The 64,665-nt window shown below is 47.1% G+C and overlaps 3 protein-coding genes across 3 annotated transcripts; all 3 read right to left on the reverse strand.

The window, feature by feature from the left end:
* Positions 1 to 6,616: 6,616 nt before the first annotated feature.
* Positions 6,617 to 22,308, reverse strand: IVD (isovaleryl-CoA dehydrogenase). Its single transcript, XM_035539928.2, has 12 exons — positions 22,151 to 22,308; positions 20,233 to 20,322; positions 18,219 to 18,270; positions 15,213 to 15,382; positions 14,210 to 14,303; positions 13,584 to 13,720; positions 12,412 to 12,508; positions 9,870 to 9,963; positions 8,588 to 8,669; positions 8,224 to 8,328; positions 7,545 to 7,617; positions 6,617 to 7,431 (listed from the first exon to the last, which is right to left on the reverse strand). The coding sequence occupies exons 1-12, from the start codon at positions 22,289 to 22,291 to the stop codon at positions 7,298 to 7,300; spliced, it is 1,269 nt and encodes a 422-aa protein (XP_035395821.1). The 5' UTR covers positions 22,292 to 22,308; the 3' UTR covers positions 6,617 to 7,297.
* Positions 22,309 to 22,474: 166 nt separating this feature from the next.
* KNSTRN (kinetochore localized astrin (SPAG5) binding protein) lies at positions 22,475 to 28,575 on the reverse strand. Its single transcript, XM_035539518.2, has 8 exons — positions 28,459 to 28,575; positions 27,383 to 27,515; positions 26,656 to 26,712; positions 26,333 to 26,432; positions 24,304 to 24,418; positions 23,939 to 24,000; positions 23,744 to 23,818; positions 22,475 to 22,882 (listed from the first exon to the last, which is right to left on the reverse strand). The coding sequence occupies exons 2-8, from the start codon at positions 27,511 to 27,513 to the stop codon at positions 22,751 to 22,753; spliced, it is 672 nt and encodes a 223-aa protein (XP_035395411.1). The 5' UTR covers positions 27,514 to 27,515; positions 28,459 to 28,575; the 3' UTR covers positions 22,475 to 22,750.
* A 1,739-nt stretch (positions 28,576 to 30,314) lies between these two features.
* Positions 30,315 to 48,677, reverse strand: DISP2 (dispatched RND transporter family member 2). Its single transcript, XM_035539801.1, has 8 exons — positions 48,589 to 48,677; positions 41,814 to 42,266; positions 39,776 to 39,805; positions 37,297 to 37,420; positions 36,479 to 36,594; positions 35,880 to 35,998; positions 34,819 to 34,916; positions 30,315 to 33,734 (listed from the first exon to the last, which is right to left on the reverse strand). Exons 1-8 carry the CDS (start codon positions 48,675 to 48,677, stop codon positions 30,315 to 30,317), a joined length of 4,449 nt encoding a protein of 1,482 aa, XP_035395694.1.
* Between the last annotated feature and the right edge of the window lie 15,988 nt (positions 48,678 to 64,665).

The following is a 64,665-nucleotide window of genomic DNA, read 5'->3' on the forward strand; positions in this document are numbered from 1 at the left end:
TTTGGGGCCAGCAGTAGCTTGATGCCACCCATACCCATGCAAATCTTGGCCCCAAGAGGGCAAAAAGATGACAAGAGGAACAGATCTGTGCAGTACCAAAGCCTCCCCCCCATCACTCACATAAATAAAAGTGCAGGAGGTGAACGATTCCTGCACCCCAGATCAACAGGGATCACCTCTCCGGATGCTCAAACACCCATGCTGTCCTCCGAGGATGCTCATCTCTGTCCTAAAGCTCCATCCTAAAGGAGGAGGCGGTGACCGGAGGCGCTGCTGATGGCAGCTCCGGGGCGTTCATGGGCACTGTGGTTTTGGAGCACGCACGAAGGGCGCCTGGTGAAAATGCCTTGATCCTGTTTGCGGCTGCTGGGCAATGCTGCAATGAAGATAATAGGTGTCGTGGAGATGAAAGACCTTTTCTAATAACAAAAGCAGCTGGGTGGAAAGCTGCAGGGAGACGTCGCTGCTACCGGAGAGAGCTGGTTTCTTCCGAATTGTGCTGAGTCAGCAGAAAGGAGGACGCGTGTGGCTGCATGCTGTGATGGCAGCCGCCTCCTCGGGAAAAAAAAGTCCCTTGTGTTGGGATGCTTGGGGTTTTAAGGGAATAAAAGTGGCTGCATGAGGCCAGGGTGAATGTATATCTGTGCCGATGCCCTGTTCCCAACAGTGGATACACTTGAGGACAGGGATTAGGGATGTTTCCCAAGGGTGATGGTAAAATTCTGCCAGTAACAGGGTCCTGAACAGCAGCAGGAAGGGAAGGAACTGCAAAATCAAGCAGGGCAAGCACCGCTGCCATGCTTCCTCAGTAATTGCACTCCCAGCTCCTCCGCAAGGCGCTGTTGCTTTGCACCGGAGCTTGCCCTTCCCTCCCTGGGGCTGGCAGCAGGATCAGGAGGAAGAGGAAGGAGCGAGCACCCATTTCCCCCCCTCCTGCTGGGTACCACCAGCAGCCTTCCCTCCAAGCCTCTTGGAGGCTGTTTGACCAGAGGGCAGAACATCAGGGGCTGTATTTGTATTTGTATTTTGAAACACAACCGGGCTGGCCGGCCGGACAGCTCGCACCAAGAACTGCTGAGCTCTGCATGCCGAGGAAGGGCATAGCCATGTCTGCCCCATCAGGTTTGCCGCAGCTGCATTTTTTTGTTTGTTTTTAAACCTCCCCCAGGTGATGCTCGGGGCCGGTGGAGAAGCTGTGAGCTTTGGCTGTACCCAAGCAAGGTTTGCAGCAAGAGAAATCATTCCAGTGGCAAGGCTGCCAGGGGATTTTGAGTGGGTCCCGGCAGCTGCCCCAGTGCAAGCACCTGGGTGCTGAATCCCACCAGGCTGGAAAAATAACCTTTCCCTTTGTTTTTCAGGGTCGGACTGATGGCCAGCTGCCTTTTTGTTTCTTGGGGGTCTCCAGTGAGTTGAAATATCATCAGACCGATGACAGGCTTGTCCTGGCTCTGGAGAAGCTCCTTGCTCTGCAGTGAGGCACAGGGTGACCACAGGCTCTGTGCTTAGCACCCAGCACAGCTGTCAGAGGGCATGGCTGGCTCTATGGGGAAAGCATCACGCCACTAAAATCCCCTTCGCCCTGGAAAAGCCTGGGGCACGCGAGCTATGCCCAGGAACAGCTGCGGGAAGGGAAGGCACCCTGCTCCCACCACTGTGCCTGGAGGCAGCTGCAGCGAGCTCTGCAGGGCGCTGGGAACCTTGTACCGAGGCACCCCTGGATGATGATGTCAAGCGATGCAAGAGCTGCTCCCTGGTCCTGGTGCTGCAGGGTACATCTGTCCTACTGTCACCAGCCCCACGCACACTGTATGCGACTGGCCCTGCCTCAAATCCTTGTTTTTTTGGGGTACACAGTACCCTCGACCTCCTCATGCCCAAGGGGTGCTGGTTCCGATCCCCATGCGCCAGCCTGGGCTGGAAGGACAGACAGACACTCCTCCTCCAGCCACACGGATGGGATGCCTGCCATTTCCTTTGGCGAGAGCACTGATCAGAGGCTTTTTATTTTTTTTCCCCCCACATTCAGGCTGACAACTGGGCCTCAGCATCAGCTGCTTGCTGCTCAGCATCAGCCTTTCAGCAAACAGCAGGTGCAAGTGGTGCAACCCCGGGCTCCGCTGCAGTAATCCCCGCTCTGCCCCCCCAGGGCCTCCCTCGCACAATATTGTCCCCTCGGCTCAAGAATGTTTTTGTCTCCCCTTCACAGTTGCAAATTCTTTTATAAGGAGAAGAAATCTCTTTCTAATCTCCCTACCCGGCCGCTGCTCGGGAAGAGCGGCTGTGTGGCTGCGAGGGGCAGCGTGGCTCAGCACAGCTGTGCAGGGCTGCAGCCACCACTGGGGTCTGCTCCCCCCGCAGCAGCTGCTTTCCACCACCCCTGGCTGAGCCCCTTCCCCTATTTCCAGAAGGGGATTTTGCCATCTCCCTGCCTGCATCTGGGGCAGCAAAAGTGTGCGGCCGCATGGGCACCCCCAGCAAGCAGGCAGCTCAGCCGCATGCACGCAGGATGGAGGTGACACAGCAGCAGGGCTGTGCTCCAGCACCAACCGTAAACCACAGCGGGGGAAGGCCAGAAGCAAAGCGAAAGCCCAGACGAGCAGAGATTTTTAACATCGCTCCAAACAGGGCCACACAATTGAAGTACTGATGCATGGGGAAGGAGCGAGGTGCAGCACCGCAGGGCTGCTTCACCTCAACGTGTCTCCTCCGCCCGGTGGAAGTGAGACTCTTTGCCACTTTCATTATGTGTCAACTCATACCACAAAGCCTCCCTTCCCCTCGTGGATCAGCCTGACGGGCAAAAAACCGCATCCTCTGCCACACACATGCACAAACAGGGGTGCACGCACGCTGCCCCCACCGCAAAAGCAGCTGCGAGGCCTCCTGCTTCCCCCCGGGGCCTGCGGTGGAATGGGAGCCGGCGGGTGGTCCTGCAGCAAGGCAGTGGCCTGGAAAACCCAGCTAGCAGCCCCAGCATGGCTCTGGAAGAGCTTGAAGGGGGAAGCAACAGGCACAGACCCCCTTGAGAAGCAGGGATGACCCTGGGCAAACGTGGGGGCCTGCATCCTGCTGGGTGCGGCGGGGCCTGGCCCTGCTTTACCCTCACACCGTGCCAGGGCTCTGAGGTATAAGCAGGGCTGGTCTTGTAGGAACCAGACCTTTCCATAGCAGTTTTTTGTTCTAAAACCGCCGTCCTGATGGTGTTTATAAAGGAAACACCTGTGGGCACCCCCTCCAACAGATGCCAGGTTTGGACGTGGTGTGAAGGAGCTGTGGCCCCACCTGCCCGGGAAGCACGAGGCAGGACAGAGGTGGGGTCACAGCCTGTCTTCTCCTTGACATCTTCCACCCAGAGGTAATAACAGTCGTTCACATTCTTCCACCTTTCTTTCAGCATGGGTTTCTGCAGCAGATCCATTTCAGTACCTGTTCTGGCCAGGCCCTAGCTCAGCCCCAGCCCAGCTTTTACACAAGCTCACAGCTCCAGCGAGGGCTCGCAGAGCAAAGGGGCATCAATTAAGGACACAGAACAAGTTTCCTCTTGCAAATTCGGTGTTTATCGCAACTCGGCTGTACAGCGAAAGAGCTAGAAGGGAGCAGAGCAGCAGCATGCAGCAGGAAAACTGGGCAGGAGGGCTCACCCCAGACTTCCTGCGCGTCCCTTGCACAAAACAATTTGAGAACCTGCTTTGTTTTGAACGCCTCGGTCTCACACACCCACCCACTGCAGCAGTTGCAGCTGAGATCCTGAGATTAACGCATCCTCAGGTCCACATGAGCTGAGGGCAAGCGTAGCTGTTGCTCAGCAGAATGACTTGAGCTGCAAAATTCACCTCTAAAAGATCAAACCAAGCCAGAGCTTTGCTACCTTCAGGTCATTATGCTAGGACTGCTCTTTCATCAAGTTTGCAACCTCAGGGAATGAGTTGCAGAGCAATCCTGAACGCACACAACAAAAAAATAAATCACCTGAGCTGGATTCCCCAGGAGCAAGCAGCTTCAGCAAGCGAACCGAGTGTGGTTTTTCTTCTTTCAAGAAATCAATAAACTCTTAACCTGTGAAACCTACCCAGCTGCTACAGGATGGATGCTTTACACATTCAAAACAATGATGGGAGTACCTCAAAGCTCATTCCATGGGCAGGTGCTGCTGAGTGTGTGTTCTCACCCCTGCCTTTCCCAGGACAGGAAGCATTTCTGAATCCCTAATAAACTACGAGAAGCTTCCCTACAAATCTGCCTCTTTCAAAATCTCTCCATTTTAAACACGCTGCTAAAATAAACTATTTTTTACCTTGTGAATAATTTCCTATGCTCTCCGTGTTTTCTCTCTCCCCATTGCTGAGCAGCCAGCTGCAAACAGGGCAAGCATCTTCAAAACCAGGAAGGGTGCAGCACATCAACCCTGCTCTGCCATCAGCCACACGTTTATCAGGCTAGGAAAACCTCCACTGCAAATTCAGAGCTGTGCCTCTAACATGATCCCTCAGGATCCCTCAGGATCGTGTTAGAGGCACAGTGCTCTTGCACATTTTCCCTGTTAGCCCTGCTGCTCTCCAGAGGGGGCCCGAGGCACAGCCTCAGTGCATCACTATCTCTCTCTATAGACATACATATTTATTTTTAAACAGTTCATGGGGAAAAAAAGCTGTAGTAGGTAAAAAAGAGTAAGGATGGACAAGAAAAGGCACCGCTGGTCCCTCAGCTACTGCCAGCCTGGAGACACTGCAGCGGGTACCAGACGAGGTCTGCACCTGCCCTCTGCTGGGAAACACCACAGGGACATGGGCTGTCCAGCAAAAGCTTATTTCATTATATTGCATAAAGATTAAAAACCCCTTAACCTTAAACACTGGAGCACTCCCCGGTGCGCTGGGAGCTTTGTTTTTACACCACAGTGAAAACTACTTTGTGCAAGGAAAGGCAGCCCGTGCCATGCTGTGGTGGAAGCAGACGAGGTTTGATTAACATAACCCTGCTTGAGATTTATTAATCCCTCTCTCCACCCTGTCCCATGATGCGTTAAGACTTTGATTCATTACACCTTTAACTCAAAGGTGCTGATCAGCCTAGAAAGCAAAGGCATTATTTATTATTTGTATTAAAAAAAATAGAGCTCTCTGGTGTTAGAGACAGGTTTAAAAAGCTGCGGATCCCTTCCAGCCTAGAATATACATTTTTAAACAATCTGAATCTAGCCACATCCTGATGTTGCTCTGACATTCATTTCAGAAAAGCTCCTCTGGCTGGAGACAGATCATAACACAATGATTCAGCTCCAATGTTCTTTTGAGAGTTTTCACAGAAAATTGCAGTGATTCATTCCCATATTAAAGAGCTGCAGAACATGCAGGCAAGATACGAGTTTCCGATGCGCATTAGAGACACCGTACTCACACTCCTCACCTCCCTGGCAAGCGCTCCCACCACCTCTCGGATGAGGTTTGCCTATTTACTGAGACGTGGAGCTGCACTTACCCTGGAGAGCAGACAGCTCTGCACCATACCCTGCAGCACCGGTTCCTGCATACTTGCTTCGGCCGCAGCTTGCTGGAAAAAATGCAAGCAGACCACAGTGCTCGGAGGTACAAGGGCTGCACAACTGCCACTACTTGTCACAGCAGGATCTGCTACCAAATCATTCAGGCAGATCAGAAAACTTCTGCCCCAAGGCTCTCACAGGGACACCAGGCTGGGGTGCAGCATCTGCAGTTTTGTCACTTGCAGGTACAGATGACGACATCTGTAATCACGTTGTGGTAAAATATAAAATGTCTGCTCCAGACAAAGCTTATTTCCAAAACATTTCTAGGTGCAGCTCAGTGAGATATTCTTGACAGGCAATGTCACCTCTGTCCCCTCTCCACTAGCTCTACCCAGAAATGAAGATTGAAAATTAAACCCTGGGACACTTCCAGAATGATCCCACTGTAGCTGAATAAAAATGAAGTTTAGGAAGAAAGTACTGCCCCCACTAAGAAGCTGTTTCTAACTCCAGAAGAACTGAAGCTCTGCTTTTATTTTTTTAAAATAAATACTTGGGTGACCTACCTGGCAATTCAGGAAGGTGAGCTTTTCTTCAATTTGTCGTATTTTAAAATTCAGCATTAGGCTACTGTCACCTAGTACAGATAGATGTCAATTGCAACCAAATAATACAAAAAGTTTTAAGTTCTTTATGTTAAGCTTCTGGGAGTTTGCCTATATGGCAACTGTTTAATTCATTCTCCTGTCATATTTACACCATCCAATTTTTCCATGTGATTCACTCTTCAAAGCTGGCAGCATACTGTGCCATTTTCTTTATTAAGGCTAGATAAACTTCAGCTTACTGTATATAATGTGCTCTGAAGACACCCACAAATACTGCTGTGCTCATTGACTTCTCTAGCCAACCAACAGTGGAGTGTGAACGCACGCTTTTGCCAAAAAAACAATCTTCAGAGAAAAAAAAAAAAGAAAAAACAAACAAAAACAAATAACCCCAACCTAAAAAGTCAGCCTCCTCCTGCCTGCTTCATTCATGGATGTCACAATACAGGTCTGACATTTTAACTGTTCCCAGAATGATGGATAGTGACACATCGGAATGAATAACTCAGCAGGAGGCAGTCAATCAGAGAAGCAAAGACTTTGGGCTGCATTGAAATATCTTGAGAAGCAGCAGGAATAGGAAAGGCAGTATGCAAAGAAACAGATGTGGTATTTTAACATGATTTTAAGAATCATCACCTAACACACCAGTTGTGCAGCTATGATGCTCAAGCATTCACGATAACGCCAACCACATCACGGAGGTGGCTGAGTTCCCCAGAACAGAAGTTATCAATCCCACTGCAAGGTCACAATGGGAAATTTCCCTTTCCAGCGGTAGCATGCTAAATGCTAGCTATTTAATGGCACTCAATTTTAAAAAGAGAACTAAATTGTTCCCTCATCCCTTTTTTGGATTGAGTTTGTGCTCAGCAGTGGCCGCCTCTTGTTCCAGATGTACTGCTCAACAGCCTGCTTTGATAGCAACACGTCTCCTTGATGAACCTCAGCTTGATGAACCTCAGCTCTGCAACACTGAGAATCAGGCTGACGAGAAGAAAAAAGTATGTATTTTTCTCCTTCCCTTCTACAGACTGATTCATTCTGCCCAAGCCCAGTCTAGCAGCATCTGTTCACAAAGCAGGTCGGAAAGAGTCCACGAGTGACGATCCCAGAATCACAGGAAGAAAAGAGTTGTGCGTTGCTGTATCTACTGTCAAAGGCCTCACGGTGGTCAGGGTGCTGCCTTTTTCCCTGGCAGACATTACTTGAAAGCTGCATTGAATGCCCTGCCGATGATAAGTCTGCGCACTTCACTGGTGCCTGCCCCTATCTCGTAGAGCTTGGCGTCACGCAGGAAGCGTCCCATCGGGTAGTCATTGATGTAACCATTCCCACCTATGAGCAAAAAGATGTCACGAGTTGCTTCTTCTCTCTCGTTTCAGGGGATGAAGGTGGGATAGGAGAGAGCACACTCAAAGCCACCAGCCCTGCCAGAGACTGCACCTTACCGAGGCACTGAATCCCATCCAGAGCCACCTGGGTAGCGCACTCTGCTGAGTAGAGGATCACTCCGGCACAGTCCTGCAAGGAGAGACAGAAACCATGACAGAGTCAGGAAAGATGCCACCTGCCCTTCTCCAACCTTTTCATTACTTCACATACATCTGCTAACAAGCCCGAACCACCTCACAAAGGCACGGGATTCATTCCCCAGCAAGCAAGAAGCTGGGGCAGTCTTTGTCACTGCAGAGCATTTGTGTCGGGCCACGTGAAGACAGGAAAACAAGTGCAGCAGGGGAGCTGGTCCTTCTCACATCATGCCCACAGGAGACCAATGTGATTTGATTTGGGATGCAGGGCTTTGCTCTGTCACTCAGTCCTCTCCTTCAATAGGCATGTGGTGACAGTGCTGGTGTGCAGAGGCAATAACACCTCAGAACGACTGCTGAAGCCCTGTACAACAGGCAGGATATTGTGTTTGGGCTTCCAATAAACACCTACTGATCCTGCTAAATCTGTTCCCTTGTAGGACTGCGGTTTCTTTTTCTCTAGTGGGGAAAAACAGCACCTGGGGAACTGTGAGCACGTCATTTTAACCCCCATACAGAACATTCACCCTCTCACAATGTGGGATGGAAGGAAAGGGAATTCCCCCAGCAGACACAGCCCACCTGGGAGCAAGCTCACCTTTGCGTTGAAGTGGCCCCGGTCACAGGCCTTGGCCACGTTGTAGACGTACTGCCGGCATGCCATCAGCCGCGTGTACATATCAGCCATTTTGCCTTGCATGAGCTGCACGTCACAGAAGATGAGATCCATTTTACAGCTGTTAAAACTTCACGTTTTAATACCACAGGGAGTAAGGGTGGGGAGTGGCCTCAGGTAAACAGGCTCAGAGATCCTTTCACCTCCAAACCACATTGTTACTTCCCAGCCCTAGTACAAACTCTGAACTACCTCCCCACAAAAAGCCCTTCCATAAAAGAGCTCCCCATCTTCTCTCTAAGAAAAAAAAGAAAGACAAAAACTTCTAACTCCTTTTCTGTCTCACCTGGAACTGGCCAATTTTCTGTCCAAATGCTTCTCTTACATGTAGGTATGGAATTGCATGGTCAAGAACAGCTTGCATGATCCTAAGAAAAAGCACAGATAGGAGAAGGAAGACAACAGAACAATCAACAGAAAAAAATGATGAAATCTTGCAAGCTCAGTCTAAGGCAAAAAGGTTCTTCTACCTAAAAAAAATAAAATAATTGCTGCTGTCTCTCTTATAGCTCCACTCAAACAATGCTATAAAATCCAAGAGGCCATATTTTCTCCTCAGCGTTCTCCACGTTGCTCATTTGGGACATCCGGTGGCAAGGCCTTACCTTCTTAATTCAGGGAAATGAGATGGGGAGTTGAAGAGCTTTCTTACAGCTGTAGCTGGGACAGCTTGTGCTGCCTTATGTCTCCAGAGAAGACCAACAGAAGGAGCATTAACTGATGACAAAAAAAAGCGTAGAGAAGAATGGTGAAAAACCCTCTTCCTGCTTTGTGGAAGATAATCTGTCCACATGAGGGTTAGCACAGAGAGACCACTTGGGAGGAGACAAAGGGGCTGTGCAGTGAAAAATAAGTTGTTAGGAACCTTAAGGACTGAGTAAGCAAATAACAAACCTTTTATCCAGTCTGACGATCCTTCTGTGTGGCAGTCTGGATAGTGTTTTTAAGTTTTAAAGAATCAGTAACACAAATGCAGAGCTGGCTATTCCCAGCTCTCAGGGACTGAAGCAGACTTACCACTCCTGGTAACATTTATGTCAAGACCAACATTTTCAAAACCATGTTCTGGATGATCAATCCAGAGAACCATCTTGCCTGCGCAACACCAGAGGGCAGGGATTCCCAAAGTTTCCTTCTTGCATTGCTTCTTTTATCCCTTAGCCCTCAGCATGTTTCACCTAGATGCTTTCAAATGGAGGAAAGGCTCCATGAAGAACGGAGAGGTGAGGAGAGCTAACAGAAAAGACGGAGCACACGCAGAGCAAAAGAAGAGCGCCCTGCAGCTGCCTAGGAGTGCCGAGCTGAGCACTCTCCAGCAGGAGCCCATTAGAGCAGTTATAACACAGCTAATGAGTTCCCAGAAGCTACAGATCTCCCTGATCCTGCTTCCTTCATACAGCTCCAACCCAGACACCTCCTCCAGCCACACTTTCCTCTTCTCTCCAAAGCTGCCCCAGCATCCCAGTATCCTACGGAGAGGTGTGATCCCACCTTGAGACCCCACTGGTCTAGGTGGTTGTGAACCATCTTTCCAGCCTTATAATCTATGAAAGACGACAAACCCTTACCCAAGTGGCCCACCAGACAGCACGAGTCTCTCCAGGTCCAGCCCACTCATCAAAACGTAGACTCCCTTGCTCAGTGTCCCCAAGATATTTTCAGCTGCAATCAAAAGAAAATAATTTACCAAGCTTTTACTCATGCACAACTTTCTTTCTGGCTTGAGATGTAAACATTCAGGGCAAACTAGACAGGCTGAGATTCGATGCATACACTCCCTGCCACTGAAATATCTTTTCAATCCATACAAAGCCAAAAAGGAAAAGCAGTAAATGGTTATAAAGTGTATCTGAGCTGAGACCTTCCAGCTTAGCATTTGTATCAATGTGAATAGGAGACTTAATCGCCTGGAGGACAAACTGGGAGCCCTCTTCACCATCCCATTAGTTTGTATCTAACCCAAACTGACAGTGACCAAAAGGTGTTACCACACTCAGCAGACATCGGATGGTATTTGAAATGAATGCAAATTCTCATTTGATATACTCAGGTCACTTCACTGGGCATTCCTAATACAGGAATCAAAACTTGCATGGGCAACCAACCAAAGCTCACCACTCAGCACGTGTTGGGGTTATACATTGGCCTTCTGAGACTGGAAAATGCAAACTTATCACCCTTTCTGTGAGGGGAACTGAGCAGAACATTGCATTTGTTACAAATACACATTTTCAAAGATGAGTACATGATGAAAATGGAACAGAAAAAAAAAACACATTTGATAATGGGCTGAGAAAAAGACTGAAAGCCATGTCATTGTGGGACAACCTAAAGCATGCACTGATGTTAACAATATAAACAGAAGCAGGAACAAAAGGCTCATCTCAGTAAGGCTGTATTCCTACTGTCAGGAGAGAACTTACAGCCTACCAACTCTGCTTTGCAGATGGACAGAGATTATTCATTTAGCATGCCCCGTAGAAGAACTGACATATGCTTCAGGCTTTGATCACAAGAGATCCAAGAGGTTCAATATGCAATGAGAAAATGTGGCAGGACTTGTGGACACGTGCAGCTAATCTCCTGAAGTAAATAATCTCTTTCAGTGGCAGAAGCTCAAGGACTGCATTGTCTTCTGCTGCTTGTTGAAGAGCGTGCTGGTGTACTGTATGGAAAAGTGCAGTTTCTACAGGACCAGGATCATGAGTTTAAAAGAGGAAGAATGATGCTTGGCTCTCGGAGAAAAAACTCAGCATCTGTTCCCCCCCACACATCCAGAAACAAAGAAAAACACTAATAGCAAACATCACTTTGAAGAACAGAACACAAATGCCAGAATCAGTAATAATAAAGTGATGTAACTGTTCATAAGTAATGACATCTTATAGCTTGAAAACAAACAAAAAGGACCAAATAGCCTGAATGTTTTCCTGTACGTCCTGGGAAAAGGGATGGATAGGTACACAGGTTGCTGAAGGATGTGTGTTGACTGCACAAGGAGGGGGTGGGCTTGCTGGCTGCATGTCGCAGCAATGAAAATTGACACTCTGAACCAACTTTTATGAAAGCAACATGACCAAATGAATCCACTAAGTATGAGAAAAAACACTCGGTGGAGCATGGCTGACAACAAACCCCCTGTATTTTAAAGCTGATGGAATTGCAGTGCTAGAGGAAGACATTTTGATGTGAGAGAAAGATCCTGCAGACATATGAAACAGCAAAACGCTTCAGCTCCCAATGCAGAAAATCAGAAGCAGCATTAATGGCCATAGTGCAAAGTGTGTTAACTTCCAACATGCAGCGATGTACTTCTCCGAGCTATCAGAAAATGGAATCTTGTTACCATGAGAACATGCTGTTCTGTGCAGATGATTACCCAGAAGATGATCTGAAGACTCGGGTACTGGCCTTTCTGATGTCAGAGTGGAGGGATTCAGTCAAGTCAGAAATGTCAGATTTCAACTGAAACCCTTCCACAGGCTGCAAAGCAGCTGTTCTGTGTATGGGGAGCAGTGGAGTTGCTTGCTCTGCAGACATGCCATTGGGAGTTTCTGGAGTTCAGATAAGGGATCTCCTCTCCCTGCTGTAGAGTGGCTGTGAACTTTCTATCAACAAAAATAGCCACTACAGTTGCCCCTGCTGTATTAACAGCGGAAAGGACATTTATTTTCAGGCCCTGACACCACAAGAATTCAAAAATGTTATAAACAAACCAGAAGGCTGGCAGGTAGCCTTCAACCATTTTTGGAGAAAAGAAATTTCAAGGCAAATAAGTTCTCCTATGTACTATTTGGGGAGCTCTAATGGAAACAATCAGAAGTTTCTCTGAAAGCCTCATCTAGGCTTTGTAAAAGCAGTGGTTGAGTTAGGTCCCTGAGGGAGAAACAAGAGTGATCTAACATGGGACGTGCTCGTTCATTGGAATCCATCAGACTGCACCTTCCCAATTTCACCAGCTCTTAGGAGATTGCCAAAGAGCAGATAACCATCTACAAAGCCCTCTAGGTCACAGTCTGAACATGCATGTAATTGGTGATCCGATTTATCTAAGCAAGAAGAGAGGGAACCACCCCACATGCATACTGCCATGATTTGAAGCCAGCTTACCAGGGATCTTACAGTCCTCAAAGATCAATTCACAGGTGTTAGACCCTCTCATTCCCAGCTTGTCAAGCTTCTGTGCTGTGCTGAAACCTGGGGTTCCCTGCAAAGAAGCCAAGACATTAAAACTGAGTCTCAAATCTCTCAGTTCTGAAAGAAAAAAAATCACTACAGATGTGTGAAATTTCCCTGACCACATGAGTACATGTGGAGCACCAAAAGGGAGTCAAAGAAGTGCCCACTGTGGGAACAAAACCAGGAACAAGTACAAGCAGGAAGCAAATAATCAGAGAAACGTGGACACGTGGCAAACTGAGTGGATCCACTGTTCAAATGGAGTGGATTAATTTTCTGTTGCACATAAATATTAAGCAAATAGAGATTTGGCCAGCTGCCAACATGAGCACTTTTCTACAGCAAGGACTGCAAGCACTGACAGTGCCTGAACTATTCTAGTCTCTCAGTCAGGTAAGGCCATCAGAAGGTTTAGTGATCTGAGATCTTCTATTTCCAGTACCATTTATTTTATTACAGCTTCCTGTCTTCCTTGTGGGGATGAAAATGTGTCTAGCATAGCCCCAATTAACTAAAAGGGAAGAAAGACCCCAAAAGATCCCTGTTTCCCAAGAGGTCCCTATCAAAAGTCCTGTTTCTGATCACTTTTACTTGCATGTTTGGGTCATTGCAGGAATCCAAAAGGGCAGTGAAAGCAGGGGGTGGGGGGGGGGCAACGAAAAAAGTTATTTCAGTGTATTGACATAAAAAAAATGCAGGGATAGGTCACAGGACAGTAGGACAGATTTACAGGGTCTCCATAACTCCTGACAACAATTTTGGCAATTTTGGGCAACAAACAAAGTCCATTTTTATTAGGATCTTGTCCGTTCTCTCCACATTTCTAGCCCAAAAGGCTGGCTATGTGCTTGGATGCCAAAATCCAGGAGCTCCCAGCTGGCAGTGCAACATGCCATATCACTGGGGCAGAGGCCTAACCGCATAAATTTATAAAATTCAGGCAGGAAATAGTGTGTCTTTGAGAAAGGGGGTGACAGTTGTGGAAATAAAACTAGTTGGTTTCTAAACAAGCCTGTTAGGCTGAAGGAGGTAGCTTTAAAAAAAAAAACAAACAAAAACTAGAATTAAATTGTGAGAGTTACTAAACAGTAATGTAAACCTACCTTCTCCACGATGAATGCAGTTATACCTTGGGAGGCTGGTACAGCATTAAGGTCTGTTTTAGCATAAACGATGAGAACATCTGCGTCGGGCCCGTTGGTAATCCAAAATTTGTTCCCATTCAAAACAAAGTAGTCCCCTGGAAGCACAGAATTGTAGTGTGTTAGCTCACAACAGACAGAGCAACACCGACATCCTCACCCCATTTGTTTCAAAACAGGCTTTCAAGGATGCTCTAAGATCCCCACAAACAGCACGAACGAATCTTTCTCAAGCTCAAGAAAACTCATTTCCTTCATTTCTGGAGTCCAAAGTCAGTTTAATGAATCCCTGACAAACGAAGGCTCCTAGCACTAGGTCCATCATACCACCTTATTCCACCACCACAATCAGAAGTCCACTTTTGGACATGAAACCACCCATCCTGTGTCTTCACTACCTTGCTTTATCACTTTCACTACGCGTGCTTTACCCCAGATTATTCTGGGAGGTAGTACAAGGCCACTAACATTGCTTGGTAAATCCAAGGCTAAGCACCATTTCTGAACGGTGTTTAGGGAGGTTAATTTAAGTTTACAGGAGGCATTTATGCTGGCTACCCACCCAGGAAGCACCTGACAGGTTTTACCTTTCTTATCTGCTTTCAGCTTCATGGACACAACATCAGATCCAGCATTAGGCTCGCTCATCGCTAGGGCTCCAACGTGCTCCCCACTGATTAGCTGGAAGAGACAAATAAAAGAAAAAGAGGTGGAATAGTAGCATTGTTTCTGCTCCTTCCTTAGGGTGCCTTCCACTTCTTTTTCTGTGCTGTATCTCCATACTAGCTATTCCATGCAAGAGCTGCCAAAAAGAGACTTTGCTCCTGGTGGAGTCCTCACAGGGAGCTCCCCTGTGCTGCTGTGCTGAGGGAGCAGAACCAAATCACAGTGGGAGTAGGAGGATGGCTCAACTCACATCCAAGTGAGTGTTTTATAAACAGAGCTGCACGCAGCTACCTCCAGGAAGGTGCCAAAAGAACCATGCAGGCAGCCATATGCCTTTCACAAGCTCCTTGCTCCACACTTCACAACTGCCCTTTTAGATAAACAAGAGTTGTTGAACACAAAAGGCCAATAAGACGGGTGAAAAGAGATTGGGAAGTTGTTAGCAGTGTTCCCATAGCCCTGTCTCCCCACACTCCTACTAAAATAGCAGGTGGACACAGGTCTTCTTGTTTTTTTTGTTACAAAGTTTTTTTGGGCTTTATTCTATTGCTGCGTACGTGAAACAAGTAGACACTGAGCAAGAAAGGTATGCTTTTTCATTAAAAAAGTATTCATTCCATAAGCATATGGATACAGTGGTAACTCTGACTCTTCACCCCTGTAACTACAAACAGAAGCCTGATAGAAGAAGCCAGGCACAAAAACATGCTTTCAGAAAACATGGGTAGTGACAGACCAGATCAGCAACAGCAAAAACATTAAATCTAGTGAACTGTTGTATTTTAGTGTCCCAAATTTTGTAATGCAGCAAATTCTATTGTATTCCCTAACACTTCCTTAAAGCATGCAACCCCCTTCCCCCTACTCGTCCCCAAAACCACCACCCAAACCAGGATGCTTTCCAGTCCCCATCCTGCCTTATACCTTGGGCAAGTACTTCTCCTTCTGGGCTTCGTTGCCGTTCCGCACCAGCTGGTTGATACAAAGGTTGGAGTGGGCTCCATAACTAAGCCCAACAGCTGCTGACGCACGAGAAATTTCCTCCATCACCAGCACGTGGTCCAGATACCCCAAAGCAGACCCACCATACTTCACTGAGAAGAAAAAACCTCACGTTAACCACCACGGGACACAGCACACATGCACAAGACCCCAGGGCTGGGCTCAGTCTTGAGTGAGATCTGAGACAGTTACAAGAGAGCTGCTGGTTTTGGCTGCTGGTTTTTGCTGTTGTTTTTTTTTGTTTGTTTGTTTTTGTTTTTTCTCTGAGCTGGGCACCTCTGGCTTTCCCCATCCTCTCAGAATTTGAGCTTTATCTTAAAAGTACAGCAACATTACTTCTTCAGCACAATAGATAACGATTTGTTCTTGTAAAGCACATTTCATAAATATATAATATATATATTTCATAAATATATAATATTATTTTCATAAATATAAACAAGTAAGGATATACCTAAGACATGCTACCAACACTTGCACAGCAAGAAATCTTTCTTGGCAACTATCCTTAAGTGCAACGTTAATACCATCATGAGAATTAAATCATAAAATGCCAACCTGTATTAGGAGAGGGGAAAAGGAGCAAAGTTTGCAAAGTCCAACTACGTTTGTCTTAACCAGGACCTTTAAATAAAAAAAGGAACCCTCAAACTGGTCTAAGATCTGGGGTATTAGGGACTTCTAATGCCCACAAACATGCAGGAGATCAGCACTTTGAGGGTCGACTGGTCTGGAATGAGAATGATCCTAAAATTTAACTGCTGTAATTCAACAGCAGCAAGAATGTGGATTTCAGAGATTAAGCGAGACAGCAACACAACCGTTGTAACAGCGAGTCCAGATGGGCACCCTGAGCTGAGTCCAAAACCAGTGGCTGATAAGATTAAATACACAGGGTGAGACGAGGAGGGAGAAGGCAACAAAACAAAACAGAACAAAAAAAAGGTGGCTGAGAAATGCATGATGGCCTTGAGCAGCTGACAGCCTGCATAAATACATCTACTTACACAGACATTTGTATACACACAAACACAGTTTCATCCAAAAGTAACAGCTTAGCATGCAAGAAGCAAGTGATTGTATTGATAAGAACTAAAACAGGAGGACATAAGCCACCACAAACCAGCCAGGGAAATAATCTGCGAGCACCAACTAGTCATCAACAAGAGTGCTGTAAGCAAGCAGCAGCAACAGTAAGAGCAACTATGTTTGCACGTGCAGCGACCACAGAGATGAGTGAGTGCATAACCTGGGCTGAAAGAGAGCCACTGCCCCTAACCTGAATTAATACAGCAGCCACTACCATTAGATGTAGCTTTTCTCCCACGTCACTCATTCTGACTGCTGTCTTTATCTGCAGGGCTCTTTATCCTCTGAAATCACCTCTCCACCCTGAATCAGGGTTTGGGTTTTTACTCTCAATATCCTGAAAGATGGGTTTAACCCCTTCTCACGTGTGCCAAAACAAAAGATTTTCTATACTGCCTGCTGGGTTGGACGCTATCGCCTCAATGCAGGAAAGGCAACTGCCTGCTGTAAGCAGTACAAGTACATAACTACTTTGTACTGCAAGAGGTACAAGAAAATATTCCTACCAGACAACTATTTATATAATACAAGCTACAGTGATCTAGGCTGACGGTGCCCTTTCAAAATTACTCTTTATATATGATGTGCCTGTATGATTATTCCAAAGTATTTGCATTTCTTTTTTTTTTTCTAAAAAATAAATACAAAATTACCCAAAAGCAACACAGTTTACTAAGTTTTAAAAATAAAGTAAAAAGCACTTATTTAAAATGTTTCCTTAATAGACTTGACCCACTGGTGCTGAAGCACACCATTTAATTGACCACACACTCCCATAAGACTTCACATTATCTTCACATCCTCAGGTCCAGCCTCCACCTCCTACAGCAAAACCAATGCCAATAAAGAAACTGCACATCGCAATACAATCAAAAATTGCACATTTGGGCATAGCAAGGTTTTAGAGGTAAATCTTTCAGGAAATCAAAAAAGACAGGACTCATGAGGGGATAGCTTATTTATAGTGTGGGAAACTGCTGTAAGCCTCAGGCACAACATCAAAGAAGAAAGAAGGTAAGAGTGAGAAAAAACAGGAGCAGCAGTAAATTGGGAAGAGTAAAGAGAAAGAAAGCAGAAATAGAGACTCTTTCAAGCAGACTTGGTGCCACGGAAAGAAATGCAGAGGCATTATTTCAACGCATTGCTATTCAGCTTGCTTCTGCAGAAGCCTTTGCACACACACATCTAGAAACACAGACTTTACGATGGGGAAATAAAGGCCCCATTGGCTGCTTTTCTCCACTAAGGGCTTCTCCTCATTACACTGCGTTAGTGCATTCAGCATGACCACGGCAGGCTCAGTAATCTGTAACATTAATCAAAACACTTTTCAACTAACCTGGACAAGGCTGAATAAGATTTACCCGATTTTTTTTTCTGATGGGTTGGATGCTGTCAGCCCTCCATTAGCTATCACAGCTTTTCACAGCATTGTTTTATACCCTGTAACTTCTTCTATTAGAGATGGATGCTTGCTCTAGGATACTTTTATCTGTAGCTCTCAGGCTTCAAAACTTGAAGCAAACACTTCATATGGGAGAAGCACAAACACATTCAAGTTGTATGTGTTTATTTTATTTGTATATCTGGAGAAAACAGTTCTGAACAGTACTTGTAAGTTGCAAAAGCCATTTCATAATTGTCCAGAAGTCTACTGAATCAAGCTCCTTTTTCCTTGTCAAACAACAACAGAAGTGTGCAAAGAGTTTTAAAAAACATGAAAACAGGAACTTCTGGACAAAAACAGATGTCACATCACAGACGAGGAGTGAGTTTCAGTCATCTCTCTTTTGTGTGAGGAATCACCCAGCAGATGGTAGGAGTAAGGAAAACACTTACCAGGAGCTGTGATCCCCAGAACTCCCAGTTCCCCAAGTTTCTTCCAAAACTCCTACAAATACACAACAAAAGAAATCAGTCCAGATGTGTGGTCAGGGCAGCAGGGTGCGAAGTCTTCCCAGGTAGCTCACTGGACACACTGATTTACCTTGTTTGTGTGAAACCTCAGAGATAATCACATCAGTACCATTCCTCCTGCAGCAGCAGCTCCATGCTGCGAACCAAGAACCCACACAGGCTTAAGGACTCCAGTTATGCAGGGAGGCAACTCACAAGCCTACATTTAATTTGGGAAGGACAGGTCCTAAGATTTTAACACATTACCCAGTTTAAGAATTTAGATGAACTAAAACCTCCAATTACCTTCAAATATTCTAGGCTTTCATGTGCTGTCTCTGGCTAAAGGTAATTTAGGATGCCATGTCTTAAATTTATGCTTGCTTTTTACCTCACACAACCTTGTCATGCTGCTTTGGCAGCACTGTGTAGGTCTATTAGCCTGTGATTGCCATGGCTAGAATAAGTTATCCGTGACTGAAGGCCTGAAAAGTACTGAGAAGAGCTGCAATCACTGAACAATTTAAGACTAGGGTAAAACCAGAAACTGGTGAGTAAAGCCAAGGAAACCTCCTTGTGAGAGATTATGTAAAAAAAAAAAAAAAAAAAGGAAATGCTACAGCTGGGTCAGGAAAAGCAACTGCTGAGGCAGGCAAAAGTATTAGAAAAGTTATAAAAAATGATGATTTCTGGTGAACACTCTGGACTTGTGAAGCCAAGAGAGCTGAATCCACAATGGCCGCTCCATACACGAGCCTCTAGGCTTTTGAGCCTCCTGGGAGACCTGAGGCACGCGGGGACTGGATAAGGCTGCTTAGTTGTGTGCAGCTGGACACACACCCTACAAAGTCCATCTGCTAGAGGGCAGCCTGTCCTTGACTGCCAGCTCCTCCCTTCGCCCAGACTTACTGCCCTGCAACAGCAGCACGCAATTAACCGCTGCTCTGCAGCCACGCAGCTCGAGGCATGGAGCCGCTGCCTGACTTGAGACACAGACATCAGCTGTGCGGGGCACACGGCATCACAGAGCAAGAGAGAAGCTGTGGCACAGCGCAGTAGCAAGGGACACCACCATCGAAGGTCACACGTGCTAGGTGAGCCATCTCTGGTGTTGCTTCAGGCTGCAGGCTCTCCTCCGTTAGGGGATGGACACGCAGGTGAATGCTTCCCACATGGACTCAGTGGCCAGTGATTACAGTTATCTGTGAATAGCCTCCAGAGACTTTAAAAAGTATTATTCAATAGCACTGGATGACATCTGGTACGCCAGACTAAATCTATATAGCTAACTTCAAAGCCGCTCACACAGCCCTGAAAATATCAGCATCAGAGCTGTAGGAAATCCTAGCAGATGTTCTGAACGTTTTAAATCTTGTGGAGCTTATGAAAACCAACAGTGAGGTCTCTCATTTTTATCAATCAAACCTTTTTTTATCAATCAAATTTTTATCAATCAAACCTTTTCTTTTGCGCAGAATTTGTTGGTTTTGTTAGGAAGAAAATTTTCAGCTCAACAGTCATATCATTCTACATTTCTGCATTTGCACACAGTATTTCCAAAGCAAATTTGAGAGGAAGCTCAGATATCCGGGCTGTCCACAACAAGAGTCCTAGCTAGGAGAGTACAACACACATATTAGAGAAGGAGTCTTTGAACAGGGCCAAGCAGAAATACCACGAAGAGAATCCAAACAAGACCATTACCAATCCATCTCTTTTTTTTTTTTTTTTTTAATTTGACACTAGCTCGGTCTTTCCCCAAGTTGTTAAAAACTAACAAAAGAAGAAACAGGAAACTAAAGTTGTTTTATTTATTTTTTTTTTCCTCTGTAGCTTACAAGTTTGAAGAGTTGACATTTATCTTCCTGTGGTGCGGGCTGGAATTCCTGGTCTGAGCCTACATACAGATCAAAGTACAGACTACCACCTATTTCACAGGCACGCATGAAATACTTACCCGCATGCCTTTGAATTCATTCTCCTGGTCAATTTGTTGGGCCTTCGGAGCCAAATGCTCTTGACAGAACTTTGTCATGGTCTGTCTAAGCTGGGAAAAGAGGTGAGGAGAAACGCATACATTACACCCCATTAATATATTGTCGTCATCTTCTCTAGGATCCTTCCAGTGCTCCCCTGACAGGCAATCCCATGATCTCAAACCCAGAAGCACAAGATCATAAGGAAATCAGTATTTCAGGTTATTATCTGAAAGAAAATACAAAACGCCCTTTAGCCATTTTGCGAGAGGACTTAAGAGAAGTCCTCAAGAGAGAACTTAAGTTCCTCTTGACAGTTATCTTAATCTTACCCCAGCATGAGAGTGTGCTGGGGAACTATGTCCTGCCTGCACTGGGGTTTCAGGGGATGTTTGGGTCAGGAAACTTTGAAAACTGGAGAACAGAGCTCATGATTCATTGTCCCCATAGAGTACCTGCCGATGGTTTCATTTAATTAAATGTAGATGAACTCAAAGTTCTTCTAAATGTTAAGATCCAATTACTTACACGCATTCTGCAGAAGTCTATATGCACTCTAAAGAAGCTTATACAATACCTTAAGTGTTTTTAATGTGAACATTTAAAAACTTTGTATAGATATTACAGTAGAGCTTAAAAATCCAATTTTTCCCTCTTGGTTCTTTATTCCCACACATTAATGCTGGTGAAGGAACATTCAGAGACTGAAACCCTCTGCTCTTCAACCAAAACCTGTAGAAGCAGCAAATGCAGCAAAGCAAAATATGCCTGAGCTGCTCTGTCTTTCTCTCGTTTCAGATTAAAAAGATATGTTAGTTTCCATGGCTACCCAGACATTGGATTCCAGTACCACCAAACAAGTTTATTGCTCTGTCGATGGGCTTTTCTCTTTTCTTTTTTCCCTCCTTTTTTAAATATTAAAGTTTCCATTGTAACAAAATTGACAGCAGTAAACTTGAGCATAAAGCTTGAAAAAAATAGCTTAAAATTGTTAATCATTAGACTGTGGGAGGATGGGGGTAGACTCTGACAGGCATCCCATACACACTAAACCAGCTTATAACAGTTACAAGTGCTCTTAATTTACAGATTAACATTACTGAAAATCTGTTTCTGATCTTCTCTTAACTTTTCCACAAGAGACGCACAAGTTACAAGATTATTTTCTCCCTTTTATACTTGTTAAATTTAGAAGCACACAGAAACATCAAGCTGGTGAGCCTATAAATCACAAACACAAGCCAGGTAAAGAAAACAGTAGTAAGTACTACAGTACTCCACTTCTCAAGTAAGAAAATAAGTAGTATGAACGAGTTTTTTGTACACCTGTACACTTGCACTGTCATAATTACATAGCAAGTGTGGCAATAGCTGCAGATCCGAGAAGCACCAACGCAAAGTTTCATTGGCAGAAGCATGTGAAGACGCTGCCTATCATTCCGTTCCCTGGGGCAATCAATAAATACTATGACGGCTGGCAGCAGGCAAGGCGTCGAACACGAGCAAACCGTAAAGCTCAGAACTAACACCCTAAAGCTTCAGGTCCTTGGGTGACCAAGAGAACAACGCCGCAGAGCCTCAACACTCAGCAGCCCCCCCCCCCTCCCCGAGCTGCGCACAGGGGCCCGACCACCCGCTGGGCCTCGCGGGCAGGGCGCACACGTGGCGGAGGCGAGCCATGGGAGCGCCCCGGGGATAGGTCAGCTCCCCGCGGCCGCAGCCAATCAGCGGCCGCCGAGGCCGACACACCCCCGCGGGAAGGCGCGCCCCGGGGCCGGGGCCGGGGCCGGGGCCGGGGCCGGGGCCGGGGCCGGGGCCGGGGCCGGGGCCGGGGCCGGGGCCGGGGCCGGGGCCGGGGCCGGGGCCGGGGCCGGGGCCGGGGCCGGGGCCCGCCCGTACCTGCCGCTGCTCGTCGCTCAGCCCGTTGACGGCGTCGTCCACCGCCAGCCCGGCGCAGCCCCGCCGCGGCCACCCCAGCGCTCGGCGCCGCCCCGCCCCGCCCGCTGTCACCGCCGCTCTCCGCAGCGCCGCCGCCGCCATCGCTGCCCCCCCAGCCGGCCCCGGTGCGCAAGCGCGGCCCGGCCCCGGGGAGAGGCCCGGCCCGCCCAGCAGCCGGCCCGGCCACTCGTACAGGGGCGAAGGGTGGCGGAGGTCACAGGGAGCCGCGGTGCAGCGTTGCCTCGGAATTAAGAAGAAAAAACTCGGAAACCGTGCACCCGTACGTCTTTCCGAAAGCTTTAATCGAAAACACTTTATTAACACTTAAAAAATTACTACGAAAGAGTCCAGGATAAGCCCCAGGAAAAAAACAGGAGCTCTGAGCGCTTCGCCAATGCTGCTGCTACTTTGTTCCCACACCGCAGGTGCTATTCCGCCAGGGATTGCTCTGGAGCCTGCCCAGCTCACTGTTTTGGACCTGACAGAGGGACCAGGTTTTAAAGTAGAGACCGCTGAACTAGGAGTAAAACGAGAAACAGCAGCGCAGTCCATCCTTGTGCCTCACATAGCCAGGAGCTGCTCCAACTCATCGAGTATTGCTGAACATTCCTTTATTTCTGCTTGGAAGGAAGAATGCTTCTCCAGGGACTGCTGCCTCTCTTCTTCTGCCAGTTTCCACTTAGCCATTGCCGTCTGTATGGAAAAGTCAGCGTACACAACATCTCACTAACGTGACAGTGCAAGAATAGCAGAACTAAACTTCCAAAGCAGCTGCAACTAAAACAGGGAAAAAAAAAAACTCCAGACATTTTTGAACTCTTCAGTCTCACCTGCTAAGCTAAGGTTAGCCTAACTTGACTGGGACATCTTTCACCACGGTTCCTTGAGAAAAATGCTAACTTAACCACAACCAAAAGTTTAGCCTTATGTAATAGCAATTTCATTAAGTAGCTCAAGCTTCTTACCAAGAATTGCAGAGCTGTAATTTAATGACTATTTTGGTCAGTACATAGACAAGTTTATTATTGAAGCTGCTTGTGCTTGCATACTGCTTAGCTCCCTGAGGTCACCGGCCTGCATGACTTCAGGTTAGGTCAAGTCTTCTCAGTGTTCTTCCAGTGGTGCTTGCAACCACCTGCAACAGTCTTGAAAAACCTTTCTTTCTCGAGAAGAGCTGCTCTAAGCAGAGACAGCTCCATTTCCAGCATTGGCAACCATCTTTACACAGGAACTGATCGAGCCTAATTTGAAAGCTATCAGTCTTTAGCATCGCTTCCATCTTCTATCTTGTTCCAAGTTGAATTGTGTATCATTAAACTTTAAATGACTTCGATAAGAACTACCATTGCCCCTCCCAAACGTTGCTGTAAGCCCTCTATTTATAAGAGGAGTAACACATACCGTTCCCTTACTGCACTTCGGGAAGATTAGTAAGGCTGCAGGCATCTCCTATCTAGAGACCAGAGCAGCACGAGGTGGAAAACAAGCTTTAAAATTTCTCTCAGCACCAGATGCTCACTACCTGTCTGACTCTGAAACAAAAGTCAGCCTTACCTGAAGTGCTTCCTTTTCTTTTTCAGCCGTTTGATTAAATACCCTCAGTTCTGCTATGAGCTTCTCAGTCAACAGCTGAAGAGCCAAAAGAAATGGTTTAATATAATGCAAATAAACACCTCTCAGCAGCTGTTTTTACACACAAACTTCTCACCAAAGCCTATTTAACTCACTGTCATTTCAAAATTCTCTTACCATTGTCTGCTTCTGGCATTCCTTTGTCTTTTCTTCCTCCTCCACAATGTTGCTGCCTGTAACTGATTTATGAGATACGTCTGTATATTAGATGTTCATTGATAACTTTGCTGGTAGGAACTAACAACTTCTCAAAATTACTTTCTACAGCAAGAGAAAGTAAATCGCTTTCAAAATTTATCCAGGACAGGACTGCCTGAAGGAAGTGTCTATTTCTCTTACACTAGAAAAAAAAATCCCCCACCACTATTTCCTTGACAAAGGAGAAGCCAAATATTTTACAAATACTAACAATACAAAGAAAAAAAAGAGGAAAAGTGTTCTGAAGAACTACCAGAACAGTATGTAAAATGCATAGCCCTTACCAGGATCAATGTTTCTGCTTTCTAAAATGACCATGCACGTCTCCTGAAATTTCTTGAGCTTCTCGACTTCTTGCACCAGGCCTTCATTCTCCTCCTTTAATTCCTTTATAGTGCTCTGTCATTAACACAGATTTTAAGCGAATCAAGTTTCCAGGGGGAATTTCTTCCCATTAATCGGTAATGCTCAGTGCAAGGCTAATGGCTTAACAGGTGCTCCTCTAGTACCAAGAATTACACATCTTACGCTGCCGTCTCTACCACTGCAGAGAAACAGACCGTTACTCCTGCTACTTGACAGGATTTATCACTTGCAAATGTCATAGCAATGGCTCAAAAATTAATCCTAGAGATAAATTCCTTTTAGGCAGTTCTAGCACGTCTTTTCTTGTGCTCTATATAAATATTTCAAGAGTTTTATGTATAGAAGAGCAGCTAACTCCAGGAAGAAAGGGGCATCTTAGAATCTGTAGGCCACAGCATTATTCCCTGCATAATTCAGATATTACCAGGCAATCAGATAAGCTGATCAACCTCACGAGTTAAATGCAATTCTCCAGGAGAATCAATAAGCATGCGGATTAGGGTGATCCTGCTGATAGTGCCAGAAGCTTTTTTGAACATCCCATAGGAGGTCTCAAAGGCTCTTAAAGAAATTAAGCTGTGAGATAAAAGGAAAGATCATCTCACAGATTAGTAACCAGTCGAGAACTAGGAAATAAAGTGAGCTTGTACAACTGAAGGCTACAAGTAGGGCCTCTTGCACACGAGAGAAGCTGTGCTGTGTTCTGAAGTGATCAGCGAGAGGTGATGAGTAACGGGGTACCAATTCTGAATCTAAACTTGAATTAAGAAAGTAAAATCTTTGGTGATTTTCACAGAATTACTGGGGTGGGAATAGACCTCTGGAAACCATCTGGTCCAACCCCTGCTCAAGCAGGGAGTTCAGATGGATGTTTGAGTTTCTGCCCCATTGCCTCTTGTCCTGTCACTGGGCACCACTGAAAAGAGCCTGGCACTGTCTTCTTTACAGCCTCCCTTCACATATTAATATACATTGATAAGATTCCCCCAAGCCTTCTCTTATCCACACTGAGCTGTCCCAGCTCTCAGTATTTCCTCACAGGAGAGATGCTCCAGCCTCTTCAATATTTTAGTGGCCCTTCATTGGGCTCTTCCCAATATGTCTTTGTCTTTCTGTACTTGGGAGCCCAGAACTGGATACAATGCTCCAGGTGTGGCCTCCTCACCAGTGATGAGCACATGGGAAAAAATTGCAGAAGCCTATCCAGTATATTAAAAGACTATGCAATAATACGATACAATAGTACATGAGGAAACATAAGGCTATGTACACTGATCTCTCAGTTGAATACACAGAAGAGAACGAGGTCACTCTCTCAAACTTTTAGAGCACAACAGTAACCAGAACTCAAATGTTCTTAGTCACTAAAACGTGACCATACACACCCCCAAACCCACATCTCCAATGCCAAGTGCTGTGCCACACCGTACTTGTGACTGGTTAACACAACTAGGAAGGACTGGGCAAGTGAAACAGGATGACCAAACAAAATAGCTTATCTACTGTAATAATATATTAAGATGAAAAAGAATTAATAGATCTCAAGTGATCAGTGTAAAGTACTGAATGATTATGTACTGTTTCTTTTCACGTAGCTAGGAAGAATCTGGTTATAGTGAGGCTCTTTTATTAGAATTTCATGCAAGTATATCACTGTGAACTGGAAACATTCTTCTGCAATGAGTTCAAGATGGAATTGAGTTCTGGTGGCTGTTAACAGCGATCTGGATGCATTATCTAGCCAAATACATTTGCAGCACTGATGATTACCAAATATCTTTGGTGTTGTTGGCAGAAAGAACCCATCCCACTCAAACTCTACTGGCTTCCAGTGGAGACTGGAAAATGAATAAGCCAGTCCTTTGATCTAGCCTTGTTTGATCTAGCCTTGTAGGGGAGCAGAATATAAGAGCTACTCAATGATTTCTACCCCATTCCCATCCTTACCTGTGCTCCTGTTAGTCTGGTGTGTAACTGCTGCTTGGCTGTTTCTAGCAGCTGATTCTTGGTTTTCAGCTCTGCTTCTAGTTTGTATCTGCTCAGAGGCCTATAGAGTCAAACATCAAAGACTTAAGTGCACAAACATCAATATCAGACACTTTTTACTTTCATAAACGTGTTCTTCTATGAAGGATTTGCTCTTATTACTGACCAAGAGATTTCATCAGCAAATTTGGCAACAAAGCTGCATATGGTTAGAGCTCATCATAACCCTCTAAGAAGGAACGTTACTGTACAAGGACAACTAAGAGCAATGTGAGGAAACATACCCTCTTGTAGCAGTCTTCTTCAAAAGTGGTTCTACTTTCTTGGCAGATTTAGGAAACCTTAAAAGATACACAGAATACAAGTATCAGATCACTGCATACTTACAGATTACTAAATCTGTTCATGTGACAAGATCTGATTGTCCCTCCGTACTCAGCACTGGTGAGACTCCACCTTGAGTACTGGGGTCAGTTTTGGGCCCCTCACTACAAGAAAAAGTTTGAGTTGCTGGACATGTTCAGAGAAGGGCAACAAAGCTGACAAAAGGATTAGAAAACAATGCAAATGAGGAGCATCTGAGGGAACTAGGGCTGTTTAGCCCAGACAAAAGAAAGCTGAGTAGAGACCTCATCACTCCCTACAACTAGTTGAAAGGAGGGTGCAGCAAGAAGGATATCAGTCTCTTTTCTCAGGTGAAAAGTGATAGGACACAAAGAAACAGCCTCAAGTTGCACCAGGGGAAGTTTAGGTTGGATATTAGGAAGAATTTCTACATGGAAAAGGTGGTTAGGCATTGGAATGGGCTTCCCAGAGAGCTGGTGGTGTCACCAACGCTAGAGGTATTTAGGAGATGTGTAGATGTGGCACTTAGGGACGTGGTTTAGTGGTGGACTTGGGAATGTTCTTAACTTAAGGGTCTTTTCAAGGCTAAATGGTTCTGCGAAATGCTACACTATCTTTAGGACATTTGTCAAGTAATAAATCCATCTGTACTTCACTTTCATTTACCCTTGATTTGTAGCTTTGAAGACACCATCTACTGGAATATTGGAGCTAAAGTTAAAATTAGGATCTTTGTTGAACTCTGGATCTGGTGTTTTACCGACACATTGTTTCTTTGAAGAAAAAGCCATCTGCATTTCTGCAAGAAAAAGACAACAATGAAAACACTATGGTCTACAACAGATCACCAAAATATGCAGTGCTAGTGGATCATAAGCCTTCAGTTTGAGGAGATCACAGTTATATCTGACTAGAGTAGATACTTTAAGGTAGCAACAACTAAGGGCAATCTTCAAATTCCTCCCAGGATAAAAGGTCCAGAATAAGCTGCAAGTATCTCCTGGTAAACACTCTCAGAATGTAGTTATCAGACTAGTGCTAATGAAATGAAGTTTGAAAATGATAACGCAGGCACAATAATAAACGACATCTCAACATCAAGTAGTCAGCAAGCCACAGCATTCCAAGCAAAGTTGTTCAGTACTTGAAGTAAAACATACACAGCCCACTTGAAAGTTCTCAGAACTTTACATTTCTCTTCATTAGAAGTAGACACACTCCTTAAAATAACTAGAGAGAACTAGCTTTCTCTGTAAAGTTTATAACTTTAAACCACAGCTATTTGAGTATATAAAGCCTTGTTAACACAGGGGATTTTTGAAGTTGGTTTTATTTTATCTTTTTTCTTTTTGCAATTTAAGTCTCTTTAAGTGAGATGGGACAGTTTGGGTTGGAAGGGACCTTAAAGACCATCTAATTCCAACCCCCTGTCATGGCAGGGTCACCTCCCACAGACCAGGTTGCCCGAAGCCCCGTCCAGCCTGGCTTTGAACACCTCCGGGGCACCCACAGCCTCCCTGGGCAGCCCGCTAGAGACCAGCTCCCACATTTTAACTTTTAAAGCCAGGTTCCTCACACAGCAGCAAACCGCTACAAGCACTAACAGCACCACCCCCCGCACGCTTAACAAAACGGGACCTGACCACCCACAAAACTCCCTTGACCGAAACCCACGGCCGCACCGCAGCTCCCTCCCAGGCCTTCCCCCAGCACCCTGGGCTCCCCCCGGGGCCTGGACTCACCCGCAGGGCTCCGGTTCCGCTCCGGTTCCGCTCCGCTCCCTTATGGCCCGCCCGCACCCTCAGCAGCCGTTTGAACAGGAGCGGGCGCCCAACGGTCGGGCGGCGCCGCGCATGCGCACAAGCGCAGCGCGCATGGCAGCGGGGAAGGGCTCTCCTCTGAGGGGAGGCGCTGTGCAAATGGCGGCCGCCCCGAGGGGGCGGGCAGGGCTTTATCTGACGCCCGATGCCTCGCGCCGCCGGGTGGAGGGTCGGGGCGCGGAGACGTGGAGGTGTTTGAGGCCCTCAGGGGGGTTTTGCTCGCTGCTGAGCCCTGGGTGTACCTCCTGTGCTTGAGGTGGCTCAAACCGTCCCAAGTGGGCTGTGTGAAGTCGTTAAATTTCTAAGTTCTTTTCGCTGTGGAAAGACCTGTGAAAACAGGGTTTTCAAAATGGGGGGATGTCCCTGCAAATGGTAACGGGAGGAGGTTTTGGTGCTGAGGGGATTGCAGTCGGCAGTGCTGCACAGCCGGGGAGCAGCTGTGGTTGCCAAAACACTGCCCCGAACACCCAGTACTTGAGAGCTATAGCGTGGAAATTTAAAACTGAAATATGCTTTATATTTCAAGAAGGGCTTTAGCTTTAAAGGAGCACATTCCTAATCTACATTAGGTAGTCATGAAATGTGCTATGTATTTCAAGAAGGGTTTTAGCTTTAAAAGAGCATATTCCTAATCTCCATTAGGTAGTCATGGTCCGTCTCCCACAGAGTCCAGAAAACTCCTGGATGTCAAAAGGAGTGATTCTCTTAAAATGTATGTTTTCCTTCTGCTGATGATACTGGAAAGTGTGTTAAGCACTTAAAGAAAATTAACTGCAGCATTCTTGGTGAAAATGAAGCATCACACAGATTTAGAAAAGTTCGTCATAAGCATTTATTTTACGTCAACGTGTAGAGGGAATGTTTTGTCTTTTTTTTTTTTTTCAACAGACAAAGGCGAGGAAGTACCTGTTTTTCTGTTTGTTTCTGGTAGAGAAAAAACATGTAAAATTCAAGATTCATCGGATATGCAAATTTTAAAAAGTTACATCTTTGTAGCCTTGAGTGGAAATAAGCTATGGAGACAAAACACAAAGCACCCAAATCACTGCAGGAACGAGGACACTTTTCTCAAAGGAGAAATCTCACACTGAAAATCTTTGGCAGTACCAGTAATTTGTCTGATAAAACAAATTGAAACCGTTCCTAAAAATAGATTTGGGCTTGATTCTACAGCCTTCTCCATGATCAATAAGAGGCTGCATCAACTGAAAGGTCTGATGAGATTTTTTTATATCGGTTTTGTAGAGATCTGTGAACTTGGACTTCACATAAAGCAGTTTCTGATTTAGTAGAAAATGAAAGACTTTTTTTTTTTTTAACAATACACTCCACTTGAAATCTAGATTTTCTATAGCTGCAGGTTTGGGTTTTGGCTCCTTATTTTTTATATTTTTTTTACATGAGCTCTCTGTCTTTGAGTATCTGGGGAGTTTCATCTCTCTCATTATGTCTCTCCTAGGCAGCTTGACAAGAAAAATCCAATCACTGTTTAGGAAATGACAAAACAGGTTTACTCGATAAGTTCTGCAGTACAGCTGTGAACACGGCATAGGACACTGGAAGGTCAAAGGACTTGTTCTCTGTCATGATTGATCTCGCACCCTCTCACTAGTATTGTGTTTGCTGGTTCTGTGAAAACACAGGTATTTGCACAGCTGATATACTATGAAATAGTCTCAGCCGAAGGAGAGGTGGGAGGAAAAAGGTGATATTTACAGTTCCAAGGAGATTTCGACTTCCCCTTTCCCTAGCAGTACAGTTTTGTTTTCTGCAAGATTTCAGCTGTTGTAACCAGAACTTTGTGCACTGGATCGCTTGATCCAAACATCAGGCATGTCTGGTTGGCTGTTCGGTAACACTACCGGGCCTTCACTCTCTAATCCAAATCGATTTTTCCATGAAGAGCTGTTTTGCTGTGATGCTGCTGGAGAGATATCAAAGACTGTCTCCCTCAGGTCCAGCCGCAGGGTATCTCTCTTCCCGTTCAAGTAACCTCTTTCTGTTTGACTGTACGAATCAGACAGCTCTAAGACATCAGGACAAGAACTGGCTGATTCAGCAAGCTTTAGGCCTTGCTCAAAATCACTAATCGATGTCTCACTGGAGATGTTGAGCATGTCAAAAGAGCTGCCAAGAGAACAAAGGCATCTGTGAATTTTGTAGATGTCAGCAGCAGGAAGATGGCTGTTGTCTGAGGTATAATCTGACTGCTGCTGGGCAGTGTCACTAGAGCACTGTGATTTATTGAGCTGCCCTTCTTCTTTCATGCCAGCTGGCTGGATATAGTCCAGCCCAGACCCATCCCAAGCTTTTGGACCGTACTTTTGACACTGACAATCTCTGCAGAGTCTCTCCCTGTGAATTTCTGCTCCTGAGCTGCTGTGCTTGTAAGGAGAGGAAGTTTGCAAGGCAGGACACTGGCACAGACCAACCTGCTGGTCTCCGAGGGTCTCCTGCAGATTCTGTCTCTCTCTTTCAAGGGAAGGGTGCATTCCTATTCTTGGGCATCTGTTATCTTCAACCTGCGTGTCTTCAGAGAGCACTGATGGCCTGTTGGACAGCTTGCTTGTAGAAGTGCTGTTGTCAAAACTGTCGCTGAGTTTTCTCGACAAAGGCTGGAGCTCGTACTGTTCGTTTGCAGTGTTGGACTCCTGGACCTTCCGCAATCGGTTTTGCTTCTCATTTCCCCCACAGGCATAGCTTCCATTTGGCCCAGAGTCATCAGAATAGTCTTTCATGTTGTGGGCACAAGGCCAAAGGATCTGCCCGCAGTTCTTCTCTGGGCCAAAGAAGCAGCACAGTGACTGGAAGAAGAAGCTGGCAAACCCACAGCTGATACACTTGATCATCATTATGAATATCCCTAACTTCCGATACGCCAGGACCGTAGCAGGCAGCATAATGACCCCAGCAGAGAAGAGGGCAGAAGCTGCCATCGCTGTGGCACAGCTCATCTGCTTCAGGGAAAAGGCCACTCGGCTCAGGCGGTCCGAATGGGGGCACAGGTGATAGGAGATGCAGTAGTTGACGGTAAAGTCAACAGAGAGACCTACTGCAGCTGAAATGAAGAGAGACTCCACTGCGTTGAGCTGCCACTCCAAGAGGACCAAAAGGCCAACAGTTACCAGCACAGTGCCCGCAATGGCAGTAACAGAGAAAATGCTGAGGAGAACATTCCAAGTAGTGAGCAGCAGCACCACAAAGGAAATGGCTATGGAGAGCCCCATGACCACCATCGTTTCTGTGCTCAGACTGTGCTGGAGGTTGTATAGCTCTAGTTTACTGGTAAACCACCCATTCTGAAGCCCCACGGGGGCAGTTTTCATTTCCTCTGTTACCCAGAGGTTGATTTCCTCATAGAAGTGTTTGGCTTTGCTGTAATTGAAGCTATAGTGATAAATGGTTTGAAACTGCAGTACCAAGGCAGCAAGATTTCCCTCTCCGTCAAACCTGAGGCCCAGATCATACATTTCTGCCCCTTCCCTGCCTTGTTCCAGGAGCATCATTTTGATACAGTGCAGGAAGACTTCGCTTCTGTAAGGGAAAGAGAACTGGTTACAGCAAAGGTTGAAGCTGTGGTCTCGCTGGGAGCACTGCCGACTGTCCATCCACCTGATAAACTCCTCCATGAAGCACACGGTAGACTTCTGCTCTGCATCAGGGAAATAGAAAGTTTGGTTCTTCACCTTTTGGCAGAATTCAAGGAGCCACTTCTGGGCATCGGGGCTTTGGATTGTGAAGGTGGCATCAGTCACTAGGGTACCATTGCTTTTGGGGTTGAAATGGTCCCCATTATCCACAGGCAGAATGCCCCAGACTATTGTGACAGGCATATGCTGCCCTTCTCCATGCTCTAGCCTCTCAAACATGAACTGGTGGCAGTACTCAGAATCGTACCTCTCAAAGGGGTGGCTCAGCCGAAACACCTGAACAGATGACGTCTCAAGAGTCGGGAGTTTGAGTTTCGGGTTGGAACAGGAAATGTAGGCACCTCCTATTGCTAAGGCAGCAAACCAGCAAATCCAAATGTACCGAAACTTTATTACCCCGCAAGGCAGAAGCTTTTCAAATAGCAGGTTGGAGGTTTCACACAGCGTCTTCTGGAGACCCCTGAGAATGTAATGGAGGGAGAGGGTGACTCTCTTATGGCCAGTGTTTTTCCAGTAGTCTTCTGGCTTGTAAATGCAGGTTGTTGCTATGTAGCGCTCATACAGCACAGCCGAAGAAGGAAGCCAAGTCATCATGAATACCAGGTTCACCAGTACAGAGGTGCCCATGTAGACAGCAAAGCAGCGGATGGCTGTTATATTGCTGATGTAGCTGGCGTAGAAGGCAGCACCCGTCGTGAAGCAAGACGCCAGCATGAGATACGCAAAGTGGTGCATGGTTTGACTCACCCACTGAGAAAATCCAGCAGAAGGGTTCTGGCTCTTGCTGAGGTTCCAGAGGTCGAAGAAGACAAAGGTGTGGTTGGCACAAACGCTGCTGAGAATGATGACCGCTGTCAGGTTTACAAAAGGGAAGTAGGTGAATCTGAAGGCCACCTTGTACAAGAAGTAGGAGATCATCAAAGAACTAACAACAGCGAGCAGGACCATCAAAGTAATAAAGACTGAGCGTAAATAAAAAGAAATGCTTAGAAAAATAGCTAATATTGCCAGAACTGGATACTTGGTATCCAGTAAAAGATAGTGCTGGAATAGTTTCTGTTTAAGGCCCAGGTCCATTCCAGTGATAGATGTATAGTTATCAAACAGATCCCAGGATTCAAGATTGTCTAAATAGATCCCCATCATAGATGCACCTTTCCTTGTAGGCAAAAACAGCAGGCTGTATTTGAGGGATGGCACTTGGTACTCCATTGTCTGGGGACTAAGAAAGTCTCTGTCAACCAAGAAGTGAAGAAGCTGGTAAATAGCATTGAAGCGGGTACATTTTTCTGGGACTTTGGCACACTGAGAGTGTTTCTGTCTCACAGTCTCAGGACCTATGCAAGATGGAGTGAGGATGCCTTTGTGGTAGTCTGGAGCACAGGCACGAAGGAGGGCCAGGGTGTGGGAGATGTCCCCTTGGGTTATCTCCAAACAAGAGGACCTGTTGTACAGGACAGCGATGTAGTTTCCCAGAGACCAGCTTGGGCAGCATTCATTGGCTTCAGTACGTTGGCAGAGGTCTCTAAAATGAACATGTGAACGTATCTGAAAAACAGCCGAGGGAGCATCGTGTCAGATCCTCTGCACACTTCATCTTGCAGCCCTATGGGGTTCTTTGCTTCTTGCAGTAATCATCCCCTCCCGTCCTGTCATACAAGCCATGACTTGCCATCCTCCCAGTGACAAACTGCCCATGCTAAAGATATTGAAACACACTGGCCTTTTGTCAAAAAATGAAACCCTGTTCACTATTTATATTTTATAACCTCTGATTTGAAAATGTGGATCCTTCTCCACTCTGTTAGTGACAGCAGTGCCCTTCATTTTACAGTTTGCAAGGCTAGAACAGAGAGGGGATACACCTTTTACTATTTTATTTTATTTTATTTATTTATTTTTTTTTAATTTTTATTTTATGCCTTATATTATTACTAGACTTGCCAGTACCATCACTGGCTGTTAGTGGCCTGACAGCTGCTGCAGGCACAGCACTGCAGTGAGGGTGTTGTTGGCAATATCACTGGCAGCGCAGGCTGAGAGTGCAATATTCAGTGAGGTGGGTGGGTTTGGGAGCCTGCACTCACCTATGTGCTGGGGGGTGACTTAAAACCTGACTTGGCTGTGGCTCCTTGAGCTGTGTACCTGGCAGGGTGCAGTGTGAACACGCTGCCTCCTGCCAGCGGGACGTCAGGCTCTTGCAGCAGAGGTTTCCTGGGTCTGGTCACTTAGAGTTATTACAGATCCTACAGCAAACACAGCTAATCCAATTAAACCTCCCACTTGCAAAGCATGCTGTGTCAGTCTCCACGACAATAGCTCCATTTTGGTAATTAGGTTCTGCTGCTCAAAATTCACAGCAGCTTCTGATGGACATCGTTGGCTTCTGGACCAAGTTCTTGTTCAGGGTCTGATTATTCTTGTTCAATGGCAGCGGCTACCTTGCTACAGACCAGCTGATAGGTGAAATCATTCTCGTTTTGCTAAGTCAGTAAAATGCTTTGGAGTCCTCTAGACTGAAGCCTGTTCTGTAGCTTACATTATTTTTGCTATTTCCTTTCAGCTAGATATTAAAGATGGGAAAGTCAGGAAAGAGACAGCATGTATGTATGTTCTGTGTGTCATTACTAACCTTGTCTTGTTCGATTTGACACATGGACTGAATAGCTTGCAAGTTCCATAAGCTCCCAGCAGTCGTGGACATAAATACCAGCTGGGAATAGCTCTTTTCTGAAAGGAAAAAAAAAAAAAAGGAAGGAAAAAAATAGAAAGTATTAGGTAATGATGATGAATTAGCCAAGCTGGCTGGAGTAGACTCTGTGTGCATAAAAAAAAAAAAATCTTGCTGTCTATAAGACTGCTATGGAGGGCTCCCTGGAGGGAACCAGGTCACAAATAGCTTGTAGTGAGTGGTAGCATCTGCCCTGTGCCGTCCGACCTCTGGTCTCCACCCATCTGGCAGCAGCAGGAGAGCAGGGGGAGAGCATTTGCAAAATCCACTCTCCATGCTGTCAGCGTGCTTCCAGTGAGTGTTGTCACCTGGTTCTGCAGCCCCCTGTTGCAAAGCAAGGAGCTGAAGTTCAGCCAAAAACTCCCAAGGACCTGAGGGTTTGGTGTTTGCCTGGTTTCAGAGGTGGAGTAGAGGCAGGGGAGGGAGTCAGAATACCTGCATGCTGCTCCTCTTTCCTCTACTTTTTAGCATCCATCTGGGGACAAATTTTGTGTGTCTTGGAGTTTTCTCTCTCTTGTTGTTTTTTTTTTTCTTTTTTCCCCTTTTTTTACTGTCACATGTTTTTCAAGAAGAAAAGAAGGAATAGGGATGGACTAGAAACAGAGAGGGAGGGGGGAACATGCATTTTTTTTCATAGTATTCACTTTTGATACAGGTAAACGGTGAAAATGTTAGTCTTTTTATTTGAACCCTTAAAGTATATTTCTAAAGGGTAAAAACAAATATGGCAAAAAATCAGACAGAGAAACAACCCCAGAATTTCGGAACGAGCCTTTTCTAACCATTTGATTACGAAGGGCTGAAAGATCACTATCCCAGAGGTGGCTTAGCCTTCGCAGAGTGGTATTGTACGCACTGCTTTCTCAGAGTGCTTTCACAACATTTCCCAGTGTCCTAAACTATTTTGACAGTTCTGAGCTCTGAGTGCCTGACACTTACTACCCCATCAAGACTTCACTCACCCGGGGGACCGCAAAAGAAACCATCCGCTCCGTAGATTTGTTCCACCATTCTCCGTGTCCTGGCTTCTTGTCCTCCCTGATCAGCCTTTTGTCCTCTGCTAATGCCAATGTCATCATAGCTAGCAAGAGAAGAGATTATCTATGTAAGTAGAGAGATCTTCTGGCAATGAGTTACGTTGACTGGCAAGGCTCTGGTGCCATACACCACGCTGCTGCAGCAATAACAGTCACTGTAGTCTTAAAAGACAGCATTGCTTTGATGAGAGCTTTTTGATATTGCGCACACTGTGCCCTCTGTAGAAATCTGTGTGAGGCTACGTGAGAACTTGCATCCCCTTGTGCAGACATGCTGAGTCCCACTGCATTCTCTTAAAGGTAAACAGTGAAGTGAATGCATGGAGAGTTTAGAGCCTAACTCCTGGATTCCAGAGTAGGGAGTCCAGGTGCATTGCAGAGAAAGACTGCAAGGCACTTCCCAGTTATTTGGTTGCTTCTGAGCATAGGATATAGGATGTAGTTCACGTAAATATCTTGGAACAGTGAGTCATTAACTTTATAGCCAACATTTTCCTCTAAGCCCCCAAACCAAACTCAAATACCTTTTCTTCTCGGCATATGGTGAAAGGGAGAAGGTCTTTTTGTAGCCTGTATGGCTCTCTACATTCCTCCACACGACGAGCTTTCTGCCAATGTCTGTATCTCGTGGCTCAAAACCCTGCAGCCAAGAAATGTTTTGTCATCAGCTTGCTTTCTAGTTTAGCTTAGTTTTCCTTAATGCTTCTCCTAGACACAGAAACTATACGAGATTATTACTGCATCTTGGAGAGATACAGAAATCAAATTTTCCCTGGAAATATGACATCCCTTACATACCAGAAGCTGGTGAGGACATACCACCAGAGCAGCATGCTGGGCCACAGGGAAGGAAACTTAACGCTGAATACCAACAGAAATGCTTCAACAGTGAGAGCTATTAATCAGTGAAGCAGTGAGATAGCAAGAAATGAAAGCCTTTCACTAACGTCCTTTAAAGATACAACAGGCCAAGTGGTGGCACATGCACTGGACACAGTTGCGGCTGGACAAAAGAGTGGGTGAAGTCACCGTTTCTCTTTTGGTGACTGTGGTATCAAGAAACAGCAAGTATTGTGCATTACTCTCAAATATTACGTCCATCCGGAAGGAATCTTGCTTTGGTTGCACATTGTGAAGACGAGGGGAAAGGACAGCAGACCACTGAAAAGCACTGCCATTTTTTTCTAGTGGCTTTAGTGTCCTCCTTGATTTGCTGTCCTGCCTCTATCTGCAGAGAAGGAAGGAAGCACAGACTTATTTTATATGGCAGAAAGACTGTATCACTGGTTGGCCTGTGGACATTCCTTACGTTCATATTGACATTTTGTCTGTAAGGACTTACCATTAGGGGTTCAGAAAAATCAGGCAAATTTCCAACAAGCAGGCCAGCTAAAGTGCAAACTACAACCGTCACTGAACACAGCACCAGGACGGCTATGGGCCAGTCCGCGATCATCTGAGAGTAACTGGAATCAACAGAAGAAAAAATGCAGCTGTTAAGGCACTTCTGCTTCGAGCATGAAACCTGCTGTTGAACCAGCACAGTGTTAGTGAAAGGAAGTAAAAGAGTTAGGGCTTTCTGGTTTGAGCACTTATTTATTGAAGAGCTGCGAGGCTCTAGTACAGCTATTAATATTATACCTCCAACTGGATGTTTGCAGGCAATTCTAATTAACTTGGGTAATTACATTTTGCCTCCCTACATTTTCCTGCTTTTTCAATCAGAAACAATAAAACCCAGACTGTTCTGTCCTAAGGCAAAACGAAGCTTTAAATGTTTAACTTAAAACATTGCATTTAGAAAGAGCTTTTTAGCTTTTTTTTTTTTTTTTCCTCCCCATTGTACAATCTAAGCTAGTAGCTGCTTTACCATTTGGCCTGCAGATCTTCAGCCTGTGGACCCTGAGAAGTCATAGAATATTCTGAAGGCTCTTCTAAAGATAACTGTCTTAAGCAAGTCTGTTGTCATTGCTCTACATTCACTCACTGTATGGGGGCCTGCCTTACTGCTGGGAATTATGTAGGCATCTGCAAAATTCGAAAGGGATGGAAACCACCGATCTGATGTGCAACTGCTGTTAGGATTGTCAGCAGCAGCCACGGAGTGGACAAGTGGCTTCTGGATCTGCAGGATGAGCGAATCTGTTAAAATATTGGAATGGGTTCCTTCTCTGGCTTGGCAGGTTTCTAAGTTTTTAAGATGTATTTGGATGTATTTCTGAAATATAAGAAAACCTTTGTTCACAAATAGTTGACAAATATTTGGGCTTCATGGGTAAGTGAAATATTCATGAAACTTTGAGGAGCTGTGCCAGTGTTTAGCAGCCTTGAGGATCCTGCTTGCCTGGTCTTTTGCTTCTCTTTCCTCCAACTTCACTGAGTCAAATAATGCAGCTTTCTTCTCCTAATTATAAATCATCTTAAACCCTTCAAACAGCTTTTTGCATGACTTCAGGTCAGGTCTGGTTTGGTTTTGTTTTCAATTTAAGGCTCCGTTATCAAATTTGTTTTCATAGATGAAGTCTACACTATGAAAATGAACAAAAATTGCCCTTTCCACATTAGATTACATAATATCTGGAGGCTGTTTTGGGTTAATTCCATGACCAATTAACAAATAAAAATAAAAATAAACTGCAGTATCTGATGCCAGTCCCAAACCTTCCAGAGAAAAACAGTTTACAAAAATCAGCTTTTAAACAGAAGTCAAAAGCAATCAAAGTATTTTAATTTTGAGAAACATATTAAAAATCCTCTGTATTTTGGAAAGGGTGAACTTACTCAATTTTTTTAAGGATGTCAGAAGAGTTCCAGGCATGTTTTCATGTTTATTCAGTTTAGGCATTCCAGCTGAAGCTGTTGTTTAGCAATGTTACATTCCACAACAGTACTGTACGCCCACATGCAAAATCCAAGTTCTTTACGAGGAAGGAATTTCTGTTGCCTATTTTCATGCCCTAAACGAGAGTTTCCTAATACTGTAAAGAAACTCAATAAAGATAAAAACTGCTATAAAGCAAATACAATGGAAAACGTTCCTTTCACATTTAATTCTGAACATTAGGGGATCTTTATACTTTAATAATCAAATTTGCAATGTTTATGTAATTTCTTTTGTATTAAAGGTGAGCTTCATGCTGATAGGATCTCTTTATATGTTCACTTAACTTGAAAGCAGAAAACTGGAGATAAAATAATTGTGGTACTTAGCTTTTCTATTAAAATGCTATTTTCCCAAGCATGGCTAGACTAGCTGTACTTCTTCTCACTGTCAGGGAGCATCCTATACTTTTGCACAAGGATTGCCTCTTCCTAAACCTAACCTCCTTGGAATATTTTACATCTCTTAACTTAATTGCAGATTTTCTGGTATCTAACTGTATGAAAAACTAGGAATCGTTGCACGTAGTCTGGGTACAGAGGTCTCTTCCACTGTAGCCTGTGAGAAAATGCAGGACTCCACTGTTATTGCTGTTGCTGCCCTCCTGATTCCCCGTCTGGTAGGCCAAGCTGGATTAATCCAATAAATGTGACTATATATATATATAAAGCTGTCGTATGGACTAGAGCCAGGCACCTGCCCTGAGAACGGCTATCAGGACTGCGTTGCTATTCATTAGCGCAGGTTAAATTGATCTCGCAAGCAAATTGAGATTTTTCCAAGCAGATGGGAAGCACGGGGCAGGGATCGCTGACCTTGCCTCTGAAGCAGGGCCTGGTGGGGACGTCACCAGCAATAATGCTCCGCGTTTCCTAACAGCGGGGTAGGAGAGCGGTGATAATAGGGCAGAAGGACAGCAAGCTTTTGATATTAAACATACCTTTTTGGCATCCTGAAAGCTTTGTCGTGTCTGCAGATGGAAAAGAAAAAAAAGAAGGCGTCATGGTCATTCATTATTTTCCTACAAAGCACAGTCCTGGGCTGCTAATGAGCAAGTTAACCCATTCAGGGGCTGCAAAGCACCAAGCTGAGCTGCTGCTGCAAGAGTTGTTTGGCACAACGTGGATTAGTCTAGTGAATAGCAGAGCCTATTCCTCTCCCACTGGCATTTTAACTAAGCCATGGGAAGACAGGTATTAACTGCTCTTTTTTGCTCCTCTAAAAAACACCACAGAATATAATGGACATACACAGTAATCCCATAGAAATTGCCCCGTAACACCTATCCATGAAAATCTATCTGTTTTAAGTGCTTTCCTACCGAATTTTTAAATTGCTTCTTGACAAGAGCATAACTCTTTACAAAATTTCATGAGCTGGGCTAACAATGCCTACAGTTTTTATTCTCCGTTCAACTCAGCAAGGATTTTCCAGAAAGGTGAATCTCATTTGTTTCCTGAGCCATTTCAAAGATGTTTGTCCAATCTAGAGGAGTAGACGGCCAGTGGAGCTGCAAAAAAACATTTTACTGGTGTTTTCCTCACAGGGGAGCTTTTGTCATTCCTCTCGTAGAGCTTTGAGGAACAAAATAGAGAAGCGTTCTCCAGGGGACCAAGGTTACATTTATTAACGTGGGGCTGGTGCCAACTGGTGCCCCTGCGGCAGCTCATCCCTCCTGGCACGTCGTCGCGAGTGGAAGGAACAAAAAAGTGACAAAGCAGAGCTCCCCACGGAAGAGTCACTCCTTGTGGCACGTGTAATAAATCACATTGTATTTTCCTCATTGCTCTCCATAGGTTTGAGAGAGAGGGGAGCAAAGAAAAATCCTCACTAGATTATTAAAGAGAGGTCTCCTTTTGGCAGCACGCTGCCCATTCTGTGCCAATTCTCTCACAATAGCTTCTCGAGCAGATTTGCTCGGATTAAAACCCCCTTTCTACCGTCATTACAATATCACTTTTCTGTCTGCTAGTCCTGCACATTCTGCCAGGGATTAGCAATCCAGCTGCATTTCCTGCTTAACTAACCTGTTACGGAGAACGCAGCTGACAGTTTTGTTGGTGCAGTGTTGATGCAAATGCAAACACAAGCAAATTAAAGCCTCTGTTAATGGTTACAGAATGAGATCATAAAAGGCTTTTGTGCCTAACCCCACACGGCTGTACGAAGGCAAGGAATGCTGCACCATCTCCTAGCAGACATCGTTTGGTGCCTGCTGCTGTGGTAGCCAAGGGATCGTGGTCTGTGCCAACAGCGGGCTCCAAAAGGCACATTCAGTGAGGCAGGATGATGCTGGACAGGGCAGAGGATGTACTTCAGGCTGTTGAGGACGCCTGTGCTGTATGTGTTGTTACAGCACTGCCAGCAAACATCCACCAAGCAAGCAATTTGAATCTGTGTGCTCTGCACACAAATGGATCTTACCTGATTCTGTCAGGGACAGCCCAGAATTTATATCCTTGTTGCTGTCCAACCTGGAAAACCAAATCGTGCTCCCCAGCTTTGTATTTCTCACTGCTCTGTGGTAGCCAGTGCTTATTACCCTCTGCTGCCTCTCCCCTCCAGCACAGGCAGCAGCTCCAGTGGGAGCAGAAAAAGAAATTAATTGTGCTTTTATCACTCAGAAACTCCACCAAGATAAAGGACTAGCCAGCTGGGTATCTTGCAATGCAAAAGGAGAAAAGAGGAGGACCACAGAATTGGCCGTGATCACAGCTGGATGATCTAGGAGTGGCGGGGTGACCTTGGCTTTATCCAGCGAGTCACCTTGAGAAGCAAATTCTGCGGGAACGGCATCTGCCTGTACACCCTCCACAGAGGCAGAGAGAGCAAACTCCATCCCTCCCGGCTTTTGGGGGCAGCTGCTGCCTCAGACTGGGGAGCAAACCCACATTTCACATGTTCCCCACTCAGACCCGCCTCATCCCCTCCCGCTGCCCACCACAAAGTTCGGGAGATGCTTTGTGAAAGCCTCTCACCTGACTGTCACAACGTGATGCTGCACCGGCCGAGAGGGTCGCTGCCCGGGGGACCACTGTTTCCAGGGGGTTTCTGAGACCTGGCGGTGGGGAGCTGGCATGGGGTCGCCGCTGGAAAGGTGGGAACACAGCACGGACCTCTCGCCGTGCCCGGGGAGCTGGGGCAGGCCATAGCTGCCTCTGGGCTCCTGCTGGTTGCAGGGGTAATACAGGTGATGCTGCTGCGAGTCCTGGGAGCTCGACGGTACCTGCCCGTTGGACTGGGTGGGCGCTGGCCCCAGCGTGCGACTGGAGGAGGGCAGGTGGTCGCCCCCCAGCCTGGGGGATGCAGGAACGGGGCAGTGATGGACCGGGCAGATTCTCTCCCAAGAGGTGCCGCTGTAGCTGGGCTCGGTGTTGGCGATCTCTGGCATGGCGAGGCAGGTCTGGCAAGGTCCTGCATTGCGTTTTTCTCTGTGAGAGGAAATAAAGGGAGGGTAAAACCCTCCTCCGTTACAGCACCATATTGGCAGAAAAGCTAAACGGGGGAATCTTGCCTCCCACTTAATGCAAGACTTAAAACCTCCCCCTCTCTTTGCTGTATCGGGAGCCAGGGCTGAGCTGGACCATGCTTTTTACAAGAACATCCATGACTCATTCAAGGACTCCAGCTGATGGTGAATCCATCACATCTTTGTGCATGTTGCTCCAAAATTGTGAAAAATCGTGTAATGCTCCCTTGAACAGTGTTCAACTCCTCTACTGGCTGTGGTTTTAGAAGCGAGGTATGGCTGCAACGTGTAAGCAGAATTAAATTTTGCTTATGGCATTTTACTTGGATGGACCTCGTTGTTTCTTCTTATTTCTCCAAGATATTTCTGCGTGGAAGGGACAAGACAAACTGGCTGCTGATAATGGCCCGGTCCTATCCCGGTAGCACAGAGTAATTACAGAGACCTGAGGGACCAGTTACTGTGTGACACCAAGAAAACCTTTCACACAGAGCAGAATGAGGCCGCACTGATCCCAAAATGCCTCTCAAATTGCCATCTCAGTGTGTCGGGGAGCTTGAGCAGCACTGCGCTATCTGGAGCTCAAAGCAAGCACAATATGGAAACACCAGTAGTCTCTGGAGCTTGATCAGAGCACGTGCCATGGTGTCTACAGCTGACTTATGTGCCTGCTCTAGTGCCTGGCATCGAGAATTAAGCATGATGGATGATATGGGCCAGCTAGAATCACAAAGTGTCTCAAGGTGTCACAGAATTTTGAGTGCTGGAGCGAGACAAGAATGAGATGAACTTTAGCCTGAGGCACCTGATGCGATGTGGAAAATAAAAAGAAGGCAAAATATGTTTGAGAAAGGAATATTTTTGAAACTTTGCAGAGTTCATCTCATTTCTCTTTCAGACAGCCACAAAAAGACAGAATTCTAGCAATTACACGTCTCTGGAACTGCACCCAAATTTGACTAGCACAGTAATATCAATGACAAAAGAGATTTGGAGATTGCTGTTAGCTCAGCATTGCTTGAAAATTGGTATTTTTTTTTTCCAGAAAGGAGGACATACTGGCCTTGGCAGTGCGTGCTATGTACTTTCCAACATCAGTTGAATTTATCAACACCGAGAAACTATATTTCATTATTATACAAAATGGGCTCATTTCACTAAAATCATTACAACAGAGTAATGTTTGCAGTAGCTGCTATTCCTGTGCTGGTGCGGAGACTCATGGTGCAGGCATCATGCTCAGCATTACTTGCACACAGTCCCAGTCCTGGGGCTAATAACAAGGAGACCCTGACTGGTTGGACACTCTCCAGTGCCAGTTTTTATGCCAGAAGACAACTGCAGACAGGGACAGCATGGTCAAGGATGCTCATTGCAATGACAGCGACTTTGGAAGCAAGAACTGATGTTCACATGCACATTTGGGGTCACAAAATTCATTTGCTGGATATTTTTTGGCCTACAAAGGAGAGGAGAAATGGCAAAATGGTATCAAAGTAGTCAGCACATGCCCACGGCTGTGAGTGAGCTCCTCTGTGTCCTTGGGAGATGATGTACACCCAATGGCAGCAGTCAGACAGGGTCCGCGAGACCCTCGCCGTTTCTTATGACAGTAGAAGTACAAATCGGTGGAAACGAGTCAAAGTTTGCCCTGAAGCAGGTGCCAGGAAACCCGCAGCCAGATGTGTGCACACCTTGCTGAGATCAGCTCGACGGGTCCTTCCCGGCAGTGCCAGCACTCAGCTGCCTCCGCTCCGCACTACAGAGGACTGGTAAGATTTCAGCCAGCTCGCTGCAGCGCGAGGGAGTGCTGTGTGCCAGAGCACAAGCTCCTGAACAGATTGTGACAGTGACATCCCATCCACCCGCAGAGTTTGTCGAAAGAAAGAATACAAAATCCCATCGCACGAAAAAGTCCTTGCGGCCCTGTCACAGATGGATTAGCGGCAGGATTACCCAGACTTTCAGAGACCCTTGAGTTGGGTTACAGCTCCATGTGAAGGCAGTTTCCAACAGAAGGCTACAAATTTGTTGTTGGTGTGTGTGAATGCAATACAGGAGAGTATAAACCAAACGGCAGCAGTTCACGAGGTGTAATCTGAGGCCTCGTCTGGGCTTGCTACAGCCCCGTCAGAGTCATCCCTGATGCAGCATAGGTCAGGTGCAACACAGGCAGATGAAAGCTTACGGTCTGCGGTCACCCATCTAACATGGCATATTTAGTCACTGCCTATCTACAGTAATTATAGAACCAACCATACTGGGACCTACTAACCACCACATCCCCTACAGCTCTGGTGAGCTGCAGGGGCAGGGTTTAATTGTGAGAGCCAACCTGGGGAGCATCTCACTTCCACTCTTGAGATCAAAGCGTAATTCATCACTCTCTTCCCAGATTTCCAGCGGCTGGAGTGCAGGGTGATTTTGCTTTGTAGCTTTGTACTAGCAGTGATGGGACAGGGAATTTTCATCAGAAAGCTGGGACTGTGGTAGTGTTAAACTTTGGCAAGATCTAGACCTTTTCCCACTCCCTTTTTGATGTCTCCAAGTTATTATTTTCCCTCTACCTTGAGCCTATCAAGCCTATTTTCCCTAATTTAGGTACACTTTAAATAAGCAATGTTTTCCTAAAATGCATAATTGATTCACAGAGACTGCCACACTAATGATTTGCACTTTTTGTATTCCCACACCAGTAAAATATATATATATATATATATATATATATTTCAAAGTAAAAAGAAAATTATTTTCCATTTAAACTGCTGGATTTGCATAGGGACCAGAGGCTTTGCATAACTGAATTCGTCTGATGACTGCACCGCCAGGTCTGCCCGCCTCATCTGTAACACTGGACAGAAGAGAAAGGCTTTCACAAAAAACACTTTGAAGATGCTCAGGGAGATGCAGGAAACAGACAATGAAAAATTCTTTCTCTGAAACCCCTCAGCTACAGAACCTCCTGGTGGGTTGCAGATTGCGTCCAGGTTTTTTTGCACATACATCAGTGTTCTCAAGGCTAATATTTTACACGCAAGCCCATTCCCCTTGTTTACCATCTCTGCTGGGGATTTCTGTCTGGTTCCATCCTTCCCCCACATTTTGTCTCAGCTCCATCCCCTGGCTGCTCAGTGGCTCCATATTTTAGAATAACTTTAGCTAGTTCAAATCATTCACTCGCGACTCTTCTTCATTATCTCCTTTTCAGGCTAAACAATTACAGTTCTGTCAATCACCCTCTGGATCCAAGTTGCCTTATGCTCATCTCTCTCCAATGCCGTGACAATGTGACCTTGGTTATCCAAAATCTCCAGGGAAACCTGGAGCTCACAAATAATGATAGCTTTGGGTAATTACTGGTGGCAGTTCTGCACATTTTGGGTTTTCGGTTGCTACGCTCCCAATTAGCCAGGATGCTGGTGAGCTAAACATTTGATCTGCTGAGGGTTGTACCAGAGATGTGGTCCTTGTTTGTCTGCCTGTGAGCAGGTCACGAGCACTTTTCTGGGCCCACGGGACCCTGACCTGTGCTTGAAAAATGGTTGTGGGGGAGTTTCTGATTTCTGTTTACTGTCAGGCAGGAGAAGAGGTGGGCAGAGTACTGCGCTGGGCTCTGTGCCACTAACAAAAGCCAACACCACAATTTTTTTGAATGTTCATTCCCATCCTGGAACGTGTCAGATATTTGACATCTTTGGGATTGTGTGGGCAGAAATGGTCTCTCAGCCTCAGAAAAGCCTACCGAAGCAGCCTGACAGCCTCCTTTTTCTTCTTCAAGCTCAGCTGGATGCAGCCAAAGTGATGCAGAGAGAAGAAAGAGGAGGTGTAGGGCAAGTGCCAGACTGGAGCTAACTGCTCCTGTTACCCACAGCAGTCAGTTGCGTTTCTCATGCTGCTTTCCCCTTGAGATGTCTAGACAGTATAATAATCCAATTTATGAAACTGCCCGAGTCAATTTGAGTGCAGCAGTGCTTTTCTGAGACAAGTGCCAGGGCACAGGCAGCCCACCTGATGTGAGGGAGACAGTGAAAGGACTGAAGCCTCTTCCCACGGTAAAGCAGTCAAGATAAGGTCAAGGTCAGGAAAGAGACAGCTTGCTGCCACTCCAGCCCCACTGGGGTGCAGAAGGCTTTTTTTTTTTTTTTTTTTTTAAGAAAGGTTATTTATCTCATCCTTTGTGTACTAAGGAGAGGATCAGAAAAGCAGCTCTCTGCATAGAAATGATGGGCATCACTACCAAGTGATGGAGCTGATGCCAGAGTCAAATGGCAGCATCTCCCATCGACAGGAGAATCTCAAGGGGGAACAAAACTAAGTGAGAGCAAGGGCAGGAGCCTGTGCCTTGACTACAACCAGATCCTATTTCCACAGGAACCTTCGCTCAATTAGATATTAAGCACTGCAAAATTTCATTCACAAATAGAAGCTAGTGTTATTTTCTTTCCCTTTTTTTTTTCTAGCCAGGTTTTCCTTGCACATCAGCTGCACGAGTTTTCCCAGATGAATAAAAGGAGAAATTCTTTCTGAATTAAAACCATGTGCTAGAGGTCAGCTTCCACTGAGACGAATGGCTTTTTCTTTGGGAGTTGTAAATGACTTTTTAAGAATGGGATTTTATACTAGAATTTAAACAGAGGTTTTCTCTTTCAACATACCCCCAGCAACACAGCAGTGAAACTCTCAGAAGAAAAAAAAAAAAAAAAAAAAGAGCTTGTGTTTGCTTGTCTTTTTTAAGGTGATGAGAGTGCCCCTTTCCAGAGATTAGGGAAGGGTTCATTGCATTTCACTCTCACCTATTACCTAGATCCAGTGCCGAGCTGACAGGGAGAGACGGGCACTTCTCGAGCAATTTGTCTCCTCCTTAGGCAGGGTCAAATTCTTGTGCACTGGAAAATTTCTGTGTAGTTGCTCCTCGTTTTGCTTTTTCACTCTAGCAGCAGAACAGTGCGTATCCTTGAGAAGACCTACAATTTTTTATTTTTTTTTAATGAGACTCCTGAGTATGTTAAATCTTCATGAAAAATTAATGAGACTGCAAAACTCTGCTTCCCACGTAGTCTGCCAAGAAAAGTTTAGTTTTATAATTCCTCCCATTGACTCGCCCGAACAGCCTTACCTTTATTTACCCCAGGCAGCCCGTGCTCCTGTGGGTACGGGTATGTGCGACGGGATGCAAGCAGACACAAAGGGCTCGGTGGTCCCCACCCCGGCTTCAGCGCCAGGGTAGGTCTGGATGCAGTTTGCTGTATGCACACTGGCAGAGGAAAATGTGCAGGTAAAATTGTGTTTGCTAACTAACCCCCATTTGGAAGAAAACAAAAGAAAACAATACCTTGCTATCCCTGTCCTAAAAAGGTTGGAAAGAAGGGGTTGTTTTCAAACACAGGGAGTTTTCTGGTGGTAAATTCAGCAGAGCATTGGCTAGGGCTGGAGGACAGGCACTGCTGAGCTAACCATTCGGTGGCTAGTGAAGAGCCGTGCATAAAGAAGCATTTACATATGTGCTTGTTCAGGAGTCGGAGAGCGATCCTTGCACTTAATTGCCATAAATTCCAGTTCTCAAGTATGCAGCATGAGTGAAATTAAAAACACGCCAGTTTCAGATGGCGTAACTCCTATTGTAACTTAACTCTCCAAGCCTGCAGCACTCATTGCAAAGGACCCAGTCAAATGAGCAAGGATTACTCAGGCAAGCAAAGCTAACGGGGATTCTGGTAGCTCAGCCCCCATCCCATGCCACGAACCGAAAGCAGGGCTGGATTGCATATATAGTCACTCGGCGAGCTCCAAGACCCAAAACCACCCAGCCTCAGGCTGAGACCTCCAGAGCTAAGGAGATGAAGACAGAACTGAAACTCAGCTTTCAGAACGAATCTGGGTTTTGTTCGCCTCGGGGTGTGCCCCGGTCAAGCAAACCGAGGATGTGAACAGCTCAGATCTGTTGCCTCCGGTCTACCAAACCGCAACGTGCTTGAAAATTTGCGGTGGCTCCGTGCCCGTGATGCTTGTTGACATTTCCAGAAAACTAACACGACCGCGGCCGGTGTAAGGCACCAGGTAAGGGAGCGCAGACGGCACGGGGAGGGGGGTGAGCAGGAGAAGGCTGCGGGGTTTTATAGAGAAAACCTCTGGAGTGAAAACCCAGCGCGAGGAGGACTGAGCACCGCCAGCCACAGCCCGACAAAAATCCTCGGGGGAGGCCAACCAACGCGGTGGGCTCCCCAAAAACGCGGAGGTTTGGGCGCAGCACCCCACCGCCACCCCCCAGCCCCCTCGGCTCCTACCTGGGCGAGGCGAGGCCGCGGCCTCCGCGAGTCCCCTGGGGCCGCTGCTCCCCCCGGCGCGGCGAGGCCGAGCCCGGCGCGGCCTCCATGGCCCGCGGGAGGCAGCGGCGGAGGCTGGCGGCGGGGCGCTGTCCGCGGTGCTGAGCGCTGCCGGCGCCGCGGAGGAGGAGGAGGAGGAAGAGGAGGAGGAGGAGGAGGGTGAGGAAGAGGAGGAGGAGGCTGCGGAGGCTCCGCGCAGCGCTTGCGCGGCCGCGGAGGCGGTGCCGGTGCCGGTGCTGGCGGCCAATGGCCGCGGGGCCTCGCAGGCTGCCCCCGGGGGAGGCTGCGAGGTGGGAGAGCTGGGGGGAGGCCCGAGGGGAGGCTGGGTGCTGTGCCGGGAGGGGTTGAGCGGGTGGGGGTCCCCCAAGCGAGAGCTCTGAGGCTGGACGCAACCACGCTCGCCTTGCCAGCCTCACCCCCAGCCTCACCCCCAGCCTCAAGAGGTGGCGAGGGCGTGCAGCGAGGCGGGCGGCGGGTTCCAGCGGTGCACCCTTGGGTGGCGGGTCCCTCGTCCCACCGGAGTTGTGCTGCTTCGGCCCAACATGGGAGAGCGCCCAGAAGCACTCCTGGACTTCATGTGGCGGGTGCAAGGCAGCATTTTGAAGTGTTTGGGCTCACCCTGTGGTTGCAGCAGCATTAAGTAAGTAAACAAAGTGTTGATGTAGTTTTGACACGACGTGGAGGACGCAAGGAGGTCAGACCTGCTGGCATTGCTTGTCAGCACTGCGGTAGCCACACATCGCCCTGCGCCATGGGCAGATCTTCCCAGAGAGCTCACAGAGCCTCAGGGTGGCTGCTACTTCTGCAGCCTCCCTCATTGCAATGGCCACGGTGTTATTTGTGCCAGGAATGGCCTAAGCCTTTCCCATAGCCATGCATATGGCCAGGAGAGTGGCAGTGACCTCCCTTGTGACCCTGCATGAGGCCATGATGATGACTATGACCTTCTTATTTCTCATGGCCGTGGCCCTCACGGGGGCGGTGACCTTCTTTCTCATGAGGACGGCATCCTTTTTGCTTCACGTGCTACAAAAAAGCCAAAGCAAAAAGGGAGAGTATTAGACCGGAGGGTATCCTATAATTCCCACTAATCCTCTAGCTGCTTGGAATAAGCCCTTCCTGCCTTAATGACTTAAATGCCTGAGACAGTTTAACGAACAAAAAGCTTTTCCTAATGCTTGTGTGCTGACTCTCCTACCTGTAGGCTCACGCCTCTCTGAACCCAGCAGGAGACAGTTTCCATGGACAGGCTTCCGGCAGCACCGGCATCCTGGTGTGACAATCCCTGCTGGGCTGGGCTGTGGGGTGCTGCCTACGGCGAGGGGAGCAGCCTGCTCTGCTCAGCCTGAGCCACAGAAATGCTGCTTGCCCGGTAGGATCGGAGCCGCCGAGCACCTAGTGCTTGTGTTGCTTTATGTGGCCCAGCAGGAAATACTGAAACCTGGTATCTGCTGTAAAGATGGGCTGGGATTAACGCGATGGCAAGGACATGGGTGCCGTTTCCTTTTCTTTCTTCCCGATGCTAAATAATAATACTTACAACAGTAAGGATAATAATAAAGCCACGGGAGCTGAAAGGAGGGTGGGAAGAGGCTGAATTGCAAACCTCCCACCGCTTCTGACAGACAGTCGCATCCTACAGCTTATAGTTTGGCTCAGCCCAATGTGTGAACTCCTTGTCTGTGAAGTGGGGGCGATAACACTTCCTCACTCCCACGGTTTGGCAGGATTCCTCTGTGGCTTGCGAGGTATTCGATGTGGATTTTTTTTTTTTTTTTGCAATTGCCCTTACACGGGGACTACAGCAGGGCTCGTGCCACCAGGTCGCTGCTAACCACAGTGCGAGGTGTCAGTGGGGCTGCCCGCCTGCCTCTCGGGGCTGTTTTCACAGGGCTGGGGCTGGAGTGGTGGCTTGGCACATCGCATGCTGGCTTTTTTTCACTCTTTGGCAGTGCAGGAGCTGGCTCCTTGCCATGGTAACCCACATCCAAGACCTGCCAGCATCAGGAGGGTCCAGCTGGTCCCCAGTGTGCCCCAGCGCGAAGGGAGGTGGAGGCAGGTGAGCAAGAGGGACAGAGAGAGAAGTGGCCGAAAAACAAAACAAACAAACAAACAAAAACTAGAAAAAAAAAGAGAAATATAGCAAAAAAAAAAAAAAAAAAAAGATGGGGTCAGGAATATTAAAAAAGCAGACAGACAGTAATGGATATGTGTGGAAAAGAGAAAATCTGGTGAGCAGAGATCAAGGGGAAAGGAGAAGGAAAATATACGACAGGTGAATGGGATAAAGATGCACCAGGGGTGATGCAAGAGGTGGCTGAGGCAGGTTTAGAGAGCTGCTGTGCTGCAAAAAAAAACCTGTCATCCAAGACAGCAATTTTCTGCTGCTGCCCCTGAGAAACTTAGGGGATCCATCAACTACTCCTCATTTCACAAAGAGCATCCAAGAGCAGCAAGCCTGCTGTCTCTGGGCTTGAGCTCCCCAAACAAAATTGGTATTTGTTGCAAATGAAGACAGATTTCTTACCTCTCCTGATTGACCTTTGGAAGAGATGAGAGAAATAACTTTGCATTTAAGCTTTGATACATTTTTTACTTGAAGCTTCTTTTTTTTTTTTGTAGCTTATTGCTTTTCCTACCCCCCTTGCTCACCGTCCCCTTGCATTTCTTTCACAAATAGAAAGCAAAGCATTGCCCCTCCAGCTCTCCTTTGTAGGACAGAAGTCTGAGTCAGAAGTGAACACTGCATTTCACTTGCTGCATGTGATAAATTCCCACAGTTTGGACATTCTCCTACCTCTCCTGCTAAAGTCAGCAAGAAGGCTCCCTTTATCCTTAGGGGCACAAGCTGAGCATAACCTTAAAGAATTCTAAGAAGGCAGAAGAAGGCTTTACTTTGATGGGCTGGAGATGTGACTGAGAGCATTTCCAAATGGATTCCTGTCACAGTTCAGTGTGCATCATTTCACAGCACCCTATCTTAGCACAATTGATTTCCCTTCCCTGTAAATCAGCATTTCCACAAGCAGAATTTAGCTCGGTTTGTGATGTCCTGACCCCCTTAGCAGAGCTCAGCATTTCACACGCCGGGTGCTGTTGGCTCAGCAAGGCCCACGCAGTGCCCCAGCACACTCAGAGCACACTCGGACAGGCTTCATTTTGCAGTCTCTTGGCTGATTGCTGACACTTGGCGTTGACTTTTGGCTCGGATCACTTTGGTTTGTCTCCACCAATGCTGTCACAAGACATCCCCCCTGTGCTCTGCACTTTCTGCTTTTGCTCCCATTCACCTTTTTACAGAGGTGAACTTGCAACTTGCTGTTGAGTCTTTTGGCATGTTTCTCGCTCTTGTTTCCCTAGGAGATGCTTTGGGGTTTGGCCCCTTTGGAAACACGGGCCAGGCTATTTTGTGATTCTAAACTAACTATTTGTTATAGGGTTGAAGAGCCTGCATTGCCTAGCATCCCTGGAATGGCACAGTGAGCCAAGATGATACATGCCCAGCATGCCTGGAGCTACATGTGCTCCGCTTCCCATGCCTGACAGTTGTTTTCAGTCCCTATCATTTAGACATTTAGCTTCCTCAGAATAGGACAAAAAGAAAATTCCAGTGTCGTGAGTGGTCTGGGAAAGAAAGTCAGTTGTTGGACAAAACCTGAGAGCATCTCAATAACAGCCAAAGGATCCCTTACCTGAATGCATAATGGGTTGTTTTGGGGGTCACAGGCAAAGGAAAACAGCTGTCAAAGGGAATGACAAAGGGAGCTGCTTTTATCGCAGTTGAAGACATCTCTTTCTCAGCCCCCAGTGTTACATATGTACGTGACTAACACCAAACGCGCTCTGCCAAGGCAGCTGCTGTATGCAAAGCAGCTCCTGTTCTCAAAAACATCACTGAGCACGAGCACATGGTTGGACTTTAAGACCAGAGAGAGCAGCGATGGTCGTCTCCTCCCTGTACAACACAGACCGCTGTGTTTACATCAGCTGCTATGTCAGAAAACCTGGGAGCTGCTGCAGCACCCATCAGACACAAAAACTGTTGCACAGCAAGCAGTGCTTTCTGCATACCCAATCCTCTTTGAGCCCTGGGGTTTTCAAATGGCCATTTCTTTGGTTAGGTGGATTCCCAGAGCACCTGGGGAAGAAAAATGAGGTGGAAATATTACCTGCGCGCCTTCTACTAGTACTAGCTGTACTTCTTCCAGCTAGGGTAAATCCTCAGGGCTTTTCTGCCCTGATTGCAATGATCCACAACCAGCAGCAGGATTGTGTACGCAGCACGTGGCTGTCCCCCAGCTGAGCCATTCCCACCAGCCGGCACAGCCATGTTGCACAGCAATGCTCCAAAACAAGTCCTTGCCTTTCTGGCCAGACATCCGCATTCTGCTGCTTCCCTCTCTGCTGTGTGTCTGGCTTTGTGAGCCGCCAGTGCCAGCACAGAGAAAGAAACAGCAAGTCCTGCAGTCCTTCTGGCAACCGATGCGAGCAGGCTGCTGCAAATACGGCTACATTCATACCATGCCATCCCCATCCAAGGAGGAGGCTGGCACGGAGCAGGAGCTTCACCTAGACCTTTGCCTGGACCTGCTGATGGGAGTGAGCAGCTGTGGTGGCTGAAATTCTGGAAGCCAGGAGTCCCTTTCCTCAAAATCTGACTGGCTCTTGTCCCTGCACTGCAGCAGCAGAGAAACTGCTTGTGCCCATCGACCAGAAGCTGTTGTTGTCCCCACTGCCTGATGCCATCTAAAATATATCCACTCTGTGGCCTCTCTGTGCTTGGCTGGTTTGCAACTGGTAGAGCAGATCTCTGTGCTCTGGTAGAGCTCTGGCTCTGGCTTGTGCTGATCCCAAGAACATTTCATGCCCTCAAGCAAAAAATCCAACAGCGAACAGGGAGGCTGAGAAAATGGGACCCCAAAACTCTTTTAGGGACATAACTGATACCCATAAGCCCATTCCTTCAAGCTGAGACCTTCTTGCCTACCAAACATTCATACAGAGGAATATTTTCTTCCACAGTGACTCGTTAGCAGGATGGAGACAGGGTGGTCTGGATCAGTCCCTTTGCATGAGGATGCATCCCTCTCACTGCAGTGCTACCCTGGGTCCCAGGAAAACCACATTCAAACCCGACTGCTTGCAATGATGACCCCACCACGATGTTGAGGACAGTGCTTTTTCCAGCAAAATCACTCATATTATGACATTTGTGAGCATTTCTGCACAGAGGAGCCCTTGGAGTCACCGTGGTCATGCCAAGGGCGGAGATTACAGTGCAGCCTGTGGCTGCTCTATAGCTGCACACGCTGCTCCGGTTTGCAGCAGGTTGCTGGTTTCCAAGCAATGTGAAACATCTTCGAGATCTGCAGCCAGCTACATTCGAACTCTGGCCTGCTACCGTGCTCACTGTAGCAATAAAATAGCAAGGGTATTTTCACTCCTCAAAGCCAGTGACTGTGTGCCAGTCCCCTCCCATGCTGGAAGATTTCCATGGGTACAGCAGCAGCAGTCCTGGGCCCTTTTGCTTCATAAACCCCTTGTTACCTCAGCCTGTGAAATTGCTTCCTTAACTAGAGTGCAGGTCCACAGGGCGGCTGGTGCTGTGTTAGCAAACCAAGCCCCGTTCACCTTCGCTGTACAGAGCTTATTTTACAGGTGAATGCAGAGGCCCGCTTTCTGCAACTTCAGGAGGGCTTAAATTAGATATAGAAATGTGCTTTAGTCACGGTTTGATTGCCAAGACCTGAGTCTTGGACCCATCTATCCAAACAGCCACTTCCTTCTAGGCTGACACACCAAAAATGTCAGCTCTGGGTGCCTGAAGAGAAAGGCCTGGACACACGTTTGGTTTCCTGTACAGAACTGGTCTGATTTGCTGTGCCGGCAGCACGGCACGGGTAGTGCTGTTGCACCCCAAGGACACACAGCTCTGCACGCATCCACACTCACTGGAGCCTGTCTTTTTCCTGCTTGTGACTCCATTTACATGAGTCAGATGAAGTGGTCTGTGACTGCATTTTTCTGGCTTGCAGTTGCACTGAGGCTGCGAATTCTTGGAAATATAACTATCGAAAAAAAAAATTTGGTGCCTGTTTTCTTTGGCTCCTCACACCCCCACACAAGCTCACCCACCCTTCATGATGAAAGCTTAAAAAAATTACCTGAGCAAGCAGAGGGCTAAGCTGTGAAGTACAGGGGCTGCGGCTGTGCGTGCTTTTCTATATCTGTACAGCTCAGGGTGTGATTGGCAAGCCTGATCTCAACCAGGGGCCATGACTGATGTGATTGAGAAGAAGAAAAGAGCCAGATCAAGGGCAAACACAGCCCTAATCTAAGTCACCACACAGTCATGCAGCCACTTCTCCATCATGTGGATGTGAAACCTCATGCAAATCCCAACAGGGCAAAGACAGCAGAGAGGAGAGCTAAAGCGTGCTGGAGGCAGAAACCAGTGGGTGCTATGGAGTATTGCTGTTTGTTTTAAAAGCGATTTGTATTCAAAGTCATTTGCTGACCACTTGTATTAGGTTTATATGTCATGGTTTTGGTAGTGGGGGGCTGCAGGGGTGGCCTCTTTGAGAAGACCCCAGACCCTGCCCCATGTTAGATAAGGGCCAGTTCTAGCTGGCTCCAAAGGAACTTGCCGCTGCCCAGAGCTGAGCCAGTAAGCCATGTTGGTTGCACCTCTGTGAAAAACAAACAAACAAACAAAAAAAACAACTCGTGCCACATCAGCTGGGAGAACAAGGAGTGAGACGCAGCCCTGCAGCCCCCAAGGTGAGTGCAGCAGGAGGGCAGGAGGTACTCCAGGCAGGCAGCAGCAGTTCCCCTGCGGCCTGTGGAGAGGCCCCTGGTGGAGCAGGCTGTCCCCCTGCATCCCATGGGTCCCACACGGAGCAGATCTCCACGCTGCAGCCCGTGGATAGCCAGTGGAGCAGGTGGATGTGGCCTGGAGGAGGCTGCGGCCCATGGAGAGCCCCCGCAGGAGCAGGCCCCGGGCCGGAGCTGCAGCCTGTGGAGAGGAGCCCACACAGGAGCAGGGGGTCTGGGGGGAGCTGCCGCCCGTGGGGGACCCGTGCTGGAGCAGTTTGCTCCTGACGGATGGACCCCGTGGTACGGAGCCATGTGGGAGCAGTTCTTGAGGAGCTGCTGCCTGTGGGCAGCCCCCGCAGGGTCAGTTCGGGAAGGACGGCATCCCGTGGGAGGGACCCCACGTGGAGCAGGGGCAGAGAGTGACCGTGAAGGAGCAGCAGAGACGAAGCATCAAGGACTGACCGCAGCCCCCATTCCCCATTCCTCTGCGCTGCTCGGGGGGGGACGTAGAAGAGAGTGGATGGGGGAAGGTGTTTTTAGTTTGAATTTCTCACGGCTCTAGCTTGTTAGTAATAGGTGATAAATTTCATTAATCTCCCTATGCTGAGTCCGTTTTGCCCGTGATGCTAATTGTTGAATGATCTCCCTGCCCTTATCTCAACCCCTGACCACTTCCATTCTAGTTTCTCCCCCTTTCCCTTTGAGGAAGGAGAGTGAGAGAGCAGTTGTGGTGGAGCTCAGCTGCCCAGCTGGGTAAAACCACCACACCACTCTGTCCTGATGGGCTTGGAGGATCTGTCGCCTTCCAAAATTTGTACAAAGTTATCTGTGCCAAGAGGAAGCATCCTCTGCAAAATGTGTATCAATCAGCATAAGGTGCAAGATTTCAAAGGGACTGAGGAATCAGGCTCACAGGGCAATTTGAACAGCCAGTTATTATTTCTGTCCATCACACATGCCCAGGATGTGTGCTGGAGCATGGCCCGCAGCAGCACAGGGAAGAGAGGTCCAGGCAGGGCCCTTCTCTGCTTCTCAGGGTGACCACAAGGTTCCTGCAGTGCTGGAAACCTTTGAGTGGCTGTTGACACAATACCATGGGCTGAGAAGGTACCAGGCGTATGGCAGTGGTGTTTCTGGGCACAAACACAGTGCAAACTGAAGGAAATCAGAGATGTGATGAGTTTGATGAAGGGGCAGGAGGCCCATGGAGACCTAATTCAGCATTGTCTTGGCAGGGAAAATCTCACTGTAAAAATATTGTACCATTTTCTGCAGTGCTTTGTGCTGGCACTGAAGCCACATTTGCTCTGAAGCAGCCCATATGTTCTCACCATTTCCCAGCATGACTGACAGTGAGCCAGTTCCCCCAGGGCATCCTGAGATATCCGAGACTGCTTTAGTCTTTGCGGGTAAATACTGTCCTTAGGAGGATTTGGTACATAAGTTCTCAGCTGGGGAAAGCCAGAGAAGATGCTGGGACATCAACTTTTGTCTTGACTAACTGTCTGTGCTAGAACACCCTCTTTAGCTTCAAAACGGTTTGAAAATGACGACTGACTTTTAGTGGAACTGAGGATCTTGCGGACAGCCTTCACAGCATGGTCCTGCAGGATGCAGCCAAATACCTGTACAAAATCCAGCACTTCAAAACCAGCCGTCCCCTTCCCAGGCTCCTGCGATTCATATGTGAGCCCTACATTTCAAGCCTCATTCTGCCGAAAACACAAAACCCAAGTGTCTCACGGCACATTAAAATCTAGCACTGAGATACCTGTGTCTCTGGAGTATCAGTGGCTGCTTTTAGGTTTCTGTGTGCTTACTGAGGCGGTAAAAGAAGGAAAGGAGATCTGGCCTTGAGAATGCAATGAATTGGGGAAACTCCCTTGTCAACCCAAAGAATGAAAAAAGGTGTGGGGCCATTTATCTGGAAGGGGTTGAGACCTCAGGAAAGCCCTGGCACAGTGTCAGTCACCCTCTCTACATCCTGTGCACAACCCAGAAATGGGAGTTTTGCCCTGTTGCTGTCAGTCCTGATTTGCAGCACATACATGGTCTGCTAAGTGTGGAAGGGATGCTGAGTGCAATAGGTGACCCATATTGCTAAGACAGCCTTTGGTTCTCTCAGCTCCAAGAGAAAAGCAGCAAGCTAGATGCAGACTCTCTAGAGACCACGAAGGAGAATATGAGGAACTTATGGGGTTTTTGAAATAACTCCAGCAGAACCAAAAGACCTGAACTCTCAAGTGAGAGTTGCACCCCTCTTGGTAAGAAGATGTGGGACAGGACATGGCTAAGACTCACCCTCCCACCATCCATCCTGACAGAGAAGGGAGCAAGTCACAATTTTTCTGCTGTATCTGTTGCATCTCTGCACACCTTGCTTTTCTCATATCATATTTGCTCCTGGCTTGATGAAGGTAAATTGTTGTTTAAAGGGAAGTATCGCAGGTCGGTGGGCCTCAGACATTAAATTTTCTTTTCAAAAGCACGGATCGATAATAAATACAGCAAGGGGAACACCATGAGGCACCATTTGCTGACAATACCTTGGGCCTCTAAGCTGCGCAGTGACACAGCTTTGTGCAAAAGGGGGATTTTGATTGATGTTGAGTAACACCCAGGTGAGAGACGAGCACATTTTTCTGTCTGTGGAACTGGACGCTATGATTTGAAAACACAGAAAGGGGGACAGCTCCAAGATTTCAGAATACTGATTTTTTGAAGCGGGAGACTGACTGGAGTCAGCTGGTCACATGAAAAAAGTCTGTTTTCCTGAACTGACATTTCTGGAATTGGTAAAAATAGAAATCTTATTTTAAAAAAATCTCCAACTACCTGTAGTATTGTTAGAGACTTAAGCCCCCTGCTTTGCCTACAGCCCTTCTGCATCAGCAGTTGAAAGTGCATTCAAAATATCTCCACAAAGCCATGTCTGAAGCCAGCAGCATGCTTTTCCCCAACACACACATCTCTGGCATCTCTCTCCTGACCTGGAGGCCCCTTCTGCCCAGAGCTCCCTGCTTCATTAGCAGTGTTGCTCACAAGAGGTAACAAGCACTGCCAGTTCCTGTGGTTTTGTGGCTGATATGACTCGTGTTATCACCGCTCGGCAAACACAGACGAGGTATCAGTTACCAGGAGACTCTCAGCCTTGCTAATCTAATTTTTCAATAAGGAAAGTTTGGCTGAGAGCTCCAGGGAGTATTTAACTGTCTGCCCTCCTGTTCCATCTCTGTAAAGGGGAGACCATATAGCTCTTTCTGTTGTGGCAAGGTGTATTTAAAGGGTTCCTGCTCTCCCCTTCCTCATTTGGGTTTGTTAAGGCAGTGCTAACAGATTTATGTGCAAGAGAAATTCTCAGCCTGTATGACTGTCCATGCCAAGAAAAAGAAATCAGATGAATCAGCAAATCAGACCAGTGGTATTGGCTAGGAAGTTTTAACATGGGAAGGGCTTTTTATTTCATTTTTTATCTTGGTGAATCTAAGCTTTGTTGCAATGCCTGCAAAATATGAATACTTCAGTCTTGCCAAGGATGTGCTTAAATTCCACCAATAAGTGATTTTATGCTGTGAGTCTGTAGTAAAAGCCCTTTTCTCTCTGATGTTTGACAACCACAATGCATTCAGCCCAAAAACAATGGCACCTCCTTTATCCTCCTTGGGCACCCCTTATCACCCTACAGTCAGAGACTCACCAGCTGCCCCAACACGGCAGCATTGGGCAATAAACTTGGCTTTTTCCTCTTGCTTTAAAGCCTTTGTGCTGCTCTCACATGTAACCCTTACTTTGTGCATCATCCCAGCCATCTAACCCCACTGCTTGGTGATGGCGTAGGAGATTCATCCCTCCCAGCTCCACCTCCCTTCCAGCATTGCTGGACTTGAAGGGCTAAAGCTGAACCTTCAGTTGCTGCCTCAGCTCAGATCATGGCCTGGAGATCACAGCAAGCTGAGTTATTTGCTCTTTACCTCTACTGGGCCAGCTTCTTGTTGGGCTTCACCATTCTGGTCCTCCAACCCAAATCCTAGCTGTAACCCCAAGCCTTCACACTCCCCATACAAATTGCTGGTGAACCCTCCCTCTTCAGTTTGCCTTCTTGCTCTAAGAACCCCATGGACCTTGCTGTAACCCTTGATAAATCACTCTCTTTGGTCCTTGTGGCCAATGCACAACCCTAACATTACCTTTGTGCCATGGTTAACACTGGGCCAGTGCGCACTGGAAGCCTTGAATCTCCACTTAGAGGACTGAACCCTTCACTCAGGATGACTGTTCTGGGGTAAAAGTTTGGGTTTTGTCAGGTTAGTTAGGAAAGAAGAGAGACGAGTTGTCTAGGTGTGGACGGATGATGGGGTTGGTGAGTCTCTTCTGTCTGGCTCTGGGACTATGGGGGGCCGTGCTGGCTCCTGCACAGCCTCCTGGGGTGGTTTCCTAGCAGGATGGTTTCCCTAAAACCCGTTTGGTGGCTCTGGCAGGTTTCTGGACTGCTGTGAAGGTGACGATCAAAGCTGCAGCTGGGATTAGTACCAGGTATAATGAAGGACAGAAGAGCTAGTCTGAGACACATCCCTAATCCTGGCAGTTTAAGGTAGCACCAGCGAGACTTTCCTCTCTGCCAGAAGGATCTCATCCTGCCTACACAGGGCTGGCACATCCCAACAAAGGATGGATCCATCCCATCCTCATGGGGCTGAGCTGCCAGCCCTGTTCCCAATCATTACTGTAAATGTTGATCAGAGCTAAGCCACGCTAACTTTCCTCTCGTAAGCTACTTAGTGCTGCTGGCACCAGTAATTTCCTTAGCCCTCTGAGCCTTCATCGGTATAACATGGACAGTAGCCAACATCAGCCCAGACCCATCGTATGCCCAGGGCCATCACAACCAGGGAATTAACCATGATCCCGGCCTTCATCCTGCATTCAGCTGTGAATTTGCCCCTTTTGACTTCACAATAACAGCCCTAACCCTACTCAGACCACAGGTAGTGGCTTTATGGCTGGATCTAACATGATTCCAGCTAGTCTGGCTCCTGCACGGTCCCCTGTGATGGGAAGGAAGCTCAAGCTAGGAGACCTGGCTGTACACTGCTGATCCCTGCCCTTGCCAGTCTCTTCCCCACAGGACCAGTAGGATTCAGCAAGAACCAAACTCTTCTGTCCAGATGGCACCAGTGCCAGGGATTCAGGGTCATCCAGGGAACCACCAGTTGACATTTGGAGAGGAAATTGGCAAAAATTAACAAATTCCTTTTCAAGAGACTGAAGAAAATGCAATATTCCAGGAAGAAAGGAAATGGATGTTTTTCCTTTTTACAAACCCAATTCTAAGCCCCCTTATTTTAGCCCACCCTAATCCTGAGTGTGGGCTGTGATGTGTCCCCAGCCCTGCTCCATCACGCTGTACGGACAGTGTCAGAAGGACCACCAGAATGGCCAGGCTCCCAAACAAGGTCCTCCTTGCCCACCCAGGGGCCAGAAATGGATGTCCAGAGAAAAGTAAGTACAGGGCAAGCACATATGATGGTTCCCCAAGTATTTTGCAGGGGGTTCTCTGAGTGTGATATGATGTGCCCAGTTAGGAAACCTCCACAGAACTGTGTTCCAAATATCTGTGTGGTCTCCTTTTGGACCTGGGAAAACCTTCTGCCTCCATGTGTCCCTCAGCAAGGTGTTCCACAGATATGAAAAAAAGCTTTGGTGGTTTTGAATTTGGCTCCTGCTACCTTCATCTGATGGATGGATCTGATGGATGGGTGGATTGTCTTTAATGGGTACAAACAGTGAGAGGGGCAGTTGGGGGGCATCATGGGTTCAGGCAAGCCATACTTCACTGCCGTAGCCATGGTCAGTGTGGTTCCCAGGTCCAGAGAGGGAACAGAGAAAGCCCTCGTCCCAGAAGTACACTGTTCCAAGTGAAGGTCTCAGAAGGCTCCCTTAGGTATTCACTTCTTTGCAAAGCAAGTCACACATATAGGCACTAGAGATGGCAGGAATCAGCTTTTTTTTTTTTTTTTTTTTTTCAGAAAGAAGGCCAAGGCTGAGACCCTTCAGTTTGTGCAAGGGGAGAATCAAGGCCAACATGGTTCAAATTCTGGCCATAGCTGGGAGAAGGACCAACGTCTCCAGCTGGGTTTTAATTTGCCCTCTTGGATCACGATTTCCATCCTTCTGCAGCATGGGTTATTTGCATTTTTCAGAGTTTTGTGACACTTGAGTGCAGTACTTGGCCAGCCAGACATAGAACAGCAAGTGTCTGCAAGTGCTTCATGTACCTCCACCCTTTCTCTCCACCCTAGGATTAATTATTGTTGAACTGGTCCTTTAATATTTAATTGTCACCTTGGCTCCCCTTTTCATCTCCTCCCTTCACAGGCGTCTCTGTGCCTCTTTCAGGTTGGTCCTTGCACTTTCTCTGGGCTCGTTCTCCAAATCAGCTCCACACCTTAATCCTGTGCAAGAAAAGCCCATCTCTCTGCTGAGCCCAGCCTGAACCCATGCAGCATCAGTGTGATGTGACGCCACTGGAGTCCACGAAGAGTCATCAGTCCAGTTTAGACCCCGGAATTAAGGTTGGTCTCTAGAGTTTGCTTTTGAGTTCTGCTGGCAAAGAGAAGTGAAATGGTTTGTTAGGTTTTAATTGAGCTTGGATGGGATGGGAGCAGAATTTGCAACTTCTTTCTTGCTGCATTAGATTGGAAGTGGGTCCTGTTGCTGCTGTTGTAGCCCCAAAGTCCTGTGTCAAATAAGTTGGACACTTTATAGCTCACAAGGCACACGCGACCATGTCAAGCTGGCTCTTGGCTTGCTCATTTGCACCTTGCACACCACAAGCTACAGGCCATTGGGTTGACCATGCCCTCCTCCTAGATCTGGGCTGAAGCCATGTGCAGAAATGGGGAACCACCCTTGGCCCCTGCTGATGACAGCTTTCACCCTGGGCGAGCCAGTCGCTGTCTGTAACTCTCCATGCCTTCCCCGTGGACTGCATTTTCATAAAAGATGAAAAGAACCTGCTTGACTGGCTGTCCTGGCCACTTTCCACATCTTGGCACCCTTCCCAAGGCTGGATTGTGTGTCCTACATCTGGAGGCTGGGGTAGTGAATGGGGTCAGCAAACCTGCTTTTGGCCCTGCTGTACATGTCTGGAAGTGGGAAGAGGGCAGATCCTCTTGGTCTTTGTTCAGCTTACAACTACTTCAGAGGCCCTACAGCAGAATGACAGGTTTTTCAGGAGTGGAAAATGTCAAGTGGGGCTGTGAGATCGTGAGTTATTCAAGGTGGCATTAAACACGGGTAGGCACAAATCTTACCCACAGGATGTGTGGCAACAACCTGTAGGCTGGGGCGATGTGCAGGGAGGGAAAAAAGAGGGGACAAACTCATCCTCCAACGGGTACAGAGATGCTTTGCACATTTTGACAGGTTTCTGTGGTATGACTGCTATGGCTATGTGAAAACTGCTCTTATATCTTTTAACTAGCTTCGGTAGTTTTCAGCTTCATTGTATATTGATGTATTTCAAAATGAATGTCCCGGCAGTCCTTTGATCCCTGTGAGTCTCTCCAACTAAAGCTCGTTTAAAGTTTCTGGCTCGTCCCTCCTCCCAGTCTAGGGAATATGCTGACCTTTCTTCTGTCTGGCTTGAGGAAACACCTCAAACTCCTTTTTATCCTGCAGTTGCAGCTGGCCAAAGGACCAGAGCAGGGGGGGAGGAAGGCAGGCAAAGGAGGAGTTTGCTTATTGCAGGGAAGTTTGCTCTGTGGCTGATACGGGAGATGCCTCCAGGCTGCCATCAACCTTCTTCGATAATCTGCATGTTCCCATGCCTCCCTGCATCCGACAGGCCCGGAGAGGGGCTGCTAGTTCTGCTGGGGAGGAGCACCTCTGAAACTGGGCCATACAGCTTATCTGCAGTCCGATACATGATATAAAAGCAGCCTCCCGGAGAAGCCAGGAATTAAATTCCTTCTACGGTTGGCTTTTTGGCAGCTGGCTGCCAAGCACAGCTAACTGCTGCTCCCAGCAGTTACCGAGTGCCATCTGTTGACTAAATGGTGGTCGTGCAAAAAATGGAAGAGAGCCAAGGTGAAGATGGGCGCAGTGCCCTTGGGAGAAGCATCGGCATGGGACTGAGTGGCTTTGGAGGAGTTTCACAGAGCAGAAAAGAAAAAGGAAGTAGGGTTTCAAGCCAAGGTCATTTCTACTGGTGGCAGGTCTGATAAAGGGATGCCAGGAACACTTATTGGGGCAGTCAGGTTCAGGTTTATTGAGGAATCGGAGAAGAGACAATTAGACTTGCTGTCAAAATGTGGAGCAATACGGTCTGCAAGCTGCTGAATGCTGTCCTGGAGCAGGGTGATTGTGGGCTGCTGTCAGAGATGGTTCTTTTTGCTGAAACAGGTCAGGAAGAAACTGCAGCACACAGCTAGATAAAAGGATTATTTCACAGTCATGAGCACAAAATGGACAGGTCTTTGCTCTGATGTCCTTCATTTGCCCCGGAAAATCTCCAGCAAACTTTGCCCAGAATGGAGACCGGGGCCTCCAAGTGGGCAGCTGGAGGCCCTGCTTATGGGAGGTCAGCCAAGCCCATGTCACACATCCATGGCAAAAATTTCCTCACGTCCTCTTGGTTCCTCCAGCTTTCAGGCTCTTCTGAAAGCAAACTTCTGTCCACCACAGGGACTGCTCCCTCAGGGGGTGCCAATAGTTAGCAACAGCTGATACATCCCCTTGCTATAAAGAGGAAATCACAGAGCCGACCTGGGGTACCTGCACGGGGTACGCCCCATGGCTTCTGCGCCGAGCAGGCCTCAGAGATGGCACAAGCCAGCCTGCAGAGGACAGAGCACGATAACTCAGAAACAGGCCATCCTGCTTATTAAAGGTCTTCTGGCTATTTTAGAACAATAAAGGGATTACCTTGGGGGTGGTGGACAAATTCCTGTGTGAGTAATTAAGCTGTTTTCTCCAAATGTCCTTACTGTCACGCATGGATGTAACATGCACGTGCTGTCTGAAGTACTCTGTCAAGTTGATACGTGCTGGGAAATAGCTGCCACCGACTGCCCAAGAGAGCAGTACTGACGTGCTTCAGCCACCAAGGTGAGGGTGCTTGTGTGAACAGGTTTCAGAGTGTCCTGAGATCCTGCAGGACCACCAAAATGTCTCATACCCAGCACATCCCTCTCACTGGAACAGCAGATGGGGACCAGCTCT

This window comes from Cygnus atratus, chromosome 5 (assembly GCF_013377495.2).
Source record: "Cygnus atratus isolate AKBS03 ecotype Queensland, Australia chromosome 5, CAtr_DNAZoo_HiC_assembly, whole genome shotgun sequence".
Taxonomy (NCBI): domain Eukaryota; kingdom Metazoa; phylum Chordata; class Aves; order Anseriformes; family Anatidae; genus Cygnus; species Cygnus atratus.

Bases quoted from the DNA above. Each gene is read 5' to 3' on its own strand.
- DISP2 (XM_035539801.1), bottom strand. From the start codon at position 48,677: ATGGAGGCCGCGCCGGGCTCGGCCTCGCCGCGCCGGGGGGAGCAGCGG. The intron at 37,421-39,775 runs GTATGTTTAATA...TGTTGATTCCAG, and splicing joins GCTTTCAGGATGCCAAAAAG to TTACTCTCAGATGATCGCGG. The intron at 34,917-35,879 runs GTGAGTGAAGTC...TTTTCCTTTCAG, and splicing joins TTTCTTTTGCGGTCCCCCGG to AAAAGAGCTATTCCCAGCTG.
- IVD (XM_035539928.2), bottom strand. From the start codon at position 22,291: ATGGCGGCGGCGGCGCTGCGGAGAGCGGCGGTGACAGCGGGCGGGGCG. The intron at 12,509-13,583 runs GTAGGTTTACAT...GCTTCTTTGCAG, and splicing joins CTGCATTCATCGTGGAGAAG to GGAACCCCAGGTTTCAGCAC. The intron at 7,618-8,223 runs GTGAGCTTGCTC...CTCTCCTTGCAG, and splicing joins GGGGCCACTTCAACGCAAAG to GACTGTGCCGGAGTGATCCT.
- KNSTRN (XM_035539518.2), bottom strand. From the start codon at position 27,513: ATGCAGATGGCTTTTTCTTCAAAGAAACAATGTGTCGGTAAAACACCA. The intron at 26,433-26,655 runs GTATGTTTCCTC...TTGACTCTATAG, and splicing joins AAGAAGACTGCTACAAGAGG to GCCTCTGAGCAGATACAAAC. The intron at 24,001-24,303 runs GTAAGGGCTATG...CTCATAAATCAG, and splicing joins AAGCAGAAACATTGATCCTG to TTACAGGCAGCAACATTGTG.